The sequence below is a fragment of the Taudactylus pleione genome, unplaced genomic scaffold (genome assembly GCF_031769625.1).
Source record: "Taudactylus pleione unplaced genomic scaffold, aTauple2 ptg001246l, whole genome shotgun sequence".
NCBI lineage: Eukaryota > Metazoa > Chordata > Amphibia > Anura > Myobatrachidae > Taudactylus > Taudactylus pleione.
The window spans coordinates 16,490-88,578 of NW_028285646.1; the positions used below are offsets into that span (position 1 = coordinate 16,490).

Sequence of the window (72,089 nt, forward strand, 5' to 3'; positions counted from 1 at the left end):
CAGGGCGCCGGAGCTAGAGAGGGCAATGTTGTGCGCGCGACGAAGGCGCGCGCGTCCGAAAAGGGGCGTGGTTATGAAAAGGGGGCGTGTCTATAAGACGCGTCCCCTTTTCGTCATACTTGGGTGCGTGCCCGGCGCTTACGGACATGCCGGGCAGTCCCCAAGCGCTGCAGAAAGGGAGAATAGACGTCGGGCGCATGCGCCCGGCGTCTATTCTCCGGCGGTGACCGGGTCACCGCATGTTTGTCCACCCGCGGGACACTGCGTCCCGCGGGTGAGAACGGCTCCCGCAGGCTGTTAGGGCAGGGTGCTTTTTGCCCTCCAGAAGGAGGGCAGGGCGCCGCGCCCCGCTAAAACAGCCTAGCGGGAACGCTAGGTATTCTAATGGTGCATACACACGGTCAGATGTGTCAAATGAACAATTAAACGATTTTACCAATGATTTGAACGATTTCTGACTGCATTAAAATGAATGGAATCGTCCAAATCTGACTGCAAAGACATCAGATGTCAGATATCGTTATCTGACAAGCGGGAACGCGCATCGTTCATCTGACCAACATGTCAGATATGTCAGATTTTCCTTCAGATATGAACGATTTTTAAAATCGTTATTGTACAGATCTGAAGGAAGATCTGACTGTGTGTATGCACCTTAACCCTATATTAGTCTTCTTTTGCATCCTGAAGATAGTGCATTAAAGCACTGAAACGAACTGTGAGTGGAGTGGTTCTTTATGGATGAGTGCTGCACCTATGACATACTTATTGGATTTTATGTGAAGGCACCGTCTGCAGTTAAAGGTTTGGTATTTGAAGCGCCAGACCACGATATATATAAAGATACAGTCAAATCCTGCATACTCAATAATCAAATGAATGATGGGTGCTCAGTCATAGGTGATAAATGAAAAAGTCCGGTATGCACTAAAAACAAGTAGTGTGTGTTATTGTTTAACTGTGATTTGCCCCGTGATGAATATGCCAGTGGCCACCGAAGCGGCCGTCGGGCTATCTATATATCATGATCAATTGCTGTTGTATCGGCTCCAGGCAGATGAAGTCCGTTAAGTATTAACTGCTATTTTCTGCATGTAGCACTTTGATTTCTGACTGAAGAATTATACTGGAGGCTGTTTTATGAGCATGCATTATATATAAATTACATTTTGGCATAGTTATTTGAAGTGCTGGTTTTTTTCAGTGCATACCGGCACTCTCTCTAATTCTATACTTCACCCCGCTGCTCTCATTATGTCATGTCTCCAACATGAGGATGTATGCAGGTATTGACTGCGGCACTCAGGGTTTCTCAAAAGAATAAAACAGCAGCCTTTGGTATGTCAACGTTTCAATGTTTAAACCAACATTTTCATCAGAAATAAAGAATAAGTGTGTATTCACCATTTATATGTGCTCCCCTTCACCATGCTCAGCCTCCTGCCGGGGGTCCTGTCAATAGGATAGAGCAGCCATAAAGAAAAATATAATATCAAAAAGTATAGTATGTAGTATACACCATATGAGGAAAGCAACACATATTCATGTCACTATCATTGATGTCAATGAGGGAATAGTCCCAGAAGAAACATATTGGCCAGAAGTATGTATGGGGACCGAACCAGGAGACTGCATCCATAGGCACCTCTCTCTGGTCTGCAACCCAGCCGTCCAAGCCAGTCTAACTGTCACAGAAAACATATCTTACATTTAGGCCCCAAGGAGCGACAACATCGAGTTTAAAATTCACTGTGCCTCCCGTCTAAGCAGCATCTTGCCCAGATCACCCCTATGTTTAAGTGGAGGGATGTGGTCTATCATTCTGTATTTTAGCGATGTAAGGGGATGATTATATTCTAGAAAAGTGGCTTGCCACCGGTTGTTCACTAACACCAGTGCTGCCCGGATGGCTGATCTGTGGACCGCCATCCTTTCCTTTAATTTTCCTGTCCGGTCATAAAATAATAATAATAATAATAATAATAATAATAATAATAAAATACATAAAATAGAAATATAAAATTATTATTAACATAACATTGTGCTTAGCTGCCATCCTTTAGATGAATGAAGTGGTGCTGTACACACCTGTATTTCTATGGTCTGCACCACTTCTGATGGCAGACACCAGCCATGGGGAGGTGGAATATGCACACATGATGAGGTAGCAGAGGTACTAGATGGGGAAAGAAGCATAGGGACAAATGGAGATGGTTGCAGAGGTACAGATGACAAAGGGGGCAGAGACATAGCAGGGGGAAGTATCAGAGGCACAGATAGAGGAGGACAGAAGGAAAATGTGGCAAAGGATGGGAAACAGGAATGAGGCATACCTGTAAGGGGAGGGGCAGAGGCACAGCATATAACGGTGGCAGAGGCACACATTGGTGGCGGTTTAGGGGAACACGTGGGGTGGGTAGGTGGAGAGGCACAGGTGAGGAACGTCTGAGTGCCTCTATTTAGCCCAGCGAGGGGAAGCAGGGGGCGGAGGAGAAAGGAGGAGCTGTGGGGGACCTTGGGGTGGGGCATCATGCAGAGTAGTCGGGAGAGGAAAGTGAAACTCAGCCGGACAGTGAGACTAAAGTCCCCTGCAAGAGTGGGGGAGGAGAGCACACACCACCAATGCCCCCATCTAAAATCTGGCTGGGTCTAATGATCAAAACTGAGGGGCCACTGGTGCTAACGATCCCAGCCCAAGCGGCTTCTGACTCACAGACAGAGACATGTGGCTGTGAGCGAGAGGCAGGCTGCAGCTGCGATCATCAGCACCAGCAGCCCATCTGTCAGATCTGTGCCCTGGCGCTTCCTTTACTTTCCTTTATGGGAGTGTTTAGATCCCCTTCAATATATGTACTTGGAAGTAGTGTTCCCGCTAGGCTGTTTTAGCGGGGCGCGGCGCCCTGCCCTCCTTCTGGAAGGCAAAAAGCGCCCTGCCCTCCAGAAGGAGGGCAAAAAGCGCCCTGCCCTAACAGCCTGCCGGAGCCGTCTTCACCCGCGGGTCGCAGTGTCCCGCGGGTGAAGAAATTTGCGGTGACCCGGTCACCGCCGGAGAATAGACGCCGGGCGTATGCGCCCAGCATCTATTCTCTCTGTCTGCAGGGCTTGGGGGCTGCCCGGCGTGTCCGTAAGTGCCGGGCACGCCCCCAAGAGTGACGAAAAGGGGACGCGTCTTATAGACACGCCCCCTTTTTGATGACCACGCCCCCTTCTCGCTCCGGCCCTGCGTCACGCCGGAGCTAGAGTGAACACTATGGAAGTGACGTGGATTGAGTGCAGTAAGGAATGACATTGGACAGTAACTAATGTCAGGGTACAAATAATGAAAGGGATCTATCCACTACCCTTCCTTTATACCCCTCAGCTCCATCTGCCGCCCAGCTCATCTGTCAGCGTGGCCTCCCAGCACAACCGGCTGACGTATGCTGCGTATACGCGCAGCAATTTAAATGAACGATTTGAACAATAACGATATCGTTCATATCGTTATCGATCATTTTTTGCCTACCAACGATCAGCGATGTGCGGGCACGTATGGACGATAGCGATACCGTCCATCGGCCATGCATGCTGGCCAACCTGCTCGATATCGAGCAGGTTACTATAGGGACCTCGCTATAGTCATTGGTGTGCTGGATGATCGATATCGATCATCCAGTACACCAGGACGATCAGCCAGCGATATCGTTATCGCTGGCTGATCGGTCCGTGTGTACGGAGCTTTGTAGAGCACTTTCCGGCCCACTTAGCTCCGCCCACCTCATTTGTCAGCCCGCCCCTCAGCCCCGCAGGATGACTGCAGACTGTAATATATGCCTGGCCTCACACTTTAGCCTGCCGTGTGTAATTTAATGTGGTCCGGCCCCACTGCAGGCTGCCTCGGCTCACCGGGAATCTTCCTGCTGACTCCAACAGCCAATCCACCCCTGGCAGAAGACACGCAAATGCAGAAGGTCAATGCAGCGATCTTTAGCATCTGTGAGATATGGCAGCAAAAGACCCACCAGAGTGCCCATTAACACTACGACACCAGACACAGCGCCTCACCTGGGCTCTTGACGTACAGTCAGGTGAATAAATATTGGGACATTGACAGAATTTTCATATTTTGGCCTCTATTCACCACCACAATGGCTTTGAAATGAAACAAACAAGATGTGCTTTAACTGCAGACTGTCAGATTTAATTTGAGGGTAATTACATCCAAATCAGGTGAATGGTGTAGGAATTACAACGGTTCTATATGTGCCTCCCACTTTTTAAGGGGACAAAAGTAATGGGACAAACTAAACAATCCTAAATCTAACTTTCACTTTTAATACTTTGTTGCAAATCCTTTGCAGGCAATTACTGCCTGAAGTCTGGAACGCATAGACATCACCAGACGATGGGTTTCATCCCTGGTGATGGTCTGTCAGGCCTCTACTGCAAATGTCTTCAGTTCCTGCTTGTTCTTGGGGCATTTTACCTTCAGTTTTGTCTTCATCAAGTGAAATGCATGCTCAATCGGATTCAGGTCAGGGGATTGACTTGGCCATTGCATAACATTCCACTTTTTAGCCTTAAAAAACTCTTTGGTTGCTTTTGCAGTATGCTTCGGGTCATTGTCCATCTGCACTGTGAAGAGACGTCCAATGAGTTCTGAAGCATTTGACTGAATATGAGCATATAATAATGCCCGAAACACTTCAGAATTCATTCTGCTGCTTTTGGCAGCAGTCACATCATCAATAAATACAAGGGAACCAGTTCCATTGGCAGCCATACATGCCCACGCCATGACACTACCACCACCATGCTTCACTGATGAGGTGGTATGTTTTGGATCATGAGCAGTTCCTTTCCTTCTCCATACTCTTCTCTTCCCATCACTCTGGTACAAGTTGATCTTTGTCTCATCTGTCCATAGGATGTTGTTCCAGAACTGTAATGGCTTTTTTAGATGTTGTTTGGCAAACTCTAATCTGGTCTTCCTGTTTTTGTGGCTCACCAATGGTTTACATCTTGTGGTGAACCCTCTATATTCACACTTGTGAAGTCTTTTCTTGATTGTTGACTTTGACACATATACACCTACCTCCTGGAGAGTGTTCTTGATTTGGCTAACTGTTGTGAAGGGGTTTTTCTTCACCAGGGAAATAATTATTTTGTCATCCACCACAGTTGTTTTCCGTGGTCTTCCGGGTCTTTTGGTGTTGCTGAGCTCTCCGGTGCGTTCTTTCTTTTTAAGAATGTTCTAAACAGTTGATTTGGCCACACCTAATGTTTTTGCTATCTCTCTGATGGGTTTGTTTTGATTTTTCAGCCTAATGATGGCTTGCTTCACTGATAGTGACAGCTCTTTGGATCTCATATTGAGAGTCCACAGCAACTGATTCCAAATGCAAGTGTCACATCTAGAATCAACTCCAGACCTTAATTGATAATGAAATAATGAGGGAATAGCCCACACCTGTCTATGAAATAGCTTTTGAGTTGATAGTCCCATTACTTTTGGCCCCTTAAAAAGTGGGAGGCACATATAGAAACCGTTGTAATGCCTACACCGTTCACATGATTTGGATGTAATTACCCTCAAATTAAATCTGAAAGTCTGCAGTTAAAGCACATTTTGTTTGTTTCATTTCAAAGCCATTGTGGTGGTGAATAGAGGCCAAAATATGAAAATTCTGTCAATGTCCCAATATTTATCCACCTGACTGTAGCTAATTTGACACTGGAGTACTGGCAACATGTGGCGTGGTCCGGTGAGTCACGGTTCCAGTTGTTTCGGGCTGATAGTAGGGTTCAGATATGGCGCAAACAACATGAGGCCATGGACCCCAGTTGTCAACAAGGTACCGTCTAGGTTGGTGGTGGTTTCATAATGATGTGGGGTGTGTTCATCTAGCATGGGTTGGGGCCACCTGAAAATGTCACTGACCGTTAACCTCTACGTTGCATAGCTTTATGACCATCTGCAGCCCTTCATGGATTTCATGCACCCCCACAATGATGGAATATTCCAGCAGGATAATGCACCGTGTCATCGGTCCCAAGTCGTCTAGTATTGGTTCGAGGAGCATTCTGGAGAGATTTGACAAATGGTGTGGCCACCATGTTCTCCCAACATGAAATCAAATCTAGCATTTATGGGACGTGGTGGAGAGGTTCATTCCTGCATCTACAAATATCAGGGAGTTGTGGGAAGCTATCCAGACAGCATGGGTCACATCTCTCCAGAAGTCTTCCGTCCACTTGTGAAATCGATGTCATGTCGAGTTGCTGCACTTCACCAGTCTAGAGGGCTTTCTACACGATACTAGGCATCTATCCCATGAGTTTTAGCACTTTTTGTCAGCAGGGATTTATTACAGACATTGCTGCTGCAAGGGAGATCTGTCTCAGGAGATGTCAGATGCTGTTAGCTCTGTCACATGTAATCTAGCAATTCTAACAGTAGGAAAGACCAGACAGAGGCTCCCAGACTAAGCATATGTACATAAGGTAAACTTTCTAAGGCTGCACAATAGAGCTGGCCCTAGCCAATTTGGTGCCCTAGGCAAAATTTTGACTGGTCTCCCTATCAAATAATCCCACCACCAATCTAAGGCCCCTATTTATCAATGAAGTATAACCCCTTTAGCGCTTGCTAAAGGGGTTATGCCATCTTTTCTAGAGAAAACAGTTATAATCAAAGATTACCGCTGTTTGCCATTATAGCTCTCGCTATGTTTTATATATACACACATTTACATATATACATATACAATATATATATATATATATATATATATATATTAGTAACAAAAGTCAGGTGGCACTCAGAGTCTCAGTAAATCCATGGTTGCATGGTTGTACAGTGGGGTAAGTGCATATTGTTTTATGTGTTTATATGCCTTGTTGTATGTGTTTCACTTTGTTATGTTGTCCTGAGGAAGGGGTGGATCACCTCGAAACGTCGACCATTGACCATTAAATCCCTCTGGTGAGGGTATTGGATTTACTGAGACTCTGAGTGCCGCCTGACTTTTGTTACTATTACATTTTGGGGGTGCTGTCCTCCTTGGAGGGCACCAGAGCAAGTATTGGGCTTCTTGCCCTATGACACGGATAGTGGGAGTGCCGGTGCGCAGTATTGTATGTATGTATGTATGTATATACTATACGGACAGAGGTCGGCGCCACAAAATATAAACGGCAAGGGTGCACATCCAGAGACCAAAGCTGACCCCAAACGCAGAGAAGCGCAGCACTCCATGAACTTCAAGGAAATGACCACAGCACAATGCATAATTTTACGAACATTAAGCGCCGTATTCAATCAGAGGCGAAATCGGCCGTTTTCGCCTTCGTTTGCGAATCGGCCGATTTGTGAAAAACTGCGAAAAACTGACATTTTTCACCTAAAAACTGGAGAAACCTTTTCTCCAGCCTAGGGCAGGCGAAAAAATTTACAAAATCCCTATTTTTGGGTAAAAATGTGGGGATTTCTTACAGAACCCTTTGGACAGCCCCCCTAATGATAATTTAGCGAAAACATATTTCGTAAATTGCGTACTTTGTCAAAAATCAGGCGCTGAAATTTCAGTCTAAATTTTTTTTCCCCGTAAAAAATGTGTTTAACGTATCGGGTCTGGTATTTCGGAGGGCCATAAGGCTGCGCCAAGTGTTTTAAACATCGCACGTGGCTGGCGCAGGTGGTTCTTTAAAACCACTAAAAAACCACCTGTGCCGGCAACGTACGATGTTTAAAACACTTGGCGCATCTTTATGTCCCTTCAAAATACCAGTCCCAATACATTAAATGCATTTTTCACAAAAATAAATAAATTTCAGCTGTCATTTTTCGCCAAAGCACGCAATTTATGTAAAAATGTTTTGCCAAAGTATCATTGGGGGGGCTGTCCAAAGGGCTCTGTAAGAAATCCCCACATTTTTACACAAAAATAGGGATTTTGCCCATTTTCCACCTTTTTAAAAATGAAGGAAAGTTTTCTCCATTTTTACATGATGGCGATAATATCGCCGAAAAATCGGGTGATTGAATACGGCCCTATGCCTTGTGCCGTGGTTATTTCCTTGAAGTCCACAGAGTGCTGCAATTACTTCATTTGAGATAGATGAGAGAGAGATCTCTATCTATATATATATATATCTATTTGAGATACATTATATATATATATAGATATATATATATAATATGCAAATGGCCCGGCACTCTGCAAACCCTAGTCAGGGTATATACCTTGCTCCAGGTGCCCTCAGAGGGTAGAGATCACTCCCCTCAATGAAGTCGACAATGGATCAGCGGCACTCAGGAGTCTTTAAAAGTTAGTGAAGAAAAGGTGTCTTTATTTCGACGTTTCGGGGTCAAGTGACCCCGTCTTCAGGAACACACACAGGTTCCTAAAGACGGGGTCACTTAACCCCCGAAACGTCGAAATAAAGACACCTTTTCTTCACTAACTTTTAAAGACTCCTGAGTGCCGCTGATCCATTGTCAACATATATATATATATTATAAATATCTATAGATATATATCTATATATATCCCCAAAAAAACAAAGATATCATAGATATGTTTGTGTGTGTGTATGTATATCTATCTATATATAGATAGAAATAAATACACACACACATATCTATGACATTGTTGTTTTTTTAGGGGATATATATATATATATATATATATATATATATATATGACAGCTCAGCCCCCCTCTCTGCCAACATTGCCTGCCTACGCAGGTTACACTTACTTTTTGATGCAGGTAATGCTGCTGGGCAAGGGCTGGGCGCTGGGCAATGCGGGTGGAGTGCCGGCGGTTAGTCTGGGAGCAGAGCCGTGAGGTCACACATGGCTCTGCTCCGCAAAGGCACATGGGAAGAGTGGCCGTGACTGGGCATGCGCAGCATACCCTCCGCGGCCATCTTCTCTCCTACTGCAGCCAATAGCCAGAATGAGCTTCTATGCAGACGCTCATTCTTCTGACCTGGCTCACAGTCAGTCACCTGACTGGCTGACTACTGTACTGTAGTGCCCGATCGGAGCTGCAACGGGAGGGGAGGGGGTGAGGCAGCGTCGCGAAGGGTGTGGGGGCAGCATCAGAGCCCTGGAATGCCTCCCCGCCCCAAGGCGTTTCAGTCGCCCTAGGCATTTGCTTAGTATGCCTAGGGCCGGCTCAGTATTTGTGGGAAGGTACATAAAGCAGTTCATATTCTCTGTAGAGCAATCACAGTAAAATGCACTGACAGGTAGCCACTAGCCAGGGCAGGAGGAGACATCATCTGCAGGTTATGAGGAGACAGGCGCTAACACACACAGGACGCTGCATGGCATCTGACGTCACACCACTGTGCCAGTGCTCTGATTGGCTAGTGAGTGTCATCACGTGATGCGGTAGTAGCAGGGAAGGAGACAGGCGTCTCCGTTGTTATGGTGACCAGGCGCAGGTATGGCGGAGAAGAAGAAGTTTAGTGGAGCTCCCTTCGGCAGCCAGGAGGCCAGGTACAAATGTCCAGCCCAGGACGCACAGGCTGCGGGAATATAATGCTTTTGGGACAGTGGGAAACTAAAGCAAACAGAGACATAACAGCACACCTTGGTGTATGAGAAGGTCTATAATGTTACAGCCTAACTTTCTTTAATGTATCGTTAAGTCAGGGGCGTATCTACATCCAGCGCTATCACACACACACAGCAGCTGGCTGGTTAGTTCTTCTATCATGTATGTGAAACAATGTAGCTGCAGCATGACAGGACACGCTGTCCTGGAGCTGAGCAGCCTAAGCCCGTCCTCCCTCCTCCCTGACTGCTCTGTGTATCGTGTGTGTACTGCTGCTGCGGGGATCACTGATTTAGAGCAGACAGGCAAGAGGCAGCGTCTGCTCTTAGTCACAGGCAGCAGCTTCTATAGCACAAATCCTCCTCCCCAACGCATAAAATTGGCTGGCAGCAAAGTGTTAAACACATAAATTACATACAGTACTTGAAGTTGTCTCTGTCTCTGTCCTCTCTGTCACCCGTCCACTACACCCCACGCTGATTGGATAAGGTCCAATGGTGGGGGTGGGACAAACTTTAAATGACAGGCTACTGGACAAATGATTGCCTGTATAGTGGTGAGTGGACTTGTGCTGTGTGTACACAGGAAGGGAAGTAGAAAGGAATTATGCGTTCCACCTGCACATGGATTCTACTTCCCTATGCTGAGTCTGCATGCTGCATCTGGTTAGACAAGCAACCTGCCAGCCAGGGAGCCCAGCAGCCAGCACCAGCCAGGGAGCCCAGCAGCCCGCTTACCAGTGACAGGGCCCAGCAGTCTTCCAGCCCACCAGAGACCTGCCAGCAATCTGCAACCCAAGTAAGTGGAGTGGGTAGCCAATGATAGCTTTGTCCTTATAGGGCGGTATTCAATTGTTACGCCCCTCGCAGCCCCAGCGGGTTGCGAGCTGAAATGTGCGAAAAGTGACCTGTTTGGGCACCCAAACATCACTTTTCGCGGTCGCGCCCAGCACTTTGGTCGGGGGAAGCTGCTTTACACGGCTAAACCTGAACACTTTGGGCGCGATCAGCGCGAAAAACTGCAACAATTGAAAAGCGCCCTGCGATCTCCTGTCACTTTAGACGGGAGATTGGGAGCACTATAACAATTGAATACCACCCATAGTGTAGTAAGGGGGATGAGCAGGAGGGGTAACTGGGTAAGAAGTTTGTGCAGTAGTTAATTTCCTGTGTGCCTGTTATTCATAGCAGCCCCAGATAGCTTCATAAAGAGTTTTTTAGTTCTTTTAAAACTGATTAATTTTGTTTTTATTTGCAAATATTTAAGTTATAATTAGAAAGTATAATTATTCCTATAAAAAGGAGGGGAGCGGGAGGGGGGGCGCAGGTCCTTTACTTTGCCAGGGGTGCTCGGACCCCTAGATACACCCCTGCGTTAAGTAGATGGCTGAAATGAGCCCAAGGTATTTTAAAGGGGAGATAGACAATCATTTATAAAGAATAATAATGCCTACAATAGATAATATGGACAAATAATGTTTAGTAATTGAGTCCAAAATGTGGCAAAATATATGCAATAATGAGAATGTGACAACAGTGGGAATCACATAGATTATAATTGAAATGGCACCAGAATAATAGCAGCATCAATTATAGTAATAGAAGTTGCTTTCAAGTAGAGAACTGTTCTATAATGCCCAGATGTCTCCTGATAAAAAAAAGGTTTACACGGTACAATATTGGTGTAAGTCATTCATGTATAAGCAGCGCAAGAAATAAAGGATAATACTCTGTATTAAGTAAACACACCCCTATTTGCACTTTGGGCCTGATTCGTTACTGATCGCAACTGCGATTATGCACGAAGACGGCCGATTGTTGCGTTTGCATTGCAGTGCGCAAATGTCACTGCGATCGGACTGCGATCGCAGTGACTACACAGGCCTATAACAGAGTGAGTGTTTGGGAGTGGTGATTGGGGGGGTGGTCGGCAAAACTCAGACATGCCAGTGCATTTGAACGCCATTACAGTGGCGTGCATAAATGCCACTTCGATGGCATATGCAGCTTGGGATCTCACTGCGTGCGATGAGGTTAGCAAATTCTGACCTTGTGCAAGTGTGCGTGAGGGTCTGATGGTACTCGTTGCTACCGATGATTATGCAGATTTGCAAAGTATTATGGATGTGAGTAAGGAGAAGTGGTCATCCTTATTTTAGGCTGCGATGGCACTGAGATTGCAAACATTAGCATATTTTCGCTGTGCAATCCGTAATGAATCAGGCTCTTTGACCCTCCACACTGTTCCAATAGTTTGGCATTTTGACATTACACAATGACAAAGTCCATTTATACTGAACTCTACCAATAATGATGTAAATTTGCCTTGATGACCTTGAAAAGACACTTTGAAAATTTTTAGGTGAAATGCCAGTTTCATGTTTGGTAAACAGCGAATCGAATTTTAAATGGAAATATAATTTTTTATGTTGTTGATAAATGTGCACTATTTCCCTAGAGTCTATGTTTCTAAAGCATCATATACGGTTCTTTTACCAAAATAAAATGGGCAGACTAGATGGGCCAAGTGGTTCCTATCTGCCGTCAAATCCTATAGTGTATTTTAGCTAGTGGCAGGATTAGCAGTATGAAAGCTCCCACCCATGTTAATACATTTAAACGTGCAGTTGCAGATATGTTATGCAACTTAAAATTAGAACTAAATGTTTATAGAAAAATAAAGTGAAATTAAACCAACTTAGAAAAATATTTTTTTACCATGAAATGCTCTAGTGCTGTCCTTCTGTTGAGTTCTTCCTGTCAGGTGTCATACAACAGGGCACAAAAAGCATTTTAAAAAATATATTTTTTTGGAATAACCGAAAAACTGAAATATGGTCTGGTAATTGATGTATATAATACTGCACCAACACTCATGAAGGGATACACCATAGTCTCCAGCTGAACTCTAACTTCGCACTATAGGGGCTTTATTTACGTAGTGGCAGGTTTTATAAGCTGACACTTCCAGGGCCGGCGCTTCCATTAGGCAGCTTTAGGCAGCTGCCTAAGAGCGTCGGGACCTGATGGGCGGCCCGCTGAGGCTGTCTTGGAGAGAGGGCATTGCCTTCCCTCTCTTAGAAGCCACTATTGCAGGCTGAGACCCGGTGAATCCCAGTGGCGGCGCCCATTACACCCGCTCCCTCCCACCCAACCGCGGAGAAGACAAACTAAACAGACACACATAGAGGGGAATTCAATTAGAGGCGAAAAGCCATATTCACCTGTTTTTTTGTGAAAAATTTGCCTAAAAAAAAATTCGCCAAATTCAATTCCAGGACAATTTCGCCTAAGTGGAAACAATTCTCCAAAAATGATTCTCCAATCAATAGCTGGTGAAAAGAAATGCAAAATCTTTATTTTGGGGTGTAAACGTGGTGAAAAAACTCAGACCCCTTGGGACAGCCCACCAAAGGACAAATCTTAGGTTTTTGTTTCTGTTTTTTTTGCAGAACACCCCAAAAAAGACATGTCATTTTTGGGGTGAGAATTTAAAAAGTGGGGGGATAAACATTAAAAGTATCGAAATAGACTTCTTGGGGGTCCCCAAGTATGGGTCAGGGGTTTTTGGGATTGCAGGTGCATGCAGCAGGTGGATTTTTCACGTTTTTTAAAAGTTCACTTTAGAGACATAAAAACATGCTAGCACCCTTTTCAAGCACCCCAAATTTGACTGGTTTACTTAATTTCACCAAAAAATACAGCTTTATGCCATTCTTCACCACTTTTACAAAGACGCTAATAGCAAGCAATTTACACAACTTAAGTACCCAAAATAGTCTTATTAGGGCTATTAGTACACATTTATATTGATTCCCTAGGTTAATATATATTTTTCTGGGGTACAGACTCATTTCCCCAATTCTTTCAGTATTTTTCGCCTGTTCCGCAGTCGCCTATTTCCGTTTTCGCCTGTCTTGCAATTGAATTAGGCGAAAAGCGGGGACGAGCATGGAATAAATTCGCCTCTGAAACAGGCGAATGAAGCGAACAGTCGGACAGGTGAAAACTACACCTCTACTTGAATATGGCTCACAATGCTAGAGGCTGCGGCAGCTGCCTGGGTCCTGTGCCGGCGATGTCATTGGCCGGCCCAGTCTGCTGCTCCGCCTCCAGTCTTCAATGTTCCCTGAGTCCTGGTGCTATGTTTGCGCCCCTCCTGGACTGATTCCGGGGGTGGATGGGGGTGGATTGGGCTGCCGGGACGCCAGGTCAGTTCACACTCAGCCCGCCCTTCAATATCTGATCCCCCTCCATGCGATCAGGCAGCTGGATGCTTGATGGAGTTAAAAAAAAAAAATGGCTGACGGAGCCTTTGCTCTGTCTCTAGCCCCTGCGCCGTCAGCCTCAGACTTCAGACCAGGCAGCAGATGTAATGCAGCACTGAGCCAGGCTGCCAGCGCCCAGCAGCAAACTGCCCAATATTATTGTACAGTACTGCAGCACCAGGTAGGCACCAGCAGAAATATATATAATTCTATAGTGTCCTGTGTGGGTGTATATATATATATATATATAATATTAGTGTCCTAGTGTTCACTCTAGCTCCGGCGGCAGGCAGGGTGCCGGAGCTAGAGAGGGCAACGTTGTGCGCGCGCCCAAAAAGGGGGTGTGTGTATAAGACGCGTCCCCTTTTCGTCATACTTGGGGGCGTGCCCGGCAGTTACGGACACGCCGGGCAGCCCCCAAGCGCTGCAGAGAGGGAGAATAGATGCTACCCGGCGTCTATTCTCCGGCGGTGACTGGGTCACCGCACATTTCTCCCCCTGCGGGACACTGCGTCCCGCGGGTGAAGACGGCACCCGCAGGCTGTGAGGGCAGGGCGCTTTTTGCCCTCCTGGAGGGCAGGGTGCTATTTGCCCTCGTATTATACGTGTGTGTGTGTGTGTATAGATATATATAAGCAACAACTCCGGCACTCCTTCACGCAGTGTAACTTGGACAAACAGCCCACACCTTGCTCCGGTGCCTTCCTTATTAGGAGGACAGCACCCCCAATACACACTGTACAAAAAAATAGGCAGCACTCGGAGACTGGATAAGACTCGTGAAACCCTCAGCCGAGGGACTTTTAATCAATCATAGGTCGACCTTTCGGAGTCTTGCACCCCTTCCTCAGGACAGCAGAATAACACAATACAAACAAACAGACATATTTATATCATAACTACTCACCACTAAACAGGCGCCATGCACACCTGAGCTCCGTCCAGCAGCCGCACTTCCGGTCGCGGCAAGTCCGCAAAAACCGGAAGTGACGTCACCCGGGCGGGACCCAGCGCCATGGCAACCTGCAATAACATACACAGTGCGATCGTGAACAAACTTAGTCATTATCATAATGCAATAGATCCATAAAGTGTATATATCTCAGCACATGTACACTGTGTAAAAAACATAAGATCTGCGTACAAATATCATGCACAGAAAGGATTATACAAACTTTGTTGTGTATAAAAAGTGATACTTACAAAAAGTGTAAAGTGAATACACATACATATAAATACTCAAATAAAATACACATATTCTAACGTGGACATATAACTAAAGATAAAAAATGCATTAGTAACACTATAAAAAACATTTTGCCACTAATGACATTGCCTCTTATTGTCATCAATATGACAAGTAAAAAATCAATACTACATAATGGAGAAATGGAGCCATCTAGTGGGCAAAAAAACACCACTACTACCAAATTTAAATGCATATACAATCCTTAATGAACATATTCATGTCATAGAAGATCCACAACATTGGCATATAAAGCCATCCAAAATTACACAAATTTATAAGAAATTAATAAGACCCAAAGAGTCATTTAACCCTCGAGGAAAAAGAGTATCCAATCTACAGATCCACTGTGTCTCCAATTGCAGGAGTTTCCTTCCTCTATCACCACCCCTTAGTGACAAGGGTACATGGTCAATAATCTTATATCTGAGGGTCGCTATACTGTGTTTGTTATGCGCAAAGTGGCGTGCTACCGGTTGTTCACTACCATTAGTGGAGATAGCTGTTCTAATTGCCGATCTATGTTGAGCCATTCTGATTTTAAATTGGCATTCAGTTTTGCCTATGTAATATAGGCCACATGGGCATATAATAACATAGATGATGAATCTAGAGGTACATGTCAAAGGCCACTTAATTTTATATCTTTTCCCCGAGTATGGATGGAGTATGGTATCCCCGGTCTCAAGATATGAACACGTCGTGCACCCTAGGCACTTAAAACATCCATCTTTACGTGTCAAGAAATTGGGCTTAGGCATAGGTTTTAAAAAATTTGTCACATCAGTTTTAACCACCAGATCTTTGATATTTCTCCCTCTGGTATAGCTAGGTAATAGTTTAGTATTGTGCAAACACTTTAGCTCTGGATCAGATGTAATAATGGGCCATAACTTCTTAGCTCTTTTGTTGGTATATTTGCTCTTAACATCGTATTCATGGACCCATGGTAGCTGATTTAGCTTTTTGTCCTTAGGATCAATTCTCAATAACTCTTCCCTACTCAGACAATGCTTTTTGTCTAGCCTTAATCAATTCTTCCACCGGATACCCTCTCCTCTCAAATTTTTTAGACCTGATATCTAATTGTCACTTCCGGTTTTTGCGGACTTGCCGCGACCGGAAGTGCGGCTGCTGGACGGAGCTCAGGTGTGCATGGCGCCTGTTTAGTGGTGAGTAGTTATGATATAAATATGTCTGTTTGTTTGAATTGTGTTATTCTGCTGTCCTGAGGAAGGGGTGCAAGACCCCGAAACGTCGACCTATGATTGATTAAAAGTCCCTCGGCTGAGGGTTTCACGAGTCTTATCCAGTCTCCGAGTGCTGCCTATTTTTTTTGTACAGTGTATATATATATATGTGTATGTATGTAAAAATGCGATGTCTGTCAGAAAACAGCTACAGGCGGCACTCCACGGTCTTTATAAATGAAGAAAAGTGACTTTATTCGCCAACGTTTCAAGACCTGGGCGGTCTTGTCATCAGGGTGTAAAAGTGTGACAAATAAGGAAGCTTACCTTAAATAGCGGTGTATTAACAATGGTGTCCATGAACATCCTCAATCCTGAATATTCAAAATATTCTCCAGTACAAACAGGAATTAGATAATCAACTTTTGGACACTGCAGTATATGAAAAATTAACATATGACCCTACTTTAATATATAAGTCGGAACTGGATTCCACTTTACACACGGCGGTACTTAATCAGCATCTAAGTTCTAATCTGCTAAACAACTGGTGCAACCATTTCCAAGAGTCCCGGTGATTTATACAGTTCCCCCCCCCCCCGCAGTAGAGAGAGACTTAACAAGAATTTAAAAAAAAAACACTTACCTGAAAATCCCGCTCCTGGTCCCGCCGCTGTCCGCTCCTCCGGCCGCTTTCATGGGAGAGACGTCGTCATGACGACTTGTCTCCCATCACCCACTGCGGGAGCCGGAAGATGGCTCCCGCAGTGGGAGCAGCAGCAGCCGCTGAGAGTCTGACAGACTCTCAGCCGCTGCTGATTACACCAAACACGCAGCAGCCGGCTCCGGCGGCTGTGTGTTTGGCAGTGTGTAGCGCTGACCGAACTCCGTCCGGTCAGCGCTACACTTGACTCGGGTATAAGCCGAGGGGGTACTTTTTCAGCACATTTTTTGTGCTGAAAAACTCGGCTTATACTCGAGTATATACGGTAGATCACCTGTGCTCAAGCATGGATATCCTTAAAACATGGACTGTATGGCGGAGTTTGGGAACCTCTATCATATGGTCAGGAAGCAATTAGTTACTTATGTAGAATCAGTCATGGTTTGCGGTCACTGGGCCTGATTCATTACGGATCGCAAATCGGCCGATGGTACGTACTTCGTATGCATTGCAGTGCGCGTACGTGAGTTAGCATTGCGATCGATACAAAGCCATCACAGACTGAAGGACAGGAGGGTGTTTGGGGGTGGTGATGGAGGAGTGGCTGGAGAAACGTTGGCGTGCCTGTCCGTTTGAACGCCGTTGCATGGACGTGCATAAATTGTCCACTGCGACGGCATACACAGCTTGAGTACTCACTGCGTGCAACGAGCAATTTATGAGTAAGGTCATACCTGCTGTAATTGTGCGTGAGGGGCCGATGTTACTCGATGTTCCCGATGTATACACAGCACTGCAAGGTATTACGGATGTGACATAGCGGTAGTGGGCGTCTTTATGTTGGCTGTGCGACGGCATTGCGATAGCATTCATTAGCATATTGTTTCAGCACACCTGTGTGCGTAATCGCAGCCGCGATTGCAATAGTTATCCGTAGTGAATCAGGCCCCACTGTTCTTTAATGTTTACACACTTTTTAGCCACGAACCAATGAGTGAACAACAAATACATTTTTTTACATAAATAGTTACATTTAGATTTTCTATCTTATCCCATAGATTTGATGTATCTGCGGTTTATCCTGAATTTAAGAAACCTGGTTCCTACACACAAGTACCTTACTGCAAGAGGGCAACTTCAGAGACAGTGAGTACATATATGATACACCACTGGCTAAGAAACTCTAAAGAACATATTTCATAAAATATTAGGAGGGGAACATGCAGTAGCCAATGGCAACTACATAAATTAATTTGTGTCTCTAGAGTCCTGTAAAGTGATATCTGGTTGGTTGCTGTGGATTGAAACAGTTCATGCTCATTGCACCATGTTATTAAATAAGATCTAGTTGATGAAGTTGATTTTAGATTCAAGAAAGTTTATGAAAGATGTACAGTTCAAGGCTACATCCGAATAACAATAATGTCCTTTTAGAGGTCACAGGACACCACTTACCCCCTCTGTCCCTCATCTACCTAAGCCTCTGTTGATTGCAGGGCTGTATTTTATAGGGTAAGACTGGTTTTCTCTATATGTTTTTCTTGAGAAAGAAAACATTTTTCACGTTTTTTCTTATTTTTAAGTAAGAATGTGAATGTTGGACATAAATTGTATCTGTAAAAAGACTGTGATTTAATCCAGGCAAGACGTTTAGGGCCTGGAACCTATAATCCCTATAATCCTTTCGTTCTGGAGTGAGTTGCATCTACGCCTGGATGGAAAAGAGCAGAAGAAACAGAACGGCTGACTGTGATGCCACATGTCCTGTACAAGGAAACATGGGAGAGGAACCGTTTGCTGGTGAGGTGAAGCTGTAATTTACACTCTGGGAAACATGAATCAATTTTCTGAAACGTTTGTATGCTTGATTACTTTAGAAGCAAAACATGGGGCCGGGTCGATACAACATAAAGTCATTTCTGGAGCTAATGGAAAAGAAACCTGCCAGCGTGCGAGGACTGTGTAACACTAAAGATGTGCGATTCAAGGACGAATTAAAGGTAGAGCATGTTAAACAGTGATAGAGGAGTTCTAGGAATATGCACAATGATCCTCTACACATTGTGGGTCAGCCAAACTGTAGGCTAGTTCTAGGTACACACTGTGCATTTATGGGACCGATTAACCAATTCCCAGCCTAGTGCTGCCGGCGAACGGTCACAGTAATATAAGCATGCCCTGGCAGCGCCCCCTCTGTTTTACACGGTAGCTTGACCCGACGCTGGCGAAGCAAAGTATTTCCATTTTTGCATGTCCCCGTTGTCGGGTACAGTGTAACGCAATCTGAATAAATTACAGTAAGCTGCCATCTCCATAGAGATTTATAGGGGCGGGGGTAAGCCTCACAAACTGATTTCACTGGTGCTAATCTGTTAATAATGTAATAAAAGCACAGAAAAGCCCTTTGGTGAAAACACCAGAGAAAGGACTTTTCTCATCTTAATAAATAGACACCTGAATCAGTTCTGTACCCCCTTCCTGGCAGTGTGTGAATGATGTCACATGCAGATGAATGTTTGCTATGTGATCTATTTTGTTCATGATTCCTGTTTCTGTCCTCCACACAGAATTGTACCCCAGGACCTGGAACTTACGGCAAAGCAGGGAATCCACACACTCATAGAAGAGAGGGCTTCAGAGTCTGCCAGCTCCAAGGGTATAATGGACAGCGAAACGACTAAATGTGGCTCAGCAAGCAGCAATGTAAGTGATTATGGGATGAGAGGGGCCGTGTGTCATTGCTTTCCTAATGCACTGCTCATATTTCAGGAATGTGTGCCGGGACCAGGAACCTACAACCTAAAATGCTCCATAGATGAAACCTTGAAGCACGTTGTGGGTAAAAGAGGACCTTATGACCTATTCACCGGGCCAAGATCACAGCACATCCTGTACGGACACTTTGCTACACCTGTAAGTATGCTACAAAGTGGAACGCTTCCATTAGAGGTCATTGAATGGAAGATGCTGACCACATATAGTATGTACATGTATAAAACTGAATATAAGAAATTAGGGAACCAGTATATGACGAACGGTACAGGAGGTATACAATAGTATATGCCTGTACTTTTTTATTTTCAATTATTATATAAATGGTATACTTCTCTTTAAGTATTGTTTGTGATTTATGGCTACCATGTAATGATCACAATATTCCCTTGTTTAAAAAAATAAGAAAAAGCAATCTTCTCTGTTCTGTGGCCAACTTGGAAATCCAGAAGACTCTGGGCCTGATCAGAGATGGGTGATAATGCACAGACTGCGACTCTGCATGCAGCGGCTGTGCAATAATATGCTTATGCCACAGGTGGCGTCTTGTTTAAAATGACGCCTACTGTATGCATTGCAGATCCGAGGGGTGCAGCATCGGCTCACTCTGTGGGAACATCTGCCATCTGAGTAACCCTGTGTTGCAAGACGCAGACACTGGCCACGGCGTGCCTCAAAAACGGGGCCGACACATCTGTTTTCAAGACCACCCAGTCCCCAAACTGCCGCAGCTTGTCATTCATGTTGTGGCTTAGGGGGCACTGCTAGCGATCTCTCAGAACGAGATCTGCACATGCACAGATCTCACACCATTGGGTTTGCGTACATCTCTGAATAAGGCAGATCTGACCATCAGGAGGTGAGGTTGAATAACTGCACCCTATACAATACAATACAGTACAATAAAATACAGCCACCCACAAGATTTTATGACCTCTTGATCAAAGACACTGCAGGGGTGGTAAATGAATAAATTGTATGTGGAAATTGCCAGATTTGGCCAACTTTATCTGGAGAAACTTGTAACATTGTAGGTCAAATTGGTGTTATTATTGTCCCACTTGGTGCAGTTATGGGTGGAATGTCTATAATTGTTTACGATTAGGGAACTAATACAGAAAACATTTGAATTTGTTTATTTAAAATATATTTATGCAGCAGGCTCCATAGGGTATCCACAGGGTTACCTTGGGTTATAGTCCTGGCTTGGCCATCGGGCACCACACAGTTAACTTTGTGCTCCCAGCATGCACTGGGCCCCCCTCCTATAACCCCGCCCCCAGGCCAAGGCACCTCAGTTTCAGTTGGTACCCGGCCATAGTCGGGTCACTGCATGGGGGCTGCTGGCAAAAACAGCCCCGAAGTTAAGAAGACTGCAAGAGCGGCTAGTGGGGACAGTCCAGCGGAAGCCCCCACTACCCCCACCTACACCCCTGCTGGCGCTGAGCCACCGATACTGAACCAGGGAACTCGGCAGGCTTTTCTGGGGGTCCCAGCTAGCAGGACTGTGGTCAGGTGCACAGGGAGCAACAAGGTAAGCACAGGGGGCGTCTGCGGACGGAGCCCACTGTGGCACAGTCCAGTGTCCTCAGGGCTGGGGGCTACCTGAGGGGTGCAGTTAGTGGAGCCAGGTACTCATCCTGCGCTACCACTAGACCACCAGGGATATGGGGCTGGAGCATTAAGGAAGCGCTCCAGCATCCTGAGGGTTAATGGCCTGCCAGAGAGGGTGCTTTTCCGGTTTTAGACTATGGGAAAGACCCCTCTCTCACTGCACCAGCTGCCTTTCTACTGAGGCTTGGCGCGCTGGTGCTTGGGATCCTTCCCCACGGCTCCGCCTACAGAACGCACGGTGGCCATCTTGGATGCACAGCAACGCTGAGTAGGAATGTGGAGCCTGGGTCCCCCACCATCCTACCTCTCCTACAGCTTAATGTTTGGTCAGGTAGCGCTATTCCCACTTCAGACTTAGCATCTGAGTGGTTGATGATAGCGCTGTTAGTGCAGGCAAGCGCCGGCTCTGACGTGCGCACGCGTGAGACCCGGCTAGCGACGGGCGCTCCGTTGCTCCGGGTCTTGCACCAAAACGGGGCGGCTATCAATTTTGATCGACAGCTCGCACCATTTTGGAGGCGTGGCGGGGGGGTGGCTTCACAAACTGAGGCGTTCCCAAGCGAACGCCTGCCGTTTGTGGGTGGCCCCACTGACATCACCAGTGATGTCAGTGGGAGAGCTTCCGGCTCTATTAGAGCCGGAAGCTCTCTGAGGCTTGCGTCCACAAGACCCTACCACAAGCCCCGATGGTCGCGATGGCCTGGCCGGTCGCAATAGCTGTGGGTGGTCACCCACAGCTATGCGAGTTGCCTGGAGGCCGCACAAAAAAAAAACCGCCCTGAATCAGAGCGAGCGCTCTTTCAGAGCATCCGTCTCTGAATCAGGCCCTCGGTCCGCCACAGTACAGAACTTAACGGACGTTTTGCAGGTGCCCGCTCTACGGCCTGCTGAGAGACCATTAGTAGCGCCACTGTTACCACATTATGACGATGATGATGTCAGATGAAGGGGAGCTCCCGGAATCTGACTCGGAACGACCCACTTAAGCGGTTGAGTATAAGTGCAGGATTTATGTATCCGGGCTAATTAAAGCTTTCCGCAGGGTTATGGAGGATGACTGTCTCCCTGAGACTGCATCGTCTTACGCATACTTTAAAAGGTAAGGCGTCAGTTTTTCCTCTCTGGTCAGCTGGTGGACCATATGGAGGAAGCGTGGAAATTCCCAGGCAGAATGTTTCAGCCCCAAAAGAGACTCATATTCTTATCCCTTTGCAGAGGATTACTTCACTAAGTGGGACACCCCTCCTCAGGTGGATTCCCATGTGACACGCCTGATTAAGAGTGCAATCTTACCCATGCCGTCTATGTCCTCATTTAAGGACGTTTCGGACCGCAAGGTAGAGATTTACTTAACATCCATTTACTCTTTGGCCGGGGGATCCGCCAGACTGCTCATGGCGGTCTGTTGGGTGGCTTGGGCCATGGAAAAATGGGCTGATGCTTTTTAATCGTCATTCTCCTCTGATGCTTCTGAGGAGCAGACGGTGCTGGTAGTATCCGTGATTCTGCTACTTATATTAGCGAAGCAGCGTTGGATGTTAGCCTGCTTACTTCCAGGATTTCAGCAGCAGCAGTTTCGGCTTGCCGATCGTGGTGGTTACGTTCTTAGATTCCACGTCTGCATTCAAAGAAGGGCCTGGAAGGCTTGCCGTTTAATGGTCTGGTCCTCTTCGGCCCAGACCTGGATAAAATTGTAAGTACATTGGCAGCTGCAAAGTCTGCATGTCTGCCATCGCCTCAGGCTCCGTCTAGGACTGCTACTTAGGCTGAAAAGACGATCGTCCTCAAGGTAAGCAGAAGGTGCAGTCTTTTCCCAGGCCATCAGGAGCCACCAGGAAGACACCCTAGTCCAAGAAGCGACCTTGGAGTGCTAGACGCCTTGTCACCAAGCCTAGGGCAAACTCTCAGCATGAGTTGGGCCTCCCCTTGGGGAACCCCAGGGTGGGAGGCCGACTTCTTTGGTTTGCCCAGCACTGGTGGATGATTATCACAGACACCTGGGTCAGAGAAGTGGTTTCTCACGGGTACGCCCTCTCCTTCAACAGAAGGCCTCCCCATCAGTTTTGTTTCCTACACTCCGGAGGTAGGCCTTCATTCCACAAAGGCTCTGGAAATCCAGAAAGTGGTAAGTTCTATGCTCCAAGACGGGGTCATAGTTCCAGTCCCCCCGTCCCTCAGGGGGATGGGTTCTTATTCCAATCTCTTTTTGGTACCAAAACCGAACGGTTCTGTCCGTCCTATTCTCAACTTCAAGGCTCTCAACAAGTCTCTGAGGGTCCCTCGGTTCAGTATGGAGACTCGACGTTCCATTATATTAGCTATGGAACCTGGGGATTTCATGGTGTCCCTGAATATTCAGGATGCCTACCTGCATATCCCCATTGCTACGGCTCCTCAGAGGTTTCTCAGATTTGCTGTATTGGATCACCATTACCAGTTTCAACCGCTGCCGTTTGTTCTTTCCGCGGCTCCGCAGGTGTTCACCAAGGTAATGGCGGTCATGGCGGCTCGCCTGCGGTTACAGGGGGTTCGCCTGTTACCTTTCATGGACAACCTGCTTTTCCTAGCAGGGTCTCCGGAGGTACTTCGCAATCATCTGCAACTGACAATATCGGTGTTGCATACTCACGGCTGATCGATTGGAAAAAGTCCTCACTGATGCCATCTCAGAGGATGATGCATCTGGGAGCACTGTTGGACTCTCAGCAGCAGAGAATCTTCTTTACAGAGGAGAAGATCTCAGCCCTACATACCAGGTTACGTTCCTGTCTCCAGGGTCGCCAGGTGTTCATTCACTTGGCATTGAGATTACTGATTTCCATGGTGTCGACATTCGACATGGTGGAATATGCCCAGTTTCGTTCAAGACCTCTACAGAGGCTGATCCTCTTCAGATGGGATGGATCACATGGTCGGATTAAGGATTCTGCCTTTGAACCTCTATACACCCCTGCCTATACCTTCTGATATCCTGCCTATAAACCTCTAAGGACGACGCTATTTTGCGTACGCAGTTATACAGTAAATAAAGACTCCAGACCTAGAACCTGTGGTTCCAAAGCACAAAATATTATTCAAGCAAAAGTACAGTCAGTTACACGCTAGTTATAAGTACAAATTTAGCGCAAAGGAATTATACAGACCCAAGTACAGTTATACATACGCAGCGCTCTGGACCAGATGTAGGCATCAGCAAGAAACCCCTCGTCAATCAGCATTCAGCATGAAGACTCGAAACCCAGGGTCAGAGCACACATATTTATACCCTCCAGAAATAGACAACACAATAGAGAAGTTTGTTGCTAATACCATTGGTCCTAAAGGAGAGGGCATATGTTACAAGGCATTTAACAGGTTGGTTCAAATATACACAGTCCAGCCTCTAACAACTGGTGGTCTCTGGTTTCCCACCTCATGCAAATCCTAATGGTTGGTCATATAATGTTCATTTTGTTGCTTGAAGTCTCTGCGGTCCATAAGTTGAGAATGCCTGTTGCGATCTCTACATCGATGTTACCGGAATACTGTTGAGAGAGTATGCATCAGTACAATACCAAACATGGCTTACTTATCACATATAAAACCTTAGTTACAAAATAATCTTTATTTCATAGCAATTATAGTAAATGTGCATACTTGAATCTTATACCTTTTAAAGCTTTTGGAACCTTGTATGTGAATATGTAATGTGTGAGTATGTGGGGTTTGATGTAAAGACGCTAGTTAGGTTTATCTGATTTGGGGCAGATGTGCACGCATGCAGCTAATAAACAGCGTTCGCATGCAGGATATTGTGCATTCGCTACTGAGCGTCATGTTAGCAGCTTAACTGTGCATAATGTGTGGTGTTCATGCATGAGATTCCATACGGCAGTGTTCATTCCAGGAGTACTCAACTCTGAAGCGGACTTCCTCAGTCGACACGATGTACATCTAGGGAAGTGGTCACTTCACCAGGAGGTCTTCCAACTCCTGGTGGACAAATGGGGTTTTCCAGAGATAGATCTCATGGCCTCCAGATACAAATGCAAGCTAAGAGTGTACGGGTCCAGAACAAGAGACGCAGAGGCTCTCCTGGTAGACGCTCTGTCGGTTCGGTGGACCTTCCAGTTTGCGTACCTGTTTCTTCCTTTCTCCCTTCTTCCTCGGGTATTGAAGAAGTTCAAGCAAGAGGGAGGCATGATCCTGCTGGTGGCTCCAGTGTGGTCGGACGTCACTGGTACTCAGATCTTCAGAGTCTCTCCATAGACGCTCTGTTGCTGTTTCCTCAACGTCCGGACCTGTTGTCTCAGGGTCCTTGTGTTTACACGGATTTGAGTCGTCTGTCTTTGACGGCGTGGGTCTTGAGACATCCATGCTTCGGAAACCTGCTTCTGCCAGGATTTACCACAGGGTATGGCATACCTTCTTTGAATGGTGTCGCCCCAGGGGGTACGATTCCCAGGTATTTCGGATATCCAGGGTTCTGGCTTTTCTCCAGGCAGGATTAGATAAGGGTCTTCGTCTAGCCTCATTGAAAGTACATGTTTCCGCACTGTCTGTGTGGTTTCAGTGGAGGATTGCTCCACTCTCGGATGTTCGCACCTTTTATGCAGGGTGCTCTTCGCATACAGCCTCCCTTTGTGCCTACTGTGGCTCCTTGGGAATTGACCTCCATTTGAACTACTGGGCTCAGTGGATCTCAAATGGCTCACAGCTAAGACTGTGTTTCTCCTGGCTATTGCTTCCGCCAGGAGGGTGTCAGATTTGGGGGCTCTTTCTGGTTTTTCACAGCAGCAGGGCAGTGCTTCGGACTTGCCTTGGGTTCCTGCCTAAGGTGGTCTATAGTTTCCACATTAATGGGGAAATTGTAGTGCCGGCCTTTAACTCACAAGACCTTGTGGTACGAGCTCTACGGTTTTACCATACCAGTTCCCTTAGGAAGTCGGACACTTTGTTCGTCCTCTATGGTTTCCATAAGAAGGGTTGGCAGGCCAACAAGCAAGCGTTGGCCAGGTGGATTCGCATGGCGATTTCTGAGGCTTACAGTCATGAGGGCATTCCTGTTCCGCCCTCTGTTACTGCTCATTCTATGAGGTCTGTGGGTCCATCATGGGCAGCTCCTTTCTGCACAGGAGCGCCCCCACCGTTGAGGATACTGCTTTGGGAACTCCCAAGGTATCCCTGTGGATACCCTATGGAGCCTGCTGCAGAAAATAAGAGAGATGGTAAGAACTTACCTTTGTTATCACTATTTCTGCAAGGTCCATAGGGTTCCACAAGGAGCCCACCCTGTCGCCCTGTGCTTCATATGGGTCTGGTTCTGGTCACCGATTTTCCGTCTCCCTGTTGTGAGAATGTGATTCTTGTGTATTCCAGACTTCCTTCTCTCTTTTTCTCTCCTCCTATGGCCTTGGCTTATTACTGAATTGAGGTGCCTTGGCCTGGGGGAGGGGGACCCAGTGCATACTGGGAGCACAAAGTTAACTGTGTGGTGCCCGATGGCCAAGCCATGACTATAACCCAAGGTATCCCTGTGGAACCCTATGGACCTTGCAGAAATAGAGATATCAAAGGTAAGTTCTTACCATATCTCTTATTTTATATTATTTATATATATAATAATCTCACAAGTTTCACACTATGGGGCCGATGAGGGGTTGAATGTAAGTTGGATGCAGTTATACGCTACTGTGCGCACAGGAAACTAATGTGGTTGATCACCTGTTTGCAGAGCTGTACGCATTTATTTATTTACATTTAGAATATATAATGCTACGCTTTACAAAGAACAATTCAGTCCTTCACTGCCCCAATGGTTCTTACAATCTATGGTCCGTATCCCATGAACATACATACACACTAGGGTCCTTTTTTATCAGAAGTCAGTAAATCTACGCTATGTTTTTTGGAGTCTGGGAGGAAACTGGGAGAGCCGAAGGCCTTGGTCAGGAACTGAACTCCTGATCTTGGAACTGTGAGTCTGCAATGCTAACCACTATACCAACTGTGCTGTCCCATCTGTTCAGCCCACTGTCCCTATGCATTTGCTCGCTTTCATAGACACCATTGTTATGAATGCACCAGTCTGATAACAGCCATATCGCTGTGTACACACTACTCTGCATAGCACGCAATTCTGTTGATAGGCCTGCGAAGCGGTCATGCGACTGAGTTGCATAGGACTCAGCTATGGAGCATACACAGCACAAAAACACTCAGAAGCCAATTGCAAAACAAAGTTACGTTCAAATCTGCATCGGCCCTTACATTGGGTTTCCTGTTCTTTGGAGAACTGGACACAAACTGCCTCATCTTTTTTGCATTTACTTTATAAGCATAGATACTGTTTTACATACCATGCCTACCTATAAGATTAGTGCTTTGAGTGGACATCAGGGACATGAATATCCACAGGATTTTTTTTTTATGCAAAACTCGGCCTTTCTGCTATCAGTGCTGCTACGCCAATCATGTGCACAAAATTCTACTAGGGTCGACCAACAACGGCTCTGTTATCCATGGCTAATGGTTTCAAACCATCAGTAAGAAACCATCAATGATTGAGCCATCAATGGTTTAACTCTGCGCATGCGCTGAACACAGCCGGCATTAGCCATTTGGATTTTGCCATTGATGTTCACCATTGGTGGCCTCCGATTGACGGTAAAACTAGTTATGATCGACATCAGACCATCGATGGTTGCCAATCATCAATGGTCGATGGCCAACCCTAAATTCTGCTTCTAGTATTCCTGATTCAATACAGATGGAGGTTAAAAATATGACTGAATGTGCTAATAGAAGTGTATGAAATATATTCACAGTGCACATGATATAGCTTCAGAACATCACGTGCTAGACTCAACCCACCTACATTCTCCCAAAAAGGCAAAAACAAGTGGCCAGAATATGGTGGTTATTCTGTGTGTGTATTTATGTCTGTTTCATTATATCCCTAGGAATGTTATCAGACAGAGCTAGGATACTTTGATGCAAAGTCATTCATTGAAGATCTTGAAAATGATCAAAAAAAGAAACATGGCAAGTTTGGAACAATTCATCGCTTTCCAAAAACTCCAACGGACAGGATATTCTACAGCTCGCTTGCCCACTGTCTCCGGCCACTTGTCAGTATTCAGGATTTGATTATCCAGTACAAACCATTTGCAGGATGTCTGCTTCAAAATCTAGCCTGTATTACCATGGAAACTTGGATGGGTGTGAATGTATACAAATGCACCCTTTATGCAAATGTACACAACTATGGATGGGCCATATAATATGTTTCCATTACTTAATTGCATATTAAGACTTAGCATGATAAAATAGTATTTTGACTCCTGGCTGTAACAAGTGTTTTGTGCACTAACATTCCTGTAAGCTCAGAATTTGGGTTTAGTTGGCTGAATCCCATGGATCTAAATGAATCCCAAATGTTTGAGTTGCTGTTAAGGTCCATCCAAGTCTCCAACAGAATCCTGAATTTGATACATTCCTTAATACAAAATGTATGTACTGTACATATAGAACACAGCTTTCCAGAGCTGGTTATTTAAAAGGACTGCACATACAGTATGTTAAAGATGGAAGGAACTGAGGGGCTAAATAAGGCATTGGAACTGCTGTGCTGGTGTCTATTGGGCAGCATGAATCGTGCAGAAATGATATATTGGGGAAGCTTATACTTGGCCATCCCACTCTTGCGTCTCATATATAATTATAGTAGCCCACTGATGCTGGCTGGTGATCACGTACTTTCATGCAAGTGCTACACCACATATGCTACATAAAGGTAAATGAAGACACTAGGGGATATATTTAATAAAGTGAGAATTTTTAGAGGTGGATATGTTGCCCATAGCAACCAATCAGATTCTACTTAACATTTAACTAGAATCTAATAGTTAGAATCCGATTGGTTGCTATGGGCAACATCTCCACTTCTAAAAACTCACTTGAGTAAATGTACCCATTGAGCCCTATTATGAGTATGTTCCAATGCCGATATTCTCGCATTGGTCAATGTTTTTTCAACTTTGCATGCGTTTAAATTTCAGCTTGAGCGTCCCACAGTATGTGGGTACAAAGTCGCAGGACCCAATGATACCTTTGCATGGAATCAGAAATGTATTGGGCATTCCTGAACGGTAACTGGGAGGTGGCTCTTCTGACACAGGAAGATGCATCTTATGGGTGTGTTATGGGAGTTTTGCGGGTGTGTCGCAGGAGGGGTTTTGGAATCAGATGCTTAATTGCGTGCATTGGAGGCCACACTCTGACGGAGAATCTGCACCTAGCAGTGACGCACCAAGCAGTAATGTAGCACCTACAGATGCACAAAGTGGCTGTCTCAGTCCTTGCACATTCCTGCGCACGGCTGTACACCAAGTGCTTATTGTAGAATTAGCATAAAGTCACAGGTGAGACTGTGACAGAAGAGCGCAAACACGTACGCCACTTTGGCTCAGAATCGGTCCCTAGAGGGAGCAATAAAGTGCACATGGTTAGTGGGGTGATCTGTGACAGTCCTCCTAGTGACTAGCTTCCAGTATCAATACTAATGACACCTAGGCAATAACATCTGCAATGTTTATGTACGCGCAGCAAGAGTTCTTACAGGAAGTGTCTGTGCGGCCTGTTATGCCTGTGTTATACTAATATACTGTGTGTCACTGCATCTTGATCTATTGTTTTTCATGATAGCATTCCCCAGGTCCTGGTTCCTATGATGTAAAATCAGTGTTCGCTTCTGTGAGGCAGTCCTCGGTTCCCTTCCTGACCTCTGCTAAGCGATTTGACAGAAAGTCATGCAGAGTCCTCTTTGGAAGTAATGTAAGTTTATTGTGCATAGAATATAGATGTTCTTTTTATTTCTGCATTACTGGTGCTGACTCGGCCTAAGTTAGCTCTTCCTAAGATTTTGGGTTGCTCTGCACAAACTTACACAGTAACTCCCTGAGATCTATGGGTATTTCGCACTCACATTTACAGCAAGCTTTTTATTTTTTTGCTTTATAGTATAAAAATAGTTTCAAATACTTTTAGCATTTTCCTTCTGTTCGCCACGTTTATGAATATGGACCCTGAATTAGTACTGTCTTCAAATTGAAAGCTTATGTCTTAGACAGAGTATTAGAACCTCCGGATTATCCAGTCCCCTTGTTTCTCACATTCAGTTAATCTACTGTACTTGTCACATTGCAGAACCCAGTCGGCGTTGGTCGATACGATATCAACAAACCCACAAGTGGCAAAACTTACCGATCCGCATTTCTCTCAAAAACCGCACGCTCTTTCTCTGATCGGGAAAAAGAAAAAGCTTTCAAGTGAGTTACAATTTGGTTCTTTTGCATTCAATGGTTAACATACCCTAGTACAGTGGTTCCCAAACTTTGTTTGGTACATGGTCCCCTTAGGTCCTCAGCATTTTTTTCACAGCGTCCCTAGGCCAGGGGGGAGCTATTTACTAAGATCAAGTGCATTCCAATCAGCTCCTAACTGCTGTGTTTGAAAAATGACAGCTAGGAGCTGGTTGATTGGTACTTTAGCTTTGTCCACTTTATCTCCATCTAAAGCTTAGTAAATAGACTCCTCCATTAGCTTCGAGGTTCTGTTGGAACCTTGTGCACTAATACAATGTGGGTCCTATGACGGGAATTCCTAACACGTTTTTTCTTGCACCCCATAGAGGTGCAAGCAAGAGTAAGCTAGACTTTTCATCAGTAATAACCTGCTGTGTGCACAGTTGGAACTTCATACTTAAATGAATCTCCCCCCAAAAAAACATAGGGGGAATAGCTGGGATGAGGGACAATGGGAGATATACCCACAAAGGATTGACAGAGAAACGGGTACATATTACATTTTGGAGATAGAGAGGGACAGATAGGGACACAGAGAGGGAGCAGAGATGCACACAGAGGATGTGACAAACTTGGGTGGGTGGACCAAAGTCAGGGCTGGACTGGTGAAGAAGAGACAACAATGAATTCTCCCATCAGGACAGGAATCTGTGCAGAGCGCTCATTCACCCTTGTTGTATTGGCAGCAAATATTTGGTGCTCATTAACCTCTTCTCACTTTGCTGCACAGAGAAGGAGGGAGGAGAAATGAGAAGACAGATGGGGCTGTACAGCACAGCCACACACAAGTAGTGCAGCCTGTGTAATTGGCTGCACTCTGACGTTCTAAGGCTAACAGGTAGCACATGGCCCAGCCTACAAATATGGTGGCCCAAGTAATTTATTTGCACCCCAGGTACCACAGAACCCAGTTTGGGAACCACATCCTTAGTATAATATATACTAACATGTGATTAGCAACCAGTGGGCTCACTGAGGCTAAAGAGCTCTAGATGCTGCCTTTAATTTATTCAAACTGTACTAGAAAAACTGATTGGTTGCTGAGTTACAGCAACTTTTGTGTTCTGTTATCTGTGCATCAGTCTCAGAAATGTCCCCCTCAGTAGTGTATTGTTTATACATCCTCTTAACATGTAAGTTGTGCCCTACAAGAAGATGGACTTGAATTCTCATTCTGACGGCCATTATATTTTCTAATTCCACTGTTTGTTGTTCTAGGGAACGGATCCAGAGATCACACAGTACTTTGCCTGTTCAGCCATTAGTAGCACCGGCTAATGGTCCTCTACTACAATCTACTACTACATGAGAGAGAGGATGAGGCTTACCGGACATCATTTTGGCTGAGAACTTGAAATGATGGATAATCTAATGTTTTATGTGTTAAGAGGAACTGTGGGAATTAATCATTAACATCTTAATGCAAAAATCTGTCTATTGCTATTAATTGCACACGTTACTCATTTTCATCAGGATAATTGTTATATATAGTGGTCTGTTTCTTATATGTTCCAGGAGATATTCAATAGTTATTACCTCTTGTTATTTTATGAAGCACTCCCAGGTTTTCCAACAGCTCAATTCATAACACTGTCCTTCAGTGTAATTGAGGGATTCAGCATGGATGGGTAAATGAATTAGAGTCCTATGAGGGAGTAGTCACTGCTGTTATCTTTCAATAATAATTGTTGGCAATGATATCCCCCTCCGATTAAATAACTTCACCATTGACACTATAACAGATTTATATTCAACTCATAGGGTGCTACCGCTAATAACTACAACATGATCATGTTCAATGAAATGAGAAAGGAAGTTATACTATGGTGGTGTACATAAGTAACCCACTAATTATATACTGCAATACAAATTTTAATGATATATTAAATAATAATATACTAAAAGCCCAACAAACAAGAAAAAGAGGTAAACAAAGGAAAGCCATAGTAAGTTTTTCAGCGAATAGAACTCACAGTATTATGCTTTAACACACTAGAAGGATCCAATTTAAAAACCACACTTTATATACATGAGTGCCTCCAACTTGAAGTATAAATGAATGACAGCACAGTAGAAGCAGATCTCACTACTTGTACTTATGTGGATGACAAAGGAAACGAATCTGAGGAATCTCCTAGTGGTGCAGGACATAACCCTGCTCTCTGGTAGGAAGATGTGCACTACTATGGTTGGAGAGAACAAAGATTTTATGCAGGGCTATATTTTATTGTTGTAAATGTGAGTGTTTTTTATGTGAAAAATGTATCTGTAAAAGGCAGAATACCAGATCTGTTGTTTCCCTTCATTTTCCACCACAATCGCAACCAGAACCAGAACCAAACCCACCACTTATTAAATGTACCCCATGGTCTATAGAGGAGATAGTTCTCCTACACAAACTACAGGGTCAATGCAGAGTTGAACGCAACTCTACCGCAGATGCTCCCTCTTTACGTGCATGGAAAAGGATGCGTATGTTCGCCTGGAAGCAGAGCTGTACGCATCTGTGCTCTGCCCTGCCCACTATCCATATGCGTAGCTTATTACTTATCAACATCAGCTCACACGTGCACCAGCCTATACTTGGGGTAAAAGAATTGTCTGAATTAGCTGTATTTACGCTTCCATCCAACTTTGTATAGCCTGCAATTATGCACTGTAAGGAAATGCAAATATTCATACCACATAAATTGATATACAATTAATTAAAAAGGAGGACTTATGACTGTTAGAGGGAAATGAATCAGACCCTCTAAAGTAGGGGTGGGCAATAAGCGGCCCCCCAGCTGTTGTAGAACTACAAATGCCAGCATGCCCTACTAAAACTGTTACAATGCATGCTGGGATTTGTAGTTTAACAACAGCTGGAGGGCCGCTTTTTTGCCAACCCCTGCTCTAAAAAGAGTGGACAAGTGAAGTTGCCCATAGCAACCAATCAGCTCCGAGGTAGCATTTATCTAGTATATTCTATAAAATGATAGGTAGAAGCTGAGTGGTTGCTAAGCCCAACTTATCCACTCTTTAGAATGTTTGATACATCACCCCCCAAGTCATCTACTATAGCATACACTACACACATCACATCTCACACACAGAGTTGTGGAGGCTTACGCTACTTCTCACAAGGTTGCCTTATAATTACATCTTTCTCACTTTCCTGTACCTCTGTTCAATTCTTTTGTATTTTTTTCCCTAGTATTTAAAGCTCTAATATAGGTGGCGTGATCCTGCAAGTCATATTGTAGGACATCAGAGCACCCATGAAAGTGTTACAGGAGCACAGAAGAGAGATATATGTGGAATCTTTAATAACTAAATGTGCGAAAGTTGTAATATTCTGTTAAAAGGACTTACAGTTTGATGTGGTCTTTGATGGAACCAAGTAAACACCTGCTGTCACAGCACCAGCAATATACCCACTTTCTACTAGTAGTTTGTGCTGGCTCACATGGGGGATGGGTCTAGTGAATACCCCAGTATGGAACAGGGCCACCCTAAGGACATAATTTGCTTTGTTGTGAGCTATGCACATTCTGTGGCCCCCTGGCTCCTCCAGGCAGCAACTGAGAAGTTTGGGCCGAGGTGACAATAGAATCATGAGACATGTTGTTAGGGATAGGCCGGGGGTCAGGAGCTGGCAGCACAGCACTGGGAATCAGTACACAAACCAAAGGTCAGTCATTAGCAAGTGTAGGGTTCAAAGTTGTACGCTAATCTGATGTTCACGCAATTGAGCGATTATCGATGATCTACGCATGCGTCACAGCCACAATGAGCACACGTGGCGATTGAATTGCGATTACGGTGCAGTGATTTGCAAGTGATGGACAGGAAGCGAACATTTTGTGGGAGGTAACTGGGAGTGTCAACTAAAATGGAGGTATGTTCCGGGCGGTTCTCCAGCTGTGTCTGTGATCCAGTACGCAGATAACATGGCTCTGGTGGACATTCTGATTGGCCAAAGACTCACTCAGGGAGTCGATGTTTGCATTATCTGTGTCCGATGCAGCGAATGTGCACGCAATTGCGGCAGGTGTGATGGCTCAGGTGGGCATCTCAGTACAAGTCCCGGCCGCTGTGCCATTAGCATATTCTCACAAATCCTCAACTGTGAAAATCTCATCTGTGGCAGCAATAGCGCACAGCTCTGAGTCAGCATTCATTCATAGATCTCCGGGGAGCCAATACATGGAGTAATGACCGGTAATCATCAGAAACGAGATGGAATACAGCGAGACCTGCAGGAATGCCAGGCTTGGTACTGTCAATAAGAGAGAGGTTATTTCATTTAATAAATAAAATTATCCACCATCCATGCGCTTTACCGTCGCAAAACGGCATATAGCATCCGCCTGCATCGTAAATCTCTTCTTCCACCAGATAGAGATGAGAGGATACTTGTGATGTGGGCACTCCTGTAACTGCCTGATATCACATCGCATAGAACTGAGGGCCTGATTCAGATCTGGTCGCAAGCGCTGAGCGCTCGCAACGGGGTCGATGGTGGCCCACAGCGCATGCGCACAACGGAGCCAGCTCCGTCGTGCGCATGCACGAGACCCGGCTAGTGACAGGCACTCCGTCGCTAAGGGTCTTGCAACAAAGGGGGCGAGCTGTCAATGTTGAGTGACAGCTCGCCCCCTTTGGTGGGCGGGCCGGGGGGGTGGCTGCCCAAACGGAGGCGTTCCCATGAGAACGCCTGTCGTTTGGGGGCAGCCCCACTGACATCACTTGTGATGTCAGTGGAGAGATTCCGTCTCTGTTAGAGCCGAAATCTCTCTGGGGCTTGCGGCCACGAGACCCTACCACAAGGGTCTCATCGCAAGCCCGATGGTCGCGATGGTCTTGACCATCGCGACCCTCATCATGGCCGCTCGCTGTAGCTGTGGGTGGTCACCCACAGCTATGCGAGCGGCCAGGAGGCCGTTCTAAAAAAAAAAAAAACCCCGGCCCTGATTCAGAGCGAGCGCTTTCAGAGCGACCGGGTCTGAATCAGGCCCTGAATTCCCCCCAAATTACTTCCCAGAAGTTAAACACCACAGCTCTAGAGCAAAGCAAAGATAATTAGCAGTTTAATCTCACTTTAAGATGATGAGCAACTGCATGGAAAGTCATATGGAAAGACTGAGCTGTACGCAGATAACAGGCAGATATAGATGTAGATGCGAGAAGATCACCCAATGAAATGTTTCTCTCACTGCACAATGAGAGATTCTATAATTATGGAAGTTACTAAACATAACAAACAGAGGTAACGGGCCTTACTCCGAGGTGGAGGCAGGAAGGTAGCGGCTGTAGGGTAATGCTGCGGCGGATGTGTGTTTTATAGAGAAGCTCACCGGCTGCAACGCGAATCCATGGCCGCACCATTGGACCTGCAGTGGGTCCATGGCTGCCAGTGTCACGGGCATGACCGCTGCCGTGAGCCCCCACCCCACAGTCATCGCCCAAGAGCCCCACTGCAATTGCATGGATCTTTATGCAATATTGATCTGCGATCCCTACTGGTAACCATCAGGACACACGTGTAGTGCTTCTCGGACGCCTGCGCAATTGTGCCCAATGCTTTGCTCTGAATCGGGCCCACGGAATGATTTGTACAGGCAGATGCTGTAAGTATATTGGTGTACGAGCATTGCTCATATGCATTTCATAAATAGTCATAGGTGGCTACACACAACTCAATATTTATTAAGACATAATAAAATATAGAGAAACAAACAAAGCACTTGATTAAACCATTATGCTTGTTGGCACTTCCCAATACACAAACATTACCATTATTTGGTTTCACATTTCTGAAAAAAAAAAACTCACATTCAGCCCCGGATAGAAATTCGGTCTTCATTTCCCAAACTTGTGTTCCGTTTTGGACCTCTTATCACAATTATTATGTCTGAATTACATGGGTCCTAAAAATCTGTGGCGTTGGACAACAATAGGTTACTCTGGGACTGCCAAGGTGTAATTGCACAAGGTTGTACAAGGTGCAGCTTCTAAAGAGTCTTTGCGTCAGTGATGGCACAATATTAGGCTCAGAGCCCCTACGAGCGGCTGGGAAAAGGCTTGTAGTATGGGTTTTTGTATACAGTCCATTTCTGTAGCTTATGTCTTTTGCCATCAATGACGTGCGGCTTTACAGATTTTATTATACACCTCTGGAAAAGCGTTTTTGCAGTTCAGTTTCTCTCGCAGCTTCTGATACAAAGAAGAGTCAAACATCTCCCAGAATTCATCACGGCTCATGTAACAGTCTGCATACAGCATTTGGAAGCTGAACAGAGAAAGAAATAATTATCATTTGGAGGCAAATAAACAACTACAGGATGTAAATATGCATTTGGTCTGCTTGTATATGCGCACCAATGGCCTGTGTCAGAAACGGATGGAAATCATACAGTTGCCGCGTCTTTGTACTCAGCAGCTGTGTGATAATAGACTAATGCCACAGGAGGCGTCTTCTGTAAATAGACGTCACCTGTAGGCTTCTCTGATTCGCTGATGCATCCGAGGACGTTACCTGTTGCCACCCCCAAATGCCAGCAGCAAGTCAATCATGCTGCAGCATGTGGGGCACTGCAAGCAACATCACAGCCCCAGATCTGCGCATGCGTAGTGCGGTCTCTGTGCAGATCTAAAAACATCAGAGATGTATGTAAACGGGTTTCCGTACATCTCATGAATCAGACCCCAAGTAAATTAATGTTGCAACATCAGTTAAAGCACCAGTTAAAGCAACCACAGGAGGGTTATAATAAACAAATCACACTCTATGCTTCCGGCAGCTGTACAACAGATGCTACAGCAATTAGGGGCCAATTCATCATCGGAGGCCGCATGGCCCCTGATGATTAAGTATTGATCTCGCTGCAAGGGATACTTAAGTATCCAACTCGCAGCGGGGAAAACTTAATTCATCATTTCTTCGGTGCGGGGACAACTGCTCTGAAAGGCAACTGTCCCCTCGGTTAGTATCGCAACTAGAGAAGTAGCTGCATTACTTACCTCCTCCACGTTGGCGCGGCTACGCATGTGCAAAGGTAGCGAGAAGGCGGCAGAGGGATCCGCTTGGATCCCTCTTCGCATCCCCGGAACTCCTTCCCATAGGAACCCATATGAAGGAGCGGGGGATCAGAAAACTAGCGCCATCTGAACATGGCGCTTGTTCTTGCAACCAAGCTCCAAAAAGTTTTCGGAGTTTGCTGAATATCAGGTGGCCCATTTGGGACCCCTAATGATGAATGGCCCGGTAACTAAAATATGCGGAAACTAGCGTTTCCACATGATTACCGGGCCATTTATCGATGATGAATAGGCCCCAAAATTCTATCCATTTCCTCAATAGGCAGATCAGTGATTAAGGGTAAAATAGTGTAGTATTGCACATTTGTACTGGAATAATATAGTTTTTTGTGATACTGACCAAATAAGTCAGGCAAATAATACAGGTAAAGTAACTGCCCAATGAGGCTACAACTGGAATTTATATCGGTAACTTACCCATGAGCATCTCTGACAAACATTTCTAACTGGCGCATTGAAGCCTTGGCATCAAAGTGCTTTGTCTTGGGTTCCCCATATGCTCCAATATCTACATAGGCTCAGCCTCATTGCCCTTGGGATGTACCATGCCTGGCTGACTTGGTAATATGAATGGACAAAGCCAAAGGCCCTCATTCAGAGCCGTACGCTCTGAGCAGAGCGCACGCTCTGCATGAGGGCCGGGCTCCATTTTCATGGAGCGTCCTCCTGGACGCTCGTATAGCTGTGGGTCACCACCCACAGGCTATACGAGCGTGCATTTTGATGGCCGCGATGGTCGTGACCATCGCGACCATCGAAATTGCGAGCCGGAGCCTGCGGTTGAGGTTTTCAACCGCAAGCTCCGGAGTGATTTTGGCTCTATCAGAGCCAAAATCACTCCCACTGACATCACTAGTGATGTCAGTGGGCCGGTTTCTGACGAGAGGCGTTCCCGTGGGAACGCCCCCGTCAGGGAGGCACGCCCCCGGCACGCCCACCAAAGGGGGCGTGCTGTCAATCAACATTGACAGCACGCCCCCTTTGATCGGACACAACGAGCGAAGGAAAGTCCTTCGCTCGTCGTGTCTGGCGCATGCGCACGACGGAGCTCCCTCCGTCGTGCGCATGCTCAGTGCAGACCATCGACCCACTTGCGAGCGGACAGCCGCTCGCGAGTGGGTCTGAATCAGGCCCAAAGTGGGTAAACCTGTAATAAAGAAAAGAACATATGCCTCAAAATGTAATATACAGTTACAGAGCAGAAAGATAAATGTGCTGCAACCTGGGACTCAGGAGTCCTGACAAAAGCCCAAGAACCACGGTTTATTACCCAAGATTTACATGATTTAAAACCCAACAAAGGGGCTGATACAGGGTTAGGAACAAAGCAAAAAAAGGAATTTGAGCCTTGGAAAACCACATTGCACTGCAGACAGGGCAGATTTAGGGCCTGATTCAGAGCCGGTCGCTATTTGCGGTCGTTCGTTCAACAAAAAGGGGTGGCTATTCAAATGAACCGTTCGCTCTTTGCGGTCTGTTCACGCCTCTATGTCTGAACGAGCGAACAAAACTTGCGGTTGTAATTTTGAAAGAGACGCCCCCTGGCCGCTCGCATCATACGTCATGTCTGCTATTTATTAGATTAATCGAGTACATCGACCAGCGTATGAACTGCTTGCTATTCTTGTGGCTGGTGTTTGCTACCACAAATTTGCGAGCAGTTCTGGCTATAAAATAACCCAGTGACGTGGTCAATGACGCTCCAGTATTAATTATGCACACCCTTAAAACACCCGTTTTGATCTTTAAGCACGCCTGCGTTCGGATCTCCACTCCCCGTTTTCAAGCACCTTCCCCTGTTACCACCCACAAACGCCTCCTCCTGTCACTCATTAGCAGGCATTCGCTATTTAGCGAACAAACGATTTTCAGCCGCACTGACTGGTTCGCGCATGCGTATAACGATCCGTACGCATGCGCAGTTGGGCAAACATCGCTCGGAGCGAACGACCGGCCGCTTACGAGCGGCTCTGAATCAGGCCCTTAATCTGCAGAGAGATTTAGGGGTAAAATGTACTAAAGGTCGATTTTAATTCTAAATCAATCAAGATTGATTTTAGGGGCTAAATCACACATCTACTAACACTGAAAAATGTATATTAAAAATTGTCTGTTAGTAAATATGTGATTTAGTCTCTGAAACACAACATCGATATTGATCGATTTTTTTAATAGATTAAAAACGACCATAAGTAACTTTGGGGGTCATTCAGACCCGTTCGCGAGCAAAGGACGCTCGCAAACGAGTCGATGTTGCCCCACTGCGCATGCGCACGATGGAGGGAGCTCCGTCGTGCGCATGCGCGAGACCCGGAGAGCGACGGGCTCTCCATCGCTCCGGGTCTCGCACCAAAGGGGGCGTGCTGTCGATGTTGATTGACAGCACGCCCCCTTTGGTGGGCGTGCCGGGGGCGTGGCTGCCAGACGGAGGCGTTCCCATGGGAACGCCTACCGTCTGAAGCCGGCCCCACTGACATCACTAGTGATGTCAGTGGAAGCGATTTTGGCTCTGATAGAGCCAAAATCACTCCAGGGCTTGCGGCAGCGAGACCCTACTGCAGGGTCTCTGTCGCAAGCCCGATGGTCGCGATGGTCTTGACCATCGCGACCATCATCATGGACGCTCGCATAAGCTGTGGGTGGTAACCCACAGCTATGCGAGCGTCCATGAGGATGCTCCTAAAACAGGTAGGAGGGCCCTGATTCAGAGCGTTCAGCTCTGAACCAGGCCCTTTATCCCCTAGTTGGGAAGAGCACGTGCTAGCTCAAATTTAAATTCCAGTGTAAAAACAAAATTGCTCCTGGACATAGCTGCATCAAGCTCAACTCATAGGGCCTGATTGATCACGAATCGCAATTGCAACCACGTGCGCAGATTGGTCGATGGGGCGTACTGCACTTGCGTATGAAATGCCGTGTGCGTGATAGCATTGTGATCGCACAGTGATCACCCACGCAGAAAGAAAGCCATCGCAGAGTGAGTGATGGAGGTCAGTGTTTGGGGGTGGTGACGTGGGAGTGGTCGGAGAAACGCAGGCGTGCCAGTCCTTTTGAACGCCGTTGCATGGGCGTGCATAAATTAGCCACTGCGAAAGCATACGCAACTTGAGTACTCACTGCGTGCAATGCGGATAGCAATTTCCGAGTAAGGTCAGACCTGCTGTAATTGTGCGTGAGGGGCCGATGTTACTCGATGTTCCCAATGTAGACACAGGACTGCAAGGTATTACAGATGTGAGATAGTGGTAGTGGGCATCTCTATGCTGGCTGTACGACGGCTTTGCGATTGCATTCATTAGCATATTTTCACAGCAGACATGTGTGTGTAATCGCAATAGCGATCCGTAGGGAATCAGGCCCTTAGTCTAGAATTCTTGACACTAAAGCCAGGTACACATTACCCGACCCGCCAATGCGACACCTGATGGTACGATTGGAACGATATACCGGGCAGTTCGTACACACTGCACTATCCGGTGTCCCACCGACCGATACATTGTTCACCCTCTTGGCTTCGGCAGATGGCTCGCTCCATCTGCCATACATGCACGGTCAACGGAATGACCCCCATGTCGCTGTGCAGGGGTGCGCATAGTGCATACACGCTACACGATCCAGATGATATGTCCGTCCAATTCGCCATATCCTCTGAGAAATCGTCTAGTGTGTACCCAGCATTAGGGGTATATTTGCTAAAAGTTGATTTTAATTGATTTCGAAAATCACTCAAAATAGATTACTATCGATGTTGTGTGTGGGGCTAAATCACACATTTACTAATACTTAAAAACACAATAAAAATGTTGATGGATTTTGAATGATTTTCAATCGATTAAATATGATCTTCAGTAAATATACCACTAACACTGACTACAACTGAAATGAAATACAAACAGGATATACTGTATGTAGAAATATTGCACCAAAGATCCATCAACATGATAAGCTCTCACTAATATCTAAGTATATCACATTTAAAAGAGTTAGCAACAAATCAGGCTACAAATAAACACAGCAGCATTTGAGTCTTGCACACATGACGTGTTCAATAGTAGGAGTTATAGAAGCAGTTTCGGACTGGTCGGGGACCTTGCACTTTACAGATGCATGTGCCTACTATCTATAACCAGTCTCCCAGTGCTTCTTCCTCCCAATTGTCCTGCCACATCAGCCTGCATATGGACCGGACCAATGGTAACTACCCAATGAGGATGGTCTCCTGTTTGTTTCTTACCTACTCAGGGAAGGGTTTTGTCCTTTTACTCTGACAACTAGAAAGCCTAAATCATTTTAGTGATCTACAGGATTGTCTTGAGCCTTAATCCTTGCTTGATGCAGATAATGGCTGTGACAAATGTCAGAGTAAACTACCTGCAGATTAATCAGGACTTTGTCCTGCCTGTATCCTCCTGCAGTCCTGGATAGCAACCCAGGGCAACCTGCCTTCCTACTATAGATAAGGGAATGATTTAGCAGAGAGTCTTCTCCAACAGCTAACAGGCTACAGAGTGTGGCTCTATTGGGGCCTAGTAGACAGGGCAAGCAGAACTCCCAGCGAAAATTGGACGTGTGTTTAAAAGGTGGAGGTAATTCCATCTCTGGGTGGTGGGGTGCAAGTTCCACCACTGTCCACATTAGGGGTGTCGCACACAATTTTTTTTTCTTTCTGGAAAGGGTTCAGACTCTGGGATCCGATATATTTCAGGTTTTCAGTGCATGAGGGTTGTCAAAACCCAGGTTTCAGCTGACCTCCAATGTCCATTCCTTACTAGCCTCACTTTCTCACAAAATATTAAGTATTCCTTCCTGTGGTAGCAGGAGGGGCACCATCTGTCTACAGGTGAGCCATTACCAACAGTGGCGTAACGAGGCCAGGGTGAGCGGGGCACGTGCCCTGGGTGCCATGACAGGCCCGGAAGAGAGGAGCGCCGCCGGCCAGGGCAATGTAGAGTGTGTAGATGTGCTACACACTGGGATCGAGTGTGTGATTCCAGCACCAGCAGTCCAGTGAGAGGTGTCCCCAGTGGGACACATCAGTGGCCGGCGCTGGGACAGTGGACCTGATTCAGCGGGCGATCACAGCTGTGAACGCTAATTGGCAAGCATTTGGCTAATGCTTGCCAAAGCACCGCCGACATAAAGACTCCCACTGCTGCTATCTCACATCCGTCCACTGTCGGTCTTCTGTATAAACATCGGTACCATTGATGCACATCGACCACTCATGCAGCATTTACAGCTGGTCTGACCTGATGCAGACACTGCAAGTGTCTTAGCACACAGTGGGCTCTCAAGCTGCATATGCAATCGCCGTGGCTGATTTAGCAGAAGAATGCAGCAGAGGACTGGAGAGTGGGAAAGTAAAAGAGCTAACGAAGCTCTCCACTGCAGCCTCTCCCGCCAGACAGGTAAGCCTTCTATGAGGCCTTCCCGTCATTAACCCCTCCCTAGACCACCAGGTTGTCGGGCACTAGACCCGTGGTTGTAATCAGGCCTTAGGTCTGTGGCACTGATTAGTGGGCATCAGGCCCATGCTCCTGTAAGTGACCTTGGGCAATAGGACCAGGCCACAAATTTTTTTGGAGGGGGCGCCATTTTTCGATTTGCACTGGGCGCCTAAACTCCTCGAACACCCCTGATTACCAATTCCTAACTGGTAGGGAATAATCATGGAAGACTGTTTCAAGGATTGTGGGACATAACGTTTTGGGGCAAGAAAAGCATCCAAATCAGATCCAGTAGTCTGAACATTTAAAAAAAATTTTTTTGCAAAACAATAAAAAAAAAGGACACAGAGGAAATCATTTATCAATAACAAAAATGTATTTTTTTTGAAGCTTGCCATATTCTCTGTACATTGCAGTAATAATTGTTTAGAACTCACATTAATCTCCTTGTGGAAAGCAGTGATGGATTTTTGTAGGCATTTCATGGGAACAAGCATATCCTGAACCACGTGGTGCTGCTCATACAGCCTTCGGATGGTCTCGCCCTGGGTGAGCTTTAATAAGGAGATTTTTGGAGGAACCATCCAACCAAACAGGTACCGGAACACTGGGTGATTACCAAAAGGAATTATGGCCCTGATTCAGAGCCGGACGCTCTGACCAGAGCGCTCGCTCTGAATCAGGGCCCACCTCCATAATTATGGAGCGTCCTCCTGGACGCTCGCATAGCTGTGGGTCACCACCCACAGCCTATACAAGCGTGCAGGATGATGGTTGCGATGGTCTTGACCATCGTGACCATCGCCAGTGCGACCAGAAGCCTGTGGTTGAGTTTCTCAACCGCAAGGCCAGGAGTGATTTTGGCTCTATCAGAGCCAAAATCACTCCCACTGACATCACTAGTGATGTCAGTGGGGCCGGCTTCTGACGGTAGGCGTCCCCTTGGGAACGCCTCCGTCTGGCAGGCATGCCCCTGGCACGCCCAACAAAGGGGGCGTGCTGTCAATCAACATCGACAGCACGCCCCCTTTGATCAGACACTACGAGCGAAGGAAAGTCCTTCGCTCGTCGCGTCTCGCGCATGCGCACAATGGAGCTCCCTCCGTCGTGCGCATGCGCAGTGCACACCATCGACCCACTTGCGAGCGGACAGCCACTCGCGAGTGGGTCTGAATCAGGCCCTATGTCCTAAAACAAAGGGAGAACAAAAAGAAAAGTTTATTACAAATTTTTTGACACACGGTTAATAAATAATTTATTAATAAACGATAAAGCTCTTAATACTTCTGTAACGTTTTGGAACAGGCGATGTTTATCGACATGATATTACAAATCTAGTCCTACTAGCAGCACTGGTACAATCCTATCTTTCTAGAGCACTTGTGCACTGGCGGAGCTGGACACCTACCTGCAACTCCCAGAAGATACTCCGTGTGTGTCTGTGATAGTAATGCCGTAGGGGGATGTACTCTGTTCCACTTCGGTTACTCTTCAAATAAGACTTAACATGTTGGAAAAACCAAGGTTTCCAATAATTTCCAATATTATTGATCTTTAAAATGAAATAAAAAAAAGTTAAGGATTAGGTTTGGGTCAAAAAATAAGACAATTTATAAAAGAATATTAGATATGGGAAATCCCTAAGCAAAACATTACAATATGCTGGTATTACACCTCTCCAATGTTGAAGTAGACAGGACCCAATTCAGAATTAAATGTGAGTCAGTTTCACAGACAGATCTTACAATTTTTAGCAACAGGAGCTGAAATGTATCTATAGGTGATTCTGGGCCATGCAAATCTCAGTCACGTTTTACTAGAGGTTGAATGGGTGTAACTGGGTAGCAATTGGGCATTCGCATGTAGACGAGGTTTACAGAGGGGCGTGTCGTTGGCGTATATGCAGAATTGTGATCTAAGCAGTGTTGAGCATTTGCAGAGGTCCATCTGATAGCAGACGGATCTTTTACACCATTTATAGGACTGACGCTGATAGTGATGACGGCTACGTTCACGGTAGGATGGATAGGTGCAGTCGTATAGATGCGCCCAACTCTGAATATGGGACAAGATCCGGATTTATCTCCGGGCACACAATGCAGCTGCACTTGCAACCAACTAACATTAACTCTAAAACAAGTCCACAGTGAGTACATTTAACAAGTACATAATGGTAACCCATTCATAGTCATTGGATCTCACAAATAGTCATTGTAAAGCAATTCTATAAGCGGCTTTAAATTGTCAGAATACCCTTTAATAATTGTAATGCTCTCTCTGCATTGACATGTAGGATTTACTAAGAAAGCAGAGGCAGAAACTTGGGGGTAGATTTACTAAAACTTCTAAAAAGTGCAGGTGTTGCCTGTAGCAACCAATTAAGAGTGTAGCTATCATTTAACTAGTACATTGTTGGTTTTTCTGCGCCTATGCTATTATTAACCTCAATAACCTTAATTTCCACTCATTTCCAGTCTATTCTGAACACCTCATATCTCACAATAGTGTTTTTATGTCCAAAAGGTTGCACCGAGGTAGCTGGATGACTATGCTAAGCGACACGAGTGGGCGGCACAAACACATAGTTCATCTAGGAGTGACACTGCAGTGGCAGACAGGATGGCAGTTTGAAAAACTAGGCCCCAAACAGTACATAATGCAAAGAAAAAAAAGAGGTGCAAGATGGAATTGCCCTTGGGCCCTCCCACCCACCCTTATGTTGTATAAACAGGACATGCATACTTTAACAAACCAATCATTTCAGCGCCAGGGTCTGCCACAAGACTGTGGCTGAAATGATTGGTTCGTTTGGGCCCCCACAAAACAAGCTGGCAATTAATCTGTCCCTGCACAAACTGGCTCTACGGAGGCAAGATGTCGTCCTCATCCTCCTCATCCACCGATTCCTCACCCTCTTCAGTGTTGTGTACATCCTCATCCTCACAGAGTATTAATTCGTCCCCGCTGGAATCCACAACCACAGGTCCCTCTGTACGTTCTGGAGGCTGGTCTCCCTGGAAGAGTTGATAATTCATTTTATGAACATCTTCTTCTCCACATTTTGTGGAAGCAACCTCCTACGCCTTTCGCTGACAAGGTTCCCGGCTGCACTAAACACTCTTTCGGAGTACACACTGGAGGGGGGGCAACTCAGGTAAAATAGAGCCAGTTTGTACAGGGACCTCCAAATTGCCTCTTTTTCCTGCCAGTACAGGTACAGGACTGACATGCCTACTTGGATGCTGTCACCGATGTAATCCTTTAACAGACAGACACAATTCACAAAGACAGAAAAAAAAGAAGAATTTTTTATTTTTTGTGGAGTGCACTTTGAGGGTTACACCACCCTTTAAGAAATGAGCCAGCCAGCCCTTTACTTATGGGACACAGGCGCACGCTTGGCGCTGCTCCTTTGTTGATGCACGTGCAACCACAGTGCACACAATTCACAAACACAGAAAAAAATGTTTTATTTTGTTTGGAGTGTACTTTGGGGGTTACAGCACCCTTTAACGGTCAAGCCAGCCGGCCCTTTACTTATGACACAGGCGCACGCTTGGCACTACTTTGTTGATGCACATGCGGCTACTGCGCACACAATTCACAAACACAGAAAATATTTTTTTATTTTGCTTGGAGTGTAATTTGGGGGTTACAGCACCCTTTAACGGTCAAGCCAGCCGGCCCTTTACTTATGACACAGGCGCACGCTTGGCACTACTTTGTTGATGCACGTGCAGCTACTGCGCACACAATTCACAAACACAGAAAATATTTTTTTATTTTGTTTGGAGTGTACTTTGGGGGTTACAGAACCCTTTAACGGTCAAGCCAGCCGGCCATTTACTTATGACACAGGCGCACGCTTGGCACTACTTTGTTGATGCACGTGCGGCTACTGCGCACACAATTCACAAACACAGAAAATATTTTTTTATTTTGTTTGGAGTGTACTTTGGGGGTTACAGCACCCTTTAACGGTCAAGCCAGCCGGCCCTTTACTTATGACACAGGCGCACGCTTGGCACTACTTTGTTGATGCACGTGCGGCTACTGCGCACACAATTCACAAACACAGAAAATATTTTTTTATTTTGCTTGGAGTGTACTTTGGGGGTTACAGCACCCTTTAACGGTCAAGCCAGCCGGCCCTTTACTTATGACACAGGCGCACGCTTGGCACTACTTTGTTGATGCACGTGCAGCTACTGCGCACACAATTCACAAACACAGAAAATATTTTTTTATTTTGTTTGGAGTGTACTTTGGGGGTTACAGAACCCTTTAACGGTCAAGCCAGCCGGCCCTTTACTTATGACACAGGCGCACGCTTGGCACTACTTTGTTGATGCACGTGCGGCTACTGCGCACACAATTCACAAACACAGAAAATATTTTTTTATTTTGTTTGGAGTGTACTTTGGGGGTTACAGCACCCTTTAACGGTCAAGCCAGCCGGCCCTTTACTTATGACACAGGCGCACGCTTGGCACTACTTTGTCGATGCACGTGCAGCTACTGCACACACAATTCACAAACACAGAAAATTTTTATTTTTTTTGCACTTGGGGGGAGCACCCCTGATGGACAGAGCACCCCCTGGACAACACTACAGCACCCCTTTAGGACTGGGACTCTGCACAGGACTTTGGAGTGGACACAGCCCCTATGGACAACTGACTGCACAACACAGTCCAGCCAGCCCCTATGGACTTTGGAGGAGTGGACACAGCCCCCCACAGCGCAGCACAGCACAACACTACACTGCACTATACTACACTACACTACACAGCCCAGCCAGCCCTAACTCCCACCCTCCCTCTTGACTATCCACAGCCGAGTGAGAAAATGGCGCCGACGCGGGTACCTTATATAGGATCCAAAACCCGCAAGACCCGGAAGGCGGGACGATGACGTATTGCCTCGATTTCAGATCTGAGTCAGGCGGGAAAAGTCGAGTCTGACTCGGATCGGGAGGGGTTCGGATTTCAGAAATCCGAACCCGCTCACCCCTAATATATATATATATATATATATATATATATATATATATATATATACACACAGCCACATATAAACGGAGATAACCATATATATATATATATATACACACACATAGCCACATATATACACAGATAACCATATATATATATATATATATATATATATATATATACACACATAGCCACATATATACACAGATAACTATATATATATATATATATATATATATATATACACACAGCCACATTTATACCAACACTGAAATATAAGGAACATATGTGCTGTTATTACCTTGTTATGGTACCACGTTATCCCTGAGCCGGGTGCTCTCCTGTGATGTACTTAACAACTACCTCCACAGCCTGCACTCTGCCTGTCTCCACCTCAGCACTCTCCCCAATCAGTTCCCTCTTACAGTCTCACTAATAGCTCGATCCCCACAGCTCCTGGACCTCACCTAACAGAGAGGAAGGAAAGGGGGGGTGGGGGTGTATTCAGCATGCGGGACTCGGGAGCCGGGCATGCTATCCTGATGGGAGATGGTCCTCGGGAAAATGGCTGCCACTCCTTAACTCTTGCACACACACCTGTTACTATACATATTCACACTCTAGTGCCCAGACCTCCCCCTAGTGCCTGCTTCAGCGTGACATGACCAGCTGCTGGATTCTATGGGGACGCGGAGCGCTGTCCAGCGGCAGCGGAGTCTGTGCTGCTAGGAGGTGACTTCTAGGGTGGGGCGATCGCCACAATCGCCCCCCCCCTGGATCCGCCAGTGAGCCATGCTGCAGCACAGATGGTTAAATCAAATTAACTGGGATACTAATTAAGTCACCTGTGCTCAAGTATGGCTATCATTAAAACCAGGACTGTTAGTGTGCCTTGAGGACCGTGGTTGGGAACCCCTGGCTTAGTGAATAGACCCCCTTGTGCCAAACCACCACTGCTTCCACCGCCTATATTCCCAGCCCAGGGCTAAAACTGATCTCGACGGGACTTGGACATTGCGGTAGTAGACGGGGCTGACAAAGTGTTCTGCTGCTGCCTGCATGTAAATCACGCCATCTATTCAGCACCTAAATTAGACCCAAACAGAGCAGACGAAGATGGGTACCAGGCCAATCTCAGGCAGAACTGGCTAATACGCTAGATTGTAAGCTCTCATGAGCAGGGCCCTCTCTACCCTCTGTCTCAGTTCTGCTCCTTCTTTAGCTGCCTCATATGTTGTGGTTCTGCTGTAGGATTTTTTTTTTTTAATGTATGATTTGTTAAACCGACCGTCCGTCACTGAGAAGTTTTGTGTCTCCTTACAAATAACGGATAACCTCCGGAAAAAAGGGGGAGAAGGACAAGCGCCTGATAGTGTAATATACAGTATTAAGTAACAATTAGTCCAAATTAGGTATTCCGATGTATATGCGTGCCCAGGGGCGTTTTAAGAGAGGAGGGGGCCCGTGTGCACTCCTCGTGCGGGGCCCCCTCCTCTCTCCCTGGTGGCTGGCAGCCGACTGACGCGGCTGGCCAGCCACTGGAGCATTAGTAGACTCCGGGCACTAGAGTGTGCCCGGAGTCTACTGCGCATGCGCAGAACACCGGAAAAATGGCCGCGGTGGCCATTTTTACGGTGTTCAGAGCAGCAGTGACACCCGATGTGGGACCTCGGACAGGTAAGTTTAAAAAAAAATGTGGGTGCAGTGTGTGCGGTGCGGGGCCCCCCTGGACCCGGGGGCCCTTGTGCCCCGCACACACTGCACCCATTATAGATACGCCACTGTGCATGCCATGTATACACTTGTCAGTTAAGCATATAAAGCAAATCTAATGCTGCCCATCCACTAGGCGATTAAACCTAGTGATGGATCGATAACGACGGTCGTTATCGCTCTGTCGCTTGGTAATCGCCTGCAAATCGGGCAGTAAAATGTTAAAACGACCAGCGATACGCACGCCCGCTGGTCGTTTTTAACATCAGTCATCGCCCGAACATGACGGTCAATCTGACGACCGCCATCATGTTGCCATGTTCGGGGACAATTGATCTGCATACACTGAATGTTCAGTGTATGCACTTCACCCCGCGGGAGACGACGACGTCGTAATCGTGCCGTCATCCCCGCATCGTGTAGTGGATGGACAGCATTAAACAATCAGCTTCAGGGCTTCCCACCAGGGAACAACTTCAGATACCTCCTTCCGCTTAGATATACGTTTGTCACCAATGATATCACAGCAACGATTTATGGATATCTGACGCGTATACTGCTGTACTGCCAGTTGCAGACGGTCTGTCTTCGCTCTTCAAATAAAGACTGCCTGCGGTGCCAGCTCTCTTATTTTCTCCTATCCCACAATTCTCCTTCTGGTTGTTACTGATAGGCAGAGGGAGGTTGGATCTCATCTCCTCATCTCACAGCAACAACAAAATGGCTGCTGTGGAGGATAACCTACAACTGAATGGACAGATGTTCCTCTGACGTTCCGGCCAATGATATGGCTATATTCTGGACAGATAACTTGCTAAGCCTGAATTTAGGAATCAGCGTTTGCACTGCTCTATAAGAAACCAAAAAGGCAATTGCAACTTGCACCAGTTAAAAGCCAATGGCCGATCAGTTAGTAAAAGTGCACGCAAAAGTACCGTATGCCATCGAGCCATGGGGTCTGATTCTGAGCCGCACTCCACGCCGATGTTCCCGGAGTACAGTGATTTTCTGCTACTGTGCATACGCAAAAAATCCCCCTAAGAACTCTTACAGTGCATGCGTTCCACTGTGTGTACTCAGAGAGGGGCAGATGACACGGAGAAGCAAGGTATCAGAATTGTACTGGAAATTTGCTGGGCGGTGACTGTGAGGAGGCTATTCACAGACACGGAGATGGTCCATCTTGTGGGCGTGTTATGGGAGTGTCAGGGGCGTGCCACTGAACTGATTGCACACACAGATGCTTAATCGCTCACATTGGCGGCCATTGGTGTGGATTAACAGATAGACAGTAAAAAGGTCGACAGTGTCTAGATAGACACCAGATGTTAGACAGTCAATAGGTCGACACTAAATGTCGACATGTAAGAAGGTCGACATGTACAAATCGGCGACAAAAATTGTCGCCACATGATTTTTTAATATTTATTTTAGCCATAATCTTCACCCTAACCCTCCCTCCTGGTGCTTAACCCTAACCGTCAGGGTAGGTGCCTGAGCCTAACAGTCCCTTCTAGTGCCTAATGGTGCATACACACTGTCAGATTTTTCTTTATTTAAAAAATCGTTCAATCGCTCATATCTGAAGGAAAATCTGACATATCTACAAATAGAAAGTATGGTGGTCGCTCAAATCAGCTTAATGATATTGCCCAGGTGCTTGTAAAGGGCGGGGTTTACACTGAACCAGAGAAAAAAAAGGGATATTCCCTCCAGCACACTGCAGCAATATTGGCAAAAATACTTGAATCCTACATGATAACAGAAGTCAGAGGTATTAGTTGCATACATTTGCGTGAGGTCACTGGTACCTAGTGAATTAGGCTGCAGTCTAGCAGACGGCTTTCACTTTGAGATATTCCGTTTGACATTAGCTGAACAAGAATATAACACCAGAGCACAAATACATAATATTATTTTTTATTATTATTATTAATAATGAATATCCTGCAAGTAAACACGTCCGCTAACTAACGAGTGACATGCAATCAGGAAGCCTGATTAGAGAAGATAATTACTGGTTTCTGAATATCAATGCTACTCTTTGGGAAATATTAATTGAATAAGTCATGGTTTACTTAAAAGTAAGCGCCATCTGGAGACGCCTCGAAAACGCTTAGTCACAAAAAAATGAATAGATGTGAGCGATTTGTCTGAGTAAATAAAGCAATATAATTATACTAATGATTAAGGCTATTAGTAAAATAGCTGCAAACTACAGCAAAACATGATGCACCAAGCTATAAAGCATGCCCATCTGCTCTAATGATTAATTTGGCATTAAACAGAAGGATGAAGTCCACGCTTGCACTCTACGTGAAAATAAGGCGTGGACAACATTGCACATCTGGGTCTGGTAGTGGAATGGACATATACAGATTATGGGGGCAACCATGCTGGCTGGACCAGTATGTACCTAATCATTTACTAGGAACCAGTGACATCATAAAGGCACTGCCTAATATTCATGAGGCCTGCCTAATATTCATGAGGCCTGCCTAATATTCATGAGGCCTGCCTAATATTCATGAGGCCTGCCTAATATTCATGAGGCCTGCCTAATATTCAGTGAACAAGTAGATCAGCATGCAAAATAGCTGCATTTGTCATGAGGTTATGTAACAACTGCACAGCATTCTCATACCCCTTTCAGGCATACACCAAAAACCCGGGTTTTCGCTATATGTGAACAGAAATGACCCGGGTCGAAGTCCTGGGTCCATGACCCTGCTCTGTACCAGGGTTTTCCCGGGTGAACCCCTGGTAGGCTGTAGTGTGAATACATCCAACTCAGGTTTCTAGACCCGGGTTTTAAGAAATCTTTCTCATTGGCTGTTCCGTGCACCTGCAGATGACATCAACTGCAGTCACCCGGACCACGACAGGGGAGCAAATTAATTTAAGTGTGTATTATTTTACGTTTAACTTTTTTATGTGAAAATTTTGTCTTTGTATAGACCAAGACTTATATTCATAATTATCTTATATTGTAATGTAAACATTTATTGGTTTTCAATAAAAAAAAAAAACACATTGGAAACAAAGTTTGTGGCCTTTACTCTAAAAATGGTAATTTTTATACTATGTCATTACTGTGAATAAAAAAAATAAAAATAAAAATGTTCCTTTTAAATCCATACCAAATTTCAGGGCAGACCCGGGTTTAGTGTTAATGTATCCGACCCTGGAATTTCCCGGGTTTTGGTGTAGTGTGAATGGGGGTCTCATCGATTTTGTCCCTCACTATTCTACCTTCTCCATCCATCGACTTCAGCTTTGTCCCTCACTATTCTATCTTCTCCATCCATAGACTTCAGCTTTCTGCCTCATTATTCTACCTTCTCCATCCATCGACTTCAGCTTTCTGCCTCATTATTCTACCTTCTCCATCCATTGACTTTGTCCCGCACTATTCTACCTTCTCCATCCATCGACTTCAGCTTTGTCCCTCACTATTCTACCTTCTCCATCCATAGACTTCAGCTTTCTGCCTCATTATTCTTCCCTTTCCTTCATTATAAATCATTATTCTACCTTCTCCATCAATCGACTTTGTCCCTCACTATTCTACCTTCTCCATCCATCGACTTTGTCCCTCACTATTCTACCTTCTCCATCGACAATGTGCCTCACTATTCTATCTTCTCCATCCATCAACTTCAGCTTTCTTCCACGCTATTCTACCTTCTCCATTCATCGACTTCATCTTTGACCCTCACCATTCTACCTTTTCCATCCATCGACTTCAGCTTTGTCCCTCACTATTCTACCTTCTCCGTCCATCGACTTCAGCTTTGTCCCTCATTATTCTACCTTCTCCATCCATAGACTTCAGCTCTCTGCCTCATTATTCTACCTTCTCCATCCATAGACTTCAGCTTTCTTCCTCATTATTCTACCTTCTCCATCAATCAACTTTGTCCCTCACTATTCTACTTTCTCCATCCACTGACTTTAGCTTTGTCCCTCACTATTCTATCTTCTCCATCCATCGACTTCAGCTTTCCTCCTCGCTATTCTACCTTCTCCATCCATCAACTTTGTCCCTCACTATTCTACCTTCTCCATCAATCGACTTCAGCTTTGTCCCTCACTATTCTACCTTCTCCATCAATCGACTTCAGCTTTGTCCTTCACTATTATTCTACTTTCTCCATCCATCGACTTCATCCTTCACATTTCTACTTTCTCCAACCCATCAACCTTAGTTTTGTCACTTAGGATTTTACCTTCTCCAACCCATCATCATCACCTTTGCCTCTTACGATTCTACCTTCTTCAACCCATAGACTCCATCAACCTTAATTTTGTCCCTCGCGATTCTACCTACTCCAACCCATCAACTTCAACATTGTCCCTCACAATTCTACCTTCTCCAACCCATCAACTTCATCCCTCGCAATTCTTTCTCCATACCAACAACTTCAGTTTTGTTGCTCACGATTCTACTAATTTTTCTGAAAACTTCTAAAACAAATTATAAATAACCAATACTTAAAATAAATTGTTTTTGCAGCAGTCACCTACAAGCAACTGTAGCAGCTATTTTGTCAACCGATACACAAGAACGCCGTTACGGAACCAGCGACACCACTGAGGAACTTCACAGCTATCCCGTATTGTACCTGTAACACTCTTTTGGTAGTGTCTACAAAGCACCACGCAATGACCCACAGATAGCACTACATGTAAGGAATGAGACTGTGCTTTTGTGCACAAGTTACTCTATGCTATAATCCTATCTCGCTGCGGATCTCACCTTTTCTGCAGGGTCTGTGCTCGCTTTGTCAAACTTTGAGGGTTTAGGAGCCACGATGGATAGCAGCTGAAAGAAACCAAAGTCAAGTAATCATTATCACGAGATATAGGTCGCTTCCAGGTATTTTCAAATCAGAGGCCCTGCGCATTTTCAAGAAATCACACACTACAATTATCGGGGCGTTTAGTGGATATCGGGTGGGTCGCTCCGATAATTGCATTCTAGGGTGTAGAAGTTAATTTTATTTATTTTAAGTTAAAAAAAAAAAAGTATCAAAATCTGCACTAATGGTTGTTTTGATGCCATCTAGTGGTCAGTGTTAGAAAATGCCAAGTCCAGACAAGAGATAACAGGCCTGATTCATTACGGATCGCAATATTGCGCACTCATGCATGCAGTTCAACTGCGATAACATGCAAATCCATTGCAATCGCAATGCAAACTCAGCACTATATAAGGACGCCAACTTTACATTGCACACATGCGTAATACTTAGCAGAATAGCGAAACCATCGGTACAATCGAGTACCATCGCAGACTCATGCACATTTGAACAAGCCCTGACCTTACTCAGAAATTGCTAACAACCACGCACACTTTGAGACCATGTATGGTAATGGACAATTTATGCACGCCCCTGCAACGGCGTGCGAACTGGCACACCTGCGTTTCCCTGACCACCACCCCCAGTCACCACCCAGAAACGGTGCTTCCTGTCAGTCTGCGTAGCCTCTGCGATCGCAGTCCCGATCACAAAAGCTAGTTTGCGCACTGCAAAGCATATGCATGCGCGGACGCAACAATCAGGCGACTGCGTGCATAATCGCCGTTGCGTACGGTAATGAATCAGGCCCAATGTTGGGTTTGTATCATGGAGATGACCAATCCAAGCGCATTCCTTATCTGAAACCCCTAATCCTGGTTTCCCCGGTTAAATTTTTTTAATTCTGTTACCTACACATCTCAATTCATATGTTCAGACAATAGTAGCCGTTTAGCATGTATGGTACACAATACACGTACAGGACCAGAAAGCCGTTTAGCATGTATGGTATACAATACACGTGCAGGACCAGATAGCAGTTTAGCATGTATGGTATACAATACACGTGCAGGACCAGATAGCAGTTTAGCATGTATGGTATACAATACACGTGCAGGACCAGATAGCTGTTTAACATGTATGGTATACGATACACGTGCAGGATCAGATAGCAGTTTAGCATGTATGGTATACAATACACGTGAAGGACCAGATAGCATTTTAGCAGGTATGGTATACAATACACGTGCAAGACCAGATAGTTTAGCATGTATGGTATACAATACACGTGCAGGACCAGATAGCCATTTAGCATGTATGGTGTACAATACACGTGCAGGACCAGATAGCCATTTAGTATGCATGGTGTACAATACACGTGCAGGACCATATAGCCATTTAGCATGTATGGTATACAATACACTTGCAGGACCAGATAGCAGTTTAGCATGTATGGTATACAATACACGTGCAGGACCAGATAGCAGTTTAGCATGTATGGCATACAATACACTTGCAGGATCAGATAGCCATTTAGCATGTATGGTGTACAATACACGTGCAGGACCAGATAGCAGTTTAGCATGTATGGCATTCAATACACGTGCAGGACCAGATAGCAGTTTAGCATGTATGGTATACAATACACGTGCAGGACCAGATTTTGGGAGTAGCCTCAGTCACATTCATTTCATCCTTGACCCTTCTCTCACTGGTTGTGAGCCACAGAAAGAGTACAGGGTGGGACACACTCCCACCTATAATGGTAGGACCATTTACCATGTATATAATTTAAAAGACTATTTCTGTGCAAACTATCACTCATTAACGTGTGGAGGCAGCTAGGTTACAACTATTTATTTTATGTACTTCCCACCAGTGTTCCTCTCACGGCCAGGTCTGTTACGCATTATTTTATGTACTTCCCACCAGTGTTCCTCTCACGGCCAGGTCTTTTACACATTATTTTATGTACTTCCCACCAGTGTTCCTCTCACGGCCAGGTCTGTTACGCATTATTTTATGTACTACCCACCAGTGTTCCTCTCACGGCCAGGTATGTTACGCATTATTTTATGTACTTCCCACCAGTGTTCCTCTCACGGCCAGGTCTGTTACGCATTATTTTATGTACTTCCCACCAGTGTCCCTCTCACGGCCAGGTCTGTTACGCATTATTTTATGTACTTCCCACCAGTGTTCCTCTCACGGCCAGGTCTGTTACACATTATTCTATGTACTTCCCACCAGTGTTCCTCTCACGGCCAGGTCTGTTACACATTATTTTATGTACTTCCCACCAGTGTTCCTCTCACGGCCAGGTCTGTTACACATTATTTTATGTACTTCCCACCAGTGTTCCTCTCACGGCCAGGTCTGTTACGTATGCACAGCAACCCAACAAAATATAGAGCTCCCTTGCTCAGGGACGAATAACTAATACGCCATTTGATACAATGATCTCTCAGCATTTGGCGCTTTCTCACCCGTAGGGCAGCCGATAAACTCTGGATGACGAAGACGACGGGAATTCCAGCATTTTTAATGGCCTCCACAGCTTCATCGTGTCTGGTTTCTCTCAGATCTACACCCGACACCTGGAAATTATATTCAGAGGCAAATTATACACCTCAAATACAGGTTCTGTGTCACTATTCTATCATAGGAAACATTTTTAACAACTGAAACACATAATCAGTTTTATTGCAAATTTAGTAATGTACAAATTAGTACCAACATTTAAAACAATGCAACTGGAAGGGGGGAATGATCTACATAATGGCCAGACAGGGAGTACAATAATAAAATGCAATAATTCTAGATACCATAGCTTAAACTAATATTTAAATTCACTAGTTGATAACGAAGGCAGAGGTTTTACGGTACTCTGTGTTCGTGGGATGCAATTCCCACACTTGTCTGGGGTAAAAGAATGGTGAGAATGGTAACATGATGGTAACAGGATGGTTGTAATGGTAACAGAATGGGTAAAATGGTAACAGAATAGTTAGATTGGTAACAGAATGGTTAGAATGGTAACAGAATGGTGAGAATGGTAACAGAATGGTTAGATTGGTAACAGAATGGTGAGACTGGTAACAGAATGGTTAGAATGGTAACAGAATGGTTAGAATGGTAACAGAATGGTTAGAATGGTAACAGAATGGTTAGCACCTGTAAGTAACACCAGCGGCGATAGAGGCAGATAATTTATGTAATTGCAACTATTATCCAACAACTTGGTTACCTCTCCTACGGTCTCTGCTATGACTATGCTAAATACTAACAATACAATTATGTCATACAGAAGATTATGGAGATCGTCACAAATATTGGGGGTTGCAAAAAAAAGCTTTGAAGGGCCGCAGCAGACTAAAAGAGCCCTGTATCAGAACATAAGTCATCCGACAGGTCCTTATACTCCTGGCAAGAGACACATGAAGAACATTGAACCTGGTAAACGTCTCAATTGACATATGTAATACTTTAATATTTACAGATATTTTCAAACTTCGCTGCTAAGCAGATGCATGTAACCACACCCTATAGAGTCCTGCACTACACAATTAAGCTTCCTTGCAATGCAAGATGCTACCTAAATGAAGTTTGTATATTCATCATATTCTAAAAGGTCCTCCCACAAGTCAAAAATATATTGTTGGGTTATTGGGCTTCGCTTCTGACTAATTTTTCCCTATTGTTTGTGCGCACTTGTGTGCCTATGGTCGGGGGATTAGATCATAGGCTCCACAAATTGTACTGTACAAATGGTTAGATTGAAAAATACAGAAACTGTACAGGAACAAATCTTTAAAGCCTTGAAACTTAGGGTAAGTTGGTAACTATGCCATGGAAGTCCCAGGGGTGAGGAACCGGTAGGCGTCCAGCTCAGTGGAATAAGACGGGAAGGCGACGTCACCAGGAGGAACAAAATTTACAGAACTGTTCCACAAACTATTAGTCCCATGGTGCATTTACAGTGCATCCGGAAAGTATTCACCACGCTTCACTTTTTCCACATTTTGTTACATTACAGCCTTATTCTAAAATGGAATAAATTCATTTTTGTCCTCAAAATTCTACACACAATACCCCATAATGACAACATGTAAAAAGTTTTTCGAGATTTTTGCAAATTTATTTAAAATAAAAAAAACTAAGAAATCACATGTACATAAGTATTCACAACCATTGCTCAATACTTTGTTGATGCACCTTTGGTAGCAATTACAGCCTCAAGTCTTTTTTGAATATGATGCCGCAAGCTTGGCAACCTAACTTTGGGCAGTTTCGCCCATTCCTCTTTGCAGCACCTCTCAAGCTCCATCAGGTTGGATGGGAAGCGTCAGTGCACAGCCATTTTCAGATCTCTCCAGAGATGTTCAATCGGATTCAAGTCTGGGCTCTGGATGGGCCACTCAAGGACATTCACAGAGTTGTCCTGAAGCCACTCCTTTGATATCTTGGCTGTGTGCTTAGGGTCGTTGTCCTGCTGAAAGATGAATCGTCGTCCCAGTCTGAGGTCAAGAGCGCTCTGAAGCAGGTTTTCATCCAGGATGTCTCTGTACATTGCTGCATTCATCTTTCCCTCTATCCTGACTAGTCTCCGAGTTCCTGCTGCTGAAAAACATCCCCACAGCATGATGCTGCCACCACCATCCTTCACTGTAGTGATGGTATTGGCCTGGAGATGAGCAGTGCCTGGTTTCCTCCAAACATAACGCCTGGCATTCATGCCAAAGAGTACAATCTTTGTGTCTCATGGTCTGAGAGTCCTTCAGGTGCATTTTGGCAAACTCCAGGCGGGCTGCCATGTGCTTTTTACTAAGGAGTGGCTTCCGTCTGGCCACTCTACCATGTAAGCCTGATTGGTGGATTGCTGCAGAGATGGTTGTCCTTCTGGAAGGTTCTCCTCTCTCCATAGAGGAATGCTGTAGCTCTGACAGAGTGACCATCGGGTTCTTGGTCACCTCCCTGACTAGGGAGGTGACCAAGATCCCCCGATCCCCCGATCGCTCAGTTTAGATGACCGGCCAACTATAGGAAGAGTTCTTGTGGCTCCGAACTTCTTCTTTTTATGGATGATGGAGGCCACTGCTCATTGGGACCTTCAAAGCAGCAAATATTTTTCTGTACCCTTCCCCAGATTTTTGCCTCGAGACAATCCTGTCTCGGAGGTCTACAGACAATTCCTTGGACTTCATGCTTGGTTTGTGCTCTGACATGCACTGTCAAGTGTGGGACCTTATATAGACAGGTGTATGCCTTTCAAAATCATGTCCAATCAACTGAATTTACCACAGGTGGACTCCAATTAAGCTGTAGGAACATCTCAAGGATGATCAGTGGAAACAGGGTGCACTTGAGCTCAATTTTGAGCTTCATGGCAAAGGCTGTGAATACTTATGTACATGTGATTTCTTATGGAGCATACACATGGTCAGATTTGTCAGATCTGTCAGATGAACGATTGAACGATTTTTGACCGCATTAAAATGAATGGAATCGTCCAAGTCTGACTGCAAACACATCAGATGTCAGATATAGTTATCTGACCATCGGGAACGCGCATCATTCAAATCGTTCATCTGACAGATATGTCAGATTTTCCTTCAGATATGACCGATTGAACGATTTTTTAAATCATTATCGTTCAGATCTGAAGAAAAGTCTGACCGTGTGTATGCTCCATCAGTGTTTTTTTTTTAATGAAATTTGCAAAAAAATCTCAAAAAAACTTATTGCACGTTGTCATTATGGGGTATTGTGTGTAGAATTTTGAGGACAAAAATTAATTTATTCCATTTTGGGATAAGGGTGAACATAACAAAATGTGGAAAAAGTGAAGCGTTGTGAATACTTTCCGGATGAACTGTAGCTGTAAGTTTTGAACATTTCAATTTTGGAATTTACTCTTAAATTCTCCTATTCCCAATCCAACCACATCACCCGGTAGAATGAAATGATCGTGGCAGTTCTGCAAACCATACTGCAAATTTACAAATACAGTGCAGAATTGAAAAGGAAAAAGCTGGATAATGGGGCAATTCAATTAGCGGCCTGGCCGTGAAGTGCTGTCCAGGAAAGTTACATCGCGACCAGCAACATCGCTAGTTTCTCCTTGCACCCCATAGAAAACTAGCGATGCTCAGCCTACCCTAATAGGCAAATAGGAGCGCAGCCAAACATTGCGGGATGTGTACAGCGGCACAGCGTCTCCAATTCAATTGGTCGGTAAGACTGTATTGTTTGTATTTGCTATTACACTTACTTCTAGAACTTTATCTCCAGTCTTCAAGGCATTGGTTCTCCCCGCGGGACTGTCTTCCAGGACCTGCTTAATAAAAATCCCTTTCAGCTCCTCCCCATTTTTGAGGCGTTTTATAACGGTTTGCCCACCAACAATGCTGATTCCAAGGGAAACTTCAGGCTCTCTCCAAATTTCTACCCTGAAAGGAGATCAGAAAACAGGAGATGGTTGGACAACAGTAATGCAGTTATTGGAAGTGGTTAAAGACAGGGACGCACACTGACAGCTATGACATACACACGTGGGGCGCTCCAGTGGCTGAATGTTGGGGTCTCCTCTCCTTCCCCTTCTTCCCGTTCAGGTAGTTTCCTATAGATAGAATAAAAGTGACAAATGTAATACAGAGTACAAGACAGCAGTGCATCTTACTGCAAATGCCATTACTGCCATGCAAGTACCATGTACCAGTACATCCATGCCCTGCACCTGGGGCGAAGCTGGGAAGATAGAGAGCACTGGGCATCACAGGAATTTTTTGAAGTGGCCACTAACTGACTTCCATCGTTTTGTGCTGTTCTGCATAGCACGGCTATAGGCTACATGAGCTATCGTATACTACTGGAAAAGAAGGATACAACCGTATATACTCGAGTATAAGCCGACTTTTTCAGCACATTTTTTGTGCTGAAAAAGTACCCCCTCGGCTTATACTCGAGTGAAGTGTAGCGCTGACCGGACGGAGTTCGGTAAGTGCTACACACTGCCAAACACACAGCCGCCGGAGCCGGCAGCTGCGTGTTTGGTGTAATCAGCAGCGGCTGAGAGTCTGTCAGACTCTCAGTGGCTGCTGCTGCTCCCACTGCGGGAGCCATCTTCCGGCTCCCGCAGTGGGTAATGGGAGACACGTCGTCATGACGACGTCTCTACCATGCAAAGCGGCCAGAGGAGTGGATAGCGGCGGGACCAGGAGTGGGAGTTTCAGGAGAGTGATTTTTTTTTTTAATTCTTATCACGTCTCTCTCTATTGGGGGGGGGACTACAGGGGGCACTACCAGGGGGCGTTTACTACAGGGGGCACTACCAGGGGGCGATTACTACAGGGGGCACTACAAGGGGGCGATTACTACAGGGGGCACTACCAGGGGGCGATTACTACAGGGGGCACTAAAAGGGGGGATTACCACTGGGGGCACTACAAGGGGGGGATTACTACAGGGGGCACTATAAGGGGTGATTACCACTGGGGGTACTGCCAGGGGGGGATTACTACTGGGGGCACTAAAAGGGGGGGATTACCACTGGAGGCACTGAAAGGGGGGATTACTACTGGGTGCACTACCAGGAGGGATTACTACTGGGGGCACAACCAGGGGGAATTACTATAGGGGGCACTACCAGCTGTTGCCATTTCCCACACTAGGCTTATACTCGAGTCAATAAGTTTTCCCAGTTTTTTGGGGTAAAAGTAGGTACCTCGGCTTATATTCGGGTCGGCTTATACTCGGCGTATATACGGTAATACAACATTAAAGGCACTGTACCATCATTAACGTAATGTCCAGACAAGTTATTATCCTGCTTTAAAGAGACACAGAGGAGAACACATTTGGTGCTTCTTACAAAGTTCGTACAGTGAATATAATGGAGAAAATAACTTCATATTAACTGCTGGCTCGTAAAATAAGTTATTAGACTTCCAATGAAAACCTGGGAAGAGTAACTGTGCAGCCTTTGGCTAATCACTATTGGTACCTGCGATATGGGACCGTTAAAGTGCCCCCCCTTCGTCTACACACAGTGAAGACCGACAATTTTGGGGCAATATTCATCACCGAGGCAATAGGCAAAAAAGTGCCTTGTGCCTCAGTGATGTCACTGATCATTAGGAAATAGCTAAATCAAATATGGGCTCTTCATGCAAAATGTTCCAGGCGCCCTGCAAGTGTGTAAGCGACATTAAAAAATGCACAGTACAGGCAACATTATTAACCATGACAAGGAATTAACGCTGCTACTACAGAAAAAAAAACTTCCAAAATACTAACAGGAAGCAAAATTACAACAAAACTCTACATCTATCTATGTTAAACAAAATTGAATCAAAGACGCAGTCTCACAGCTTTAACATTTAATGCGATCATGCCCAATATATTATTAAGTGTGACACCTACTGTATTTGCCTGAATGTATAACCGTTTATTAGATATCTAGATAGAGCCAGGAGCAATACAGGTTGAGTCTCCCATATCCAAAATGCTTGGGACCAGGGGTATTTTGGATATCGGAACATTCTGTATTTTGGAATAATTGCATGCCATATTAAAATATCTTAGCTATAGGGCCCAAATCTAAACACAGAATGCATTTATGATTTATATACACCTTATACACACAGCCTGAAGGTCATTTTATACCATATTTTCAATAATTTTGTGGCTCAAACAAAGTTTGTGTACATACATGAAATTTATTTATGTGTCATATACACCTTATACACACAGCCTATTGGTCAATTTATACTTTATTTTTAATAATTTTGTGCCTTAAACAAAGTTTGTGTGCATTGAACCATCAAAAATCAAAGTTTTCACTATCTCAGTCATGCTTAAAATATTCCGTATTTCGGAATATTTGGATATGGGATACTCAGCCTGTATCAGAAATGCATTCTAGAGAAGGCAAGGCAGACAGCACCACCTAGAGGAGACTAAAGAGCCAACAAATTACAACTAAGGCCCGTATTCAATTTGAGGCGAAAAGTCCAGACTTTTCGCCTGCTGGACTTTTCGCCTCCTTCACCTGTTTTCCAGGCAGAAAAGTATTGCGCGCGTGCCCACTATTCCCCGTATTCAAAGGACGCGAAAACGAGACCCGGCAAAACTGGGAGCGGCACAAAAAATGGGAATTTTCGGGAAAACATCCTTGGACCCACCTAAAGATGAAGACATGGGGGTTCACTATGGGTACCCCCGTTTTTGCCTGCTGAAGGGAAGTCGGGTTTTTAAATAGCCGCGGCAGGTGCATAAATGCGGCTTTGAAGAAGGTGATACAGAAGAGGATTTAGCAATTTTTTTGGGGGAAAAAATAACTATGCCCATCAAATTTGGGGTACATGAAAATGGGTGCAAGCATATTTTTAACTCCCTAAAATGATTTTTTAAACATTCTTCAATAATATACCTGCCGCTACCACCCGCAATGCAGAAAACACCTTCCGCATATAAGGGAACCCCTGTGGATTTATTATCGCTATTTTAGAAGTGTGTTCCCTATTTTTTTACAACCAAAATTAAAACTTCATTTTTTGGGGTGCCCCTTTTTTTTTTTTTTTACATACATTAATTTGAGGGGCCATTCCCAGTGGTGCAGGCTATTTTTTTTTTAAAGCCTGCACCCCTAAACCCCAATTCTGCACTTTTTTTCACCAGCTAAAGGAAGGAGAAAACTTATCCCTGTTTTTTTACAAAGACTTTTCGCACCTATGAAAAGTCTTTGAAATTGAATACAGGGATAATGCAAACAGGCGAAAATGATAACGGGTTTTTGCCTCAAATTGAATATGGCCCTAAATGTGCAACTTTTTTTAAAAAATGTTTCATTTCAGTAACTCTCCAATAGTCATTTTGCTGCAAATGGAGTACCCTCATTTTAAAGTAGGTGGACAAAGATTGGTACAGTAATTTTAATAAAGGAAATTCTGTTTGAACTAATAATGATGCACAGTGATTCAGTAAAAGTTGATGCAGTAATGTAGGGAGGAAAAATAAAGATTACACTGAAAGGATGAATAGTTAACGTGCCCTATTTATACCAACTGTGCATACTGTACTTAGGGGCAGATTAATACTACATCACGCCATAGACCCAAAGCCAAATATTTATTTTATGCCTGATAACCCCCTACTTTACACCATTTATTCTGTATGACGCACAATAAGCCTCATGCTTCCAGTATTTGCTGCTGCATCTCCCCAAGTTCATTGTAATATTCTGCACACCAAGATCATTTACATTACTCTGGCAGTCTGAATGGGTCCGGACATTGTGTACAGCAAGTTCCACTGACAGGCGTCACTTGGAGACGTGTTGGGGGTGCTGTCCCTCCAGGAAGGCACCTGAGCAGGATATTCATTTGGATACGTGAGTGCCGGGGTTTGCCAAAAAGTCTATTATATATATATATATATATATATATATGTATATATATAAAAATTATCGGCACTCACCAGGTAAAGAGGCATAGAAAGGTTTAATTTACCATTAAAACAATAAGGTGCATAAGATCAGTCGACGTTTCGATCCCATTTAAGGATCTTTATCGAGACATAACAGCAGTTCCCAATAGCAAGACAGCCAAGTGCAAAGTCTATATATAATATATTTTTATATATATACATATCTTGGAGCTGTGGCTGTACATTGTTGATATGTCTGATTGTCGCTATCGTTGATATGTGCTATTGGCTTGAAAAAGGTCTGGATATGACCGAAACGTCGCTATGCTATTTCAACTTTTTGATAATATTGGAAAAAATCATCTTTTTGCTACATCTGACTGGTGAGTGCCTCCATTGGGATATAGATATATATATACACACACACATATATACACATATATATACACACATATACATATATACACACATATACATATATACACACACACACCTGTGAATGTTCAATGCAGCTCTTTATCACAAATATACATTTAAATTCCGGCAGGACCATTGTACGCGGACCCAAAAAGGGATGGGGCTTCAGAGGGTGGGTGTGGCTATTGTGCACTAGGGTGAATAAGAGGCACAGACAGTGTAATGGTTAGCGTTACTGCCTCACAGCACTGAGGTCATGGGTTTGATTCCCACTACAGCCCTAACTGTGTGGAGTTTGTATATTCTCCCTGTGCTTGTCTGGGTTTCCTCCGGGTACTCTGCTTTCCTCCCACATTCCAAAAATATACTGGTAGGTTAATTGGTTCCCAACAAAAAATTAATCCTAGTGTGTATATGTGTGTGTACATGTGATAGGGAAAATAGAGTGTAAGCTCCACTGGGGCTGGAAATAAATAAATAAATGAAATAAATAAATAAATGGTTTCCACAGATTATTTTGTCCTGATTTCTCCTGGATAAATGTTAGGAAGTATGACATAAGGCAAGCTGTACCTTCGGTAGGGATTTCCATTGAATGCAATAGTGAGGGGGTATATTGTGCTTGTGTGGGCGCTTCCAGGGTCAGAGCAAGCCTAAACTATGACTGTGATGAGTATCCCTAGTATAAAACTCACAGGAAGGTCAATACTGGCAATGAAAGGGTGTCATCCCATTGAGTGCTCTGCCATCAATAGCTGAAGGTTTTGAACTATAGTCGGACAACAATTTATGGCTGAAACATCAATAGTTCGCAGCCACGCATGCGCAAGCCTCTGAAACCAATGGTAAAACTAGGGGTGTTAAAATGGTAATTGAAGGCTCCATAGCAAGAGTTTGTAAGGGGCCCTTTGTACCACCCAATGGTGAAAAATATATAACACACTTAACTTTGAGAAGGAAGATGAGCCCCCCTCAGCTCTGGGCCCCACTGCAGCTGCATCCTTTACACCTATGGTAGTTACGCCCATGGGTAAAACCATCTACCTTTGCCAGCTAACCATTGATGGTCAACCCTAATTTTTGCCACCTACATAGGAGACCCATGGGATTTCAGGTACCTTTACCATAAGGGTCTTGTGTTATTATTTATGGTCCAATTCCAGAATTTAAGCAAAGGCTTTGTTCTGTCTCTTTCTGTGTGATCGATCAGGATCTACGAGATCTGCTTCACTTTCCTGCCAGCCCTGATTATCACCTTCACCAGTCCACTATCTGCTCCCAAGGGAGATTACTACAATAGGGGCTAGAACAGGGCAGCCAGTCCGCTAATAAACTGCACTAGAAAAACATTGGCCCTCATTCAGAGGCGGTCGCAAGAAGCGATCGCTCTCTCTGAATGAGGGCGGCCGCTTCCTTTTTTTTTTAGTGTGGCCTCCTGGTCGCTAGCTAAGCTGTGGGTTACCACCCACAGCTTAGCAACCGACCAGGGTGATGGTCGCGATGGTGAACACCATCGCGACCTGCAACGAGACCCTAAGGTTGGGTCTTGGCAAACGCAAGCCCCAGGGAGCTTCCTGCTCTGATTGAGGTCAGTGCGGCCGCCCACAAAACGGCAGGAGTTCCTTAAGGAACGCCTCCATTTGTGAAATAACCCCTCGCCCCCAAAAAACAGGGTGAGCTGTCGATCAACATCGACAGCCGCCCCTTTTGTAGAGAGCTCCGGAGTGAGAGAGATTCTCTCTCGCTCCGGGGCTTGCGCACGCACAGCGCGGCACATGCTGCGCATGCGCAGGGCTAACCATCGACCAGGTTGCGAGCGCATCGGCGCTTGCGACCGGGTCTGAATGAGACCCATTGTTTCTTATTGTCAATAACAACTTTTTTTTTTTTTTCAACAGTTTCCAAAATTGGCCCCTACAGTGTATCACCGGTATAGGGGCATATTCAATTAGATGCAAAAAGTCCCGTACTTTTCGCTGACATCACTGGTTTTCAGTGCGAAGAAGTATCGTGCTCGTCCCCGTTTATCCCCGTAATCAAAAAGAAATCAGCGAAAACGGGACCCGGCGAAACTGTAACATGCGAAAAGTGCTGTCAGATTTGGGGAAATCAGCCTGACACCCCCCAAAAGATGCATCGACATTGGGGATCACTATAGATACCCCCGAATAGCTCTGCTGAAGGTATTTGGGGTTCTTAAATGGTCTCAATAGCTGCTATTTAGTGTCTTTGCATTAGTGGTGAAGAAAATTATTTAGCAGGTTTTTTTGGTGAAAATAAGTAGTCCCAGCAAATTTGGGGTACATGAAAATGGGTGCTAGCATATTTTAAAGTTGCTAAAGTGAACTTTTAATAAACGTAAAAAATCCACCTGCCGCGACCACCTGCAAACTTAAGAACACCTGGGGCATACTTGGGGACCCCCTGGAGTCTATTTTGCTAGTTATTAAGTTTGTAACTCAACTTTGGACTTTTTCGCCCCCAAAATGAAAACACTTTTTTGGGGTGATCTAAAGTATTTTTTAAACTTTTTTTACGCAGTTTACCTTTGGGGGACTGTCCCAAGGGTGCAGGGAGGTTTTCCGAGGTTTGCACCCCAAAACCCCAATTCTGTACTTTTTTTTGACACCTATTCATAGGCAAAACTTTTCACAGGTTCAAATACATTGGAGTTTCCGCACCGGAGAAAAAGTCTCCAAAATTGAATACGGAGGAAACGTTTTGCATGGCGAAATGTCACTCGCGATGCAGTTTTCTGCGAAAAAGTTTTTCGCACCTAAGTGAATATGGCCTATAGAATGGTCGATGTAACCTCCATAGCTGCATCAGTCATGTACCCAGCATCCCAATGCACCCGATTTAGGGGACTGTCCCGCACATCAGGACTATTGTCCCAATTCCAGGAGAACTGTGCCCCACTAATGGATTCCCCTCAATGCTGTGTGTGTGAGGGACAGGTGGGTGGGCACAGCAAGGGTGTTTGTAGAGCAGTATAGAGAGGACTGGGAGTGACCCAGCACTTTGGAAACTCTGGGTATACCCAAGGGGCACATGGCCCTGTTCTATTCTCACACATGGTCCTGAATACTATAATATATAATCTGTGAGGATCTGCCACCTCTTTATCTGGCCTAAGTTGTGTTTTTTCTGTCATTTATGTACCTTGCAATGCCCAAATAATTCTCCCCCCACCTTCCCCCCAAAAATTATATTACAAAAATCATATAACTAGGCCATTCCTTCAAGCTATTGTATGAAGAGGCGATGATCACAAAGAAGGCAGTACAGCAGCAGGATTTACTGTAAACTGAGCATAGGGAAGAGAAGGCAAACAATGGCACCTCTCCTGAACGAGAGCTCAGCAAGCAGATTATACTAGCACCAACAGAAGTTGTTCAATAGCATGAATAATTATTATTATTATTAATCATTTCAGTTTATATTAGACAAATTATAGGGTTACAGTTCTTTTAAATATTTTTCTTACGGATACAACTTTGGTAAAATAGACGACAGCTCATTAATTCTCAGCTTGGAGGTTTGTCCTACACGCTCATGCTGTAAGCAGATCTACTTGTGTCACTCAGAGTCTTCAGATGCCCTCCTGATTAGGTCATAACAAAATAAAATAAAATTCTACCCAAGGGAGATGAGAGAGCATAAAACTCGATTGGCAAAAAAGACGTTAATGGCACTGCACGATACCCTTCTGAAACCGAATTTATCATTCCATTACCGAGTCAGAAGTAGGGAGCTCATTATATCGTAATAAAATTATACACCTTCTGAAATGTTGTTAACGAAAACACAATAATGTTTTATGTGCCATCCTTACAAAAGCCAAATAGATCAAGCCTCAGAAACCCTTGCCGCTCTGTTGCCTCTTCTAGATCGTCAAATGATTGATCAGACTTCAACAGAATACGCATAAATATACCGGCACCTCCAGATTTTATACCCAGTTTTTAAACTGAGAATATGCCAAGTTTAATTTCAGTCCAAAAAAAGAGTAATAAAAGTACAGAAGCCTTTGGCCCATTTTTATTAATGATGGAGGAGAGACAAAGATACAGTTACAGAAATTGGCTATTAATGGTTGGTGTAAGGTTCTATACCAGGGGTCTTCAACCTTGGCCCTCCAGCTGCTGTGGAACTACACATCCCAGCATGCACTGCCATAGTTTTAGCATGCTGTTATATCAAAAAGGTGGCAGTGCATGCTGGGATGTGTAGTTCCACAGCAGCTGGAGGGCCAAGGTTGAAGACCCCTTTTCTATACTATATTACTGGGTACTTTGCACTGAAATTTGTCTTTTTGTGATCAGTCTACAACAGAGGTTTTCAAACAGTTCCCGATTTCCAGGTCACCCAGCAGGTGCACAGGTGTACTCATTACTCACTGACACACTTTAAACGAGCCACAGTTGGAGCTAATTATTTCACTTGTGATTCTGTCAGGAGACCTGGCAAACATGACCCGTTTGGGGTCCTGAGGACCGAGTTTGAGAACCTGTGCTCTACAAAGATGATGTTCAAACAATTGCTTGAAGAGCCTTCAAAATACTACAAAACTTCTCCTACTAATAAAGTGTGTTTCAATGTTTTTATTTGGATGACACGTCAGGCCTGAGCCAAGTCTGTCCCTTACAGCCAATATAAAAAGGCTTCAGGGAGATAGATGTGTCCTCCTAAATCTATCCTCAATACGCCATGCAGCGCGACATGCCTGACGTGAGGGAGCCGTCAGGTCCTGTGCAGCACTGGTCGCATCGGTAGTCTTTTTGTGCCGAAAATGCAGATCCTACAATGTGACCCCTTCCACCTGGTACAAAAAGCTCTGCTCCTGGATTTCTCTCTTAATTGATGACTGCAGCTACTTGTGGTGAAACACCTGCCTCATCTTTTAGCTAGCTCTACACAGGTGTCTGTAATCATTAATTAAGAGAGAAATCCAGGAGCAGAGCATTTGTACCGGGTGGAAGGGGTCATGTTGGAGGGTAGGAAAATGCATCTAAGGGCCGTATTCAATTAGGCTGCGAAAAACCCGTTATTGGCGATACTTTATCGCCGATGACGTCATTTTCTCAGTTTTCACTTTTCCCCGTATTCAATTTCAAAGACTTTTCACAGGTGCGAAAAGTCTTTGGCAAAATCTAGGGATAAGTTTTCACAATAGAATAGGTGGCGAAAAAAAGTACAGAATCGGGGTTTTGGGGTACAAACTAAAAAAAAGTACCCTGCACCCCTTGCACTGTCCCCCCAAAAGTATTCTGTGTAAAAAAAAAAAAAAAAGAGTTCCACAGGACAGGACACTCCACAAAATGCAAAATGTATTTATTTTTGGGAGCAAAAAATAAAAATTGGGGTGACAAACCTTTTAAACTAGCAAAATAGACTGTGCGGGGGTCCCTAAGTTTGCCCCAGGTGTTTTTTGATTGCGGTTTGTTGCGGCAGGTGGATTTTTTCACTTTAGGGACTTAAAAATATGCTTGCATCCATTTTCATGTACCCCAAATTTGATGGGACTAGTTATTTTTCCCAAAAAATGTTTGTCAAAGACGCATAAAAGCACCTGTAGAGACCGTTTAAAGACCCCACATACCTTTAGCAGGGCTATTCGGGGGTACTCATAGTGAACCCACATGTCAGAGCATCTTTTGGAGGGTGTCAGGCTGATTTCCCCTAAAATTACAGCACTTATCGCAGATTTCCTTTTCGCCGGGTCCCGTTTTCGCCAAAATGCAACGGAATACGAGGAATCGCGTGGACAAGCGCGATAACTTTTCACTTCCAAAACCTCCTTTGGCTCCGAAAAGACCGGCAACTGACTTTTCGCCTCAAATTGAATATGGCCCTAAGTCGCAATGCAATGTCACTAGGAAGCACCAGGAGACTGTGCTGATTAATATAATATGTGACACTTGTATATCTGTGTCTGCGACTGAGAATGTAAACGGTGCTTGGCGTGGGAAAAATCAGTGGTCGCTGCATTGTCGCACTTTGCGCGCTGATTGAGACAGCCAGTCGCACACAGAAATACAAGTGTCACATATCAGACTAATCAGCACACTGTCTCCTGGTGCACCCTAGTCGCATCGCATTGCGACTTAAGGTGCCCACACACATACCGATGTCCTCACGATACGATTTTATGGCCAATTTCCTCATGAACTTTCACGGAAGCTCCCTTGCCGTCGTGATCACTATTTTGGAAAGAAGACACCCAATCTGTGTTGCGATCTCACGATCTATCGGATCGTACACATCGTGAGATTGGCCATAACAAATCGTGAGTTAAAAAAAAAAAAAACAGGCTCTTGACTATTAGTGGGAAATTTAAATAGCCATAACAATGGGAGGGGCTATCTAGGGAGTATAAAAAGCAGGCATCCTTTAAACTCTGTGTACATTCTGCTCTGCTACTAGATGAGGCTAGGTGTATTCCTGCTGAATCCTGTACATTGCTACTGTGCTCTTTGTATTTGGCTTGCCTTTTATAAAGGTTATTCTACCTGCAAGTGTGAGGTACCTACCTGCATTCTAACCTGTTCCTGAATTCTGTACT

General features: G+C 45.0%; 1 protein-coding gene across 1 annotated transcript; it reads left to right on the forward strand.

Annotated features, from left to right (window-relative positions):
• Positions 1-18,336: 18,336 nt before the first annotated feature.
• Positions 18,337-31,952, forward strand: LOC148450960 (ciliary microtubule-associated protein 2-like). The gene is made up of 8 exons (XM_088462454.1): positions 18,337-18,713; positions 18,791-18,913; positions 19,481-19,616; positions 19,683-19,826; positions 28,241-28,408; positions 29,985-30,113; positions 30,486-30,607; positions 31,862-31,952. Exons 3-8 carry the CDS (start codon positions 19,575-19,577, stop codon positions 31,950-31,952), a joined length of 696 nt encoding a protein of 231 aa, XP_088318580.1. The 5' UTR covers positions 18,337-18,713; positions 18,791-18,913; positions 19,481-19,574.
• The last annotated feature ends 40,137 nt before the right edge of the window (positions 31,953-72,089 follow it).

Bases quoted from the DNA above. Each gene is read 5' to 3' on its own strand.
- LOC148450960 (XM_088462454.1), top strand. From the start codon at position 19,575: ATGGACAGCGAAACGACTAAATGTGGCTCAGCAAGCAGCAAT. The intron at 28,409-29,984 runs GTCAGTATTCAG...TTTTCATGATAG, and splicing joins CCCACTGTCTCCGGCCACTT to CATTCCCCAGGTCCTGGTTC. The intron at 30,114-30,485 runs GTAAGTTTATTG...GTCACATTGCAG, and splicing joins GAGTCCTCTTTGGAAGTAAT to AACCCAGTCGGCGTTGGTCG.